The sequence below is a fragment of the Dipodomys spectabilis genome, unplaced genomic scaffold, assembly GCF_019054845.1.
Source record: "Dipodomys spectabilis isolate Male_0828 unplaced genomic scaffold, ASM1905484v1 ptg000427l, whole genome shotgun sequence".
In the NCBI taxonomy this organism is placed as follows: Eukaryota; Metazoa; Chordata; class Mammalia; order Rodentia; family Heteromyidae; genus Dipodomys; species Dipodomys spectabilis.
Window position 1 is genome coordinate 332,473 of NW_024871104.1, and position 60,948 is coordinate 393,420.

The 60,948-nt window shown below is 34.8% G+C and overlaps 2 protein-coding genes across 2 annotated transcripts; one reads left to right on the forward strand and one right to left on the reverse strand.

Moving 5' to 3' along the window:
- Nucleotides 1–2,413: 2,413 nt before the first annotated feature.
- On the reverse strand, nucleotides 2,414–9,081 carry Ccdc59 (coiled-coil domain containing 59). The gene is made up of 4 exons (XM_042668308.1): nucleotides 8,901–9,081; nucleotides 6,986–7,301; nucleotides 4,704–4,803; nucleotides 2,414–2,893 (listed from the first exon to the last, which is right to left on the reverse strand). The coding sequence occupies exons 1-4, from the start codon at nucleotides 9,043–9,045 to the stop codon at nucleotides 2,732–2,734; spliced, it is 723 nt and encodes a 240-aa protein (XP_042524242.1). The 5' UTR covers nucleotides 9,046–9,081; the 3' UTR covers nucleotides 2,414–2,731.
- Mettl25 (methyltransferase like 25) lies at nucleotides 9,066–60,139 on the forward strand. Its single transcript, XM_042668307.1, has 12 exons — nucleotides 9,066–9,499; nucleotides 15,598–15,762; nucleotides 18,496–18,602; nucleotides 26,349–26,945; nucleotides 29,655–29,802; nucleotides 40,331–40,425; nucleotides 45,377–45,406; nucleotides 50,948–51,021; nucleotides 53,860–53,953; nucleotides 57,490–57,564; nucleotides 58,108–58,179; nucleotides 59,689–60,139. The coding sequence occupies exons 1-12, from the start codon at nucleotides 9,124–9,126 to the stop codon at nucleotides 59,779–59,781; spliced, it is 1,926 nt and encodes a 641-aa protein (XP_042524241.1). The 5' UTR covers nucleotides 9,066–9,123; the 3' UTR covers nucleotides 59,782–60,139.
- The last annotated feature ends 809 nt before the right edge of the window (nucleotides 60,140–60,948 follow it).

Genomic DNA, 60,948 nt, shown 5'->3' on the forward strand with positions numbered 1-60,948 from the left:
TAGAAAGAACTGATTTCCTGTACAGAGCTACTCCAACATCTCATGTTTTAAAGACTTTTACTAAAACTATAGCAATTAAAAGCCTACTTCACACTTGCAAAACTCTAACATAAATCAATAAAAGCTATAAACTACCAATATCAAAACTCCAATGTACACATTAGTCTGAAACTATAGGTTCTTCTCTTGTACATAGTACTTCAAATTTTATGTTGATACAGTGGACATAGTATATAAAGTACAAATTTAACTTTTTTTGCAGTGCCATAGATCAAATGTAAAGCCTTACACATGCTAACAAGCCAGGTACATTTTGAGTACACACTAATTTTTAGATGTTATATCACCCCAAAATACAGATTTCTCCCTAATCCTTCTTCCTCTTCTGACCCTTTTTCAACAGAATTTATCTTTCACAATTTGGGTAGGAAAATACCAACCATGTGTGTGTGTGCTCTAGTGAGGCATGGTTTGTGCCTCTAGTCTCAGCTACTTGGGAGGCCGGGAGGCAGGATTCCTTGGAGAAATTAAGCAGTCAGCTAGAGTAACCACTTCAAGAATAAAAAAGAAAAGTGAAGGGAAGAAAGGAAGAGCTCAAGTCCTTCCCAGCTTGTTTTGGTAAGTCATGATACCTGCCCTAAGTTAAACAAGACTATCAGGAGACTGATCATTAAGCTAATGGGTGTCTCTTCCTTATGGAGGGCAATATCAGAAATGACAGTCTCCCTCCTTATTATCACATTTTGTTAACAACTGTTCTTTATTATAATATATCCCAAGTTTTTACTTTCCTCCCTTTGTAAGTTTCCTTATTTCACCTCTAATCTTTTACAAATCTTTGAAGTCTTTTCTCAAATGCCAATAAATTTCCCTTCATTTCTTCAGATATTATCTCTTCTTTAAAGCAGTGACTGGCCTGATATATGGTGTTTTTATGAAATTCCTTAGGTGGGGCCTGAACTCGGGCTGGGCGCTGTCCCTCAGCTCTTCAGCTCAAGGCTAGCGTTCTACCACTTGAGCCACAGTGCCACTTCTGGCTTTTTTCTTTTTGTTTATGTGGTGTTGAGGAATCGAACCCAGGGCCTCAGGCATGCAAGGCAAGTGCTCTACCACTGAGCCACCTTCCCAGCCCTCACACTCAGTTTTATGTTTCATGGATTGGTAGTTGCACAAGGATTCCATTATTTGGCACACGCTCTCCTACAAGATTCCTAGATATAATTTTTTAAAGAACTTTTCCCTTTCACATCATGAACAAATATCCTGAATGAAATCTTATATACAATGAAATCTTATACTCTGCATAATCACGTACTGTCTTTACAGCCTAGCTAGATTTTTGCATTCTGCATAGTTCATGCAAAGCAATGTACAACACATTTTAAGCTTTTTCTTTTTTGGGTGGTTCTAACTGAACTCATGCTTGCTAGTCCAATGCACTAACACTTGAGCCTCAACCCAAGAATAAGTTTAAGTGTTCTCTAAGCACCTTCTAGAATACTTTCAAATGAAATTAGTGGAGGGCAAAACTCCCTAAACTTTAATTTCAAACTGTATTTGCCATTATTTACAAAATTTTTACAACTATTAATATATGACCCTTTTGTTTATAATAACTACACTTCAGCCTCTATTTTCCTGGAGTTACAATTCATGGGAAAGTTATTTCTCTCAGCTGACAAGGTTAACAATTACACAATTACAGTTATGGTCTATTCCCATAGGATCTAGAAAGTTTAATTCACTTTACTGTGAACCTACTGTATTTCTACTGTTTTTCATTAATAAGCCAGGCACTTCATTTAAGAGAATGTTTGTAGACTGTTTTAAGTCAAACTACTTTTTTGTTGTTTTGGAAAAATTGTCTCATGACATAGTTCAGGTTGGCCTGAACTTTGTATATAGTCCAAGCTAGCTTTAAACTACCATTTCCCTTGCCTCTGTCTCCGCGTGTTGAGATTATAGGCATGCTCTACCATGCCTGACTTCAAACTATTTATGAAGGTAAAGACAAAATATTACTTTGGTGCTCAGGATTCTGGAAAATCCATTGTCCTATAGGATGTAGTTACATTAAAATAACTTTCAGAGGAGTCTTCCCTTCCTTCATTGTTAAAATAAATTTATTTAGGCAGTACTGGGATTTGAACTCAGGGCCACATGCTTGCTTGCTTGCTCACTCAGACGGCACTTCACCACTTGAGCCTTGTCTCTAGGACTGTGTTTTGCAGGTTACTTTGGAGATGGGAGTTTTCTGCCTTAGCTGGCCTTGAACTACCTCTGGATCTCAACCAGGATTAGCTAAGTGTTCTAAGTACTGGCTTATTAAATGAATAATAAACAATAGGCTTATTAAAATGAATTTAAAACCTTACACTGTGGCAGAATACTAAACCGAAACAATCTATATCACTTAAATAATTCACAGAAAGCTTTGCTATTTTAAAAACATTTTATTTCATATAAATTTTATGTATAGTACAAAAGTATTCTGAGTTTCAGCTTATCTACCAAACTAAAGGATTTTAAGCTCTTCAAGCCCCCTCCCTTCAGAGGTAAATAAATAAGAAGCAAGTCCTACTATGTAGTACATATACAGAAAATTTAACAAGAACAAAAACATCTGCAAAATAATTCAGCTTTGCTAACTATAAAGTCCACTGCTTAGAGGCGTACCAGTATATGCACAAAAGAGCCCAAGAGGCAATAGAACTACTTCAACCTTTAATACCTAACTTTTTTCCTGTATTTTTTGAAGAAGATACTCCATTTGTAAATTCAAGTTTGGTTGGCCCTTTTTAGTCTTTTTGCTCAATATTTTGAACATTTCCATTTTTTTCTTTTTGTACTGTCTTTGGGCTTCTTCTCTCTCTTGTTTTCTCCTCTCAAATTCCTGAAAGTATAAATACATGTAGCTTTCATTAAACAGTACTTACAGGTGAGAAGTTATTTTTTCTCTTATGTTTTACAAAATGTAACTAGTTTTCCCAAAGTAAAGAACTGTAGCTTCTTTGCCTTCTACTACAATAATACATGGTATACAATGGAAAAAGTTACTGTCAAGCTTTATGTATTTATATACAAATAAAACTAGACACAAAAAGAGGAAAGGCAAATAGTTATGAGAACATTAAAAGTTTATATAGTCTGATCTTCCATATATATATATACATACATATATATATATATCACTGAAGACTTAATTTTCATCTTGTCACCACATTTACATAGTTAAACTAAAACATACTTATTGACTGCTTTCTGTATATGTGCCAAGCACTGCTAGGCATTAGGATTCTGGTTCCATGCTCATTTCATTGGTACAACAGACTCAAGTTTGAGTACAAAGAAATAAATTTCAAAGCTATAAAGTCCTGAAGTCACTACTCCAAATGCACTATATATCAGTATATCAAATATTTTAACAGCTGAAAAGATGCTCCATCTTATGTACAGTTTTTCTATTTCTCCGGTAATCCATGTAGCTATAATCATGACAAATTATATAAAGATAAGGCTTTACACTTAGTCACGTTTCTAATTTTAAAAGTACGTGTATTGTGTAAAATCACATAGTATTCCATTCTCTGAAAGTGTTATTTTGTGTGTATGTGTGTGCTAGTCCTCAGGCTGTCCCTGTGCTTTTATCTCAAGGCTTGTACCCTAGCAGTTGAGCCACAGCCTTTCTTGCCCAGAGTTGATTTTGAACAGCAATCCTGAGATCTCAGCCTTCTAAGTATCTAAGATTGTAAGCTGGAGCCACCTGTGCCCAGCTCGAAGTGCTTTTTTTTTTTTTTGCAAGTTTATGATGTTTATCTTTTGGATGAGCCAAGCTCAGTAAATACTGCACATGATCTGCCCAAGATCCCTAGTAAGTGGTAAACCTGAAACTCATACCAAATTATGTAAGGTCCCATTGTGTTATTAAAATTGTATTAAAAATGGTATTTAGCATTTATTTTAATAAGTATATAAAGATCTAAAACTTGGTAGAGAAATAGGGAGATGGAGCCTTGTTTATCTCCATGGAATTTTTTCCAAACAAATTTTCTTAACTATACATATCCTGAAACATAAACATACACCAACATCTTTGGGATGTCTGATGAGTGACAAATTACTAAAGCTTTAATATAAAAAGAAGCTAACTAAAATATGAGAATTTTGTTGTGGCTACAATTCGTTTTACTCATTTGGAAAAGTATATTATAATTCTGTTTTGGGGAATGATAATAAAGTGGCAACTACCTGTTCATTTAAAACTGGTAGGTTTTTTAATTGGCAAAAACACTTAATATTACATTCTAATACCTCCTCTGGTTTTTAATTGTTTCAATATAAGATTATGGAAATCATCCATGTTTTTCTTAGGTTGGTAGTTTTCATATTTTAACATAAGAAATATCTCAAGTTACTTGTTAAAAATACAAGTTTCTGGGCCATTCACTAAGCAATGATATCTGAAATGGTATTGACCCATGAGTAGTATCTTTAATATCCTATTCTTATGCTACAAATATTGCCTGCAAAAATATAAGCAATGAAGGAATTTGAATGCAATGCAATTCTCCAGTTCTGCTCAAGACAATCATTCATTGAACAACTATGTACAGAAAGAAACTTATATATCAATATACTAAAAAACACAACTAAAATATACATTTAAGAAAAATGAACCTAAATATTTTAAAAGTAAAACTTACTTGTTTCTTAGCAGCACGCTTAGCTTGTATCTGTTCATATTCTTCTTTTGCTTTCTGATTTGAAGTTTTCTTTTTATTTTTCTTTGGAATAGTCACAGAACTTCATAATATAAATTAAAACAAATAAAGTACAATTATTAAAAATAATAATTTCATGCCGGTAATACTAGCTATTCAGGAGGCTAAGATTCAGACAAAAGTTTGAAGGCATCCTGAGCAGAGAAGTCCAAGAGACTCAATATCCAAAATAAACAACAGAAAGTGCTTACAAGTCTAAAAATGCATAGAAATTAATTGAAGAAAAGAGTAAAGAAACAAAACATCAATTTTTATGTAAAATGTCAAAAATGACATTAAAAATTACAGTAGTTTTTAAGATTATAAAGCAATAAAATAGTAATGGAAATTCTTGGAGAAATATTTAACCATGGGAACTGCAGAAAGTCTTGAAAGAGCTTAAGATGTTAAAAAGACAAGATTGAGAAATTCAAAAGTCTCTGACAATCTTGCCTCTTCTATCTCATCTAGTCCTGAAACATTACCATGCCTTGGATGTAGTCTCCACTTAAAGAAGTGTTCAACCTCAAAGTCTTTTCTCCTCTTTGAAAGTCTTAGATTCCCAAGGGTAATCTAGTTGGAATTTCACTTGTTTTCTCTGCATACATGATATAGTAATAATCTTTCTGTCCACTGTCTCTCAACTTTTCATTATTCTCATATGGTAACTACAATACATATTTCAGTAGCTCCCTTGTTAAAGTAAACAAATGCATAACTTACCTATTAGACAGTCACTTCTATTAATCTAGGTCCCTAATTTAATCAAGTTTCAAAATCAACAGAAAACAGAGTACACTGATTGTCATTTCCTTTTCACTCATTGCCTGTGATATCTGACTTTTGTTCTACTATTCCAACTGTCCTTAACAAGACAATAATGATGTCCTATGGTCTCTTTTAATTGACTATTCACTCTTCAAGAGTCTACTTTTTCAGTTTGGGTGAAATCTTCCTGCAAGTGCTTAGTCTGTCACACTGGGTATCTTTCTATTCTTCTAGAACTTCCTATAACATGTTTCTTTTTAGTTTTTATTTTGTCTTTATGCAATCATATCCATAATCAATGAGCTCAAAACACACACACAAACACACACACACACACACTTATATGAAAGGTTTGTCAGGGTTATCTATTGAAAATCTTTTGAAAATTACTAATGGTTGTATAAACCACAGACCCAAAGATCTGTTGTTTGTCATTTTCCTTAGTTTCCGTATGTTGTTTGTCATTTCCCGTAGTTTTGGTAGCTGACCAATTCCTATTTCTCATACCTTTCCTCTGCTTACTTACCTGAAACTGTATTCCCCAAGTCTCCAGTTTTGACCACTTAATCGTTTTAAAGATGGCTTATTCCTGTTTTATCCTAAAAAATGTAGTATTTAAATATGATTCTATTTTTCTGATTTTGTCTCATGATTTAACTTTACTTCAATCACCACTGAGAATGATTCAAATCTACTTTTCTAATGAATTTCTATACTGCTTTTACTCTCAAGTACTTTTTTCTGGAGTTCATTTTACTTGCAGTACAGGTAACAATTTAAAACACAACATTTTGCTACAGAAATTATAGTTCCAAGTGGTATTTAATTTCTTGCAGGCTTAGATTTCAGAATATTTTACTTCAAAAGCATGTGGAAAGTTTTATAAAAGTTAGCTTCTATAAATTCAAAGTGTTATGAAGCTATGCCATTTGCTTTTAATTGTAACTTATATCCTCTCCTCAGGAAATAATCTAGATTAGTAATAGGAGCAGTGGTAGTTAACGATCATAAGCCTGTTATGAATTAACTCTGGCATCACAATACAACATGGTGACTCTCAATGGCTTGCTTCTTATCTTATCCTTCCCAATTTAGAGAACACAAAGATACCAAAGTCTAGCTCTAGCTTGTTTAGGATCACACATTTTTTAGTAATTGTAAAAAACCATTTTTAAACAAAATATTTTACAGTAGCAGTTAATTACTAAGTTTCCTATTTTGAAACAGGAATCTAAAACTCTGATCTAATTCTCATTTCATTACTTCTTTATTTATGCTACACTAGCCTAATTTAGTCATTTATAGCTAAGAAGACTCCAGGAAAACGTTTGCCTAATATATCTGTAATGTCAGAAAATGTGTTAAACAAGAAAAATTTAATTCCTATATATGAAATGTAATATAATACCTTTCATAAAACACATTTAAAGCAAAAGGTTGAAAAAATACACACATACTTTACTGTTTGGCTATCTTGTTCTTCTGGTGGAAGCTGGTGAACACCACAAAACTGGTCCTTGACCAAAGTCTGATCAGTGTTAGAGTGTTCTTCAGGCAAAGGCTGGTCAGTTGCTGATTCTGGCAAATGCTGGCCAACTCTTCTTTGTTGCTTCCTGAGCCTTTCTTCTTCAGCTAGATAGAGATGCTTCAGATGATCTGGGTAGTGATCTGTGAACTGGGATTCGTGGGACGTTTGACCCTTCTTTTCCTTCCACTGCAATTTCCTGTAGTATTTCTGAATCTTCAGTTTTCTCCGAAATGCAAAGCCTTGTCCTACGTTGCAAGAGTTCAGTTAGCTATTTCCACAGGATACAACTTGAAGGAAAACCAATGAGAAACTCTTTACATAACACATTCAAATGTGAGACTTACTTGTTTTGCTTTAGGTCAAGCAACAATTTTAAGCTGACTGGATCAAAGAACAAGTTGGTCCTAAGTTGACCAGACGGCTGCACAACTTGAAGTGAAATGTAATTCAGCTAAGTATATCTCATCTGATGTATATTTCATAAAATATATTTAATCCGATATAATCTATTTAAATATAATCTGGGCTTTCAATAATTACTTGAAAGTTGAAACAGCTATCACTTTATCTTGGAGAAACTATTTATCCACTTATATCCGGAAATACTTAAAAGAAATAAAACTAAAAACAAAAAAAGTCCGGGCACAGGTGGCTCATGCCTGTAATCCTAGCTCCTCAGCAGGACGAGATACGAGGATCGCGGTTCATAACCAGCCAGCTCAGCAAAGTCCACGAGACAAGACTCTCATCTCCACTTACATAAAGAAAAAGCTGCAGGTGGAGGTGTGGCTCGGGTGGTAGAGTGCTTGAGTTTGGTTTTTGTTTTTAAGCTCAAGGACAGAGCCCAGGCCCTGAATTCGAGTTCCAGGAAAAATAAAGACAGAGAAGAGTTAGCAATTTATGTGCGACGTAGAGAGCCTTACCGACAGCAGGAGACAGAAGAGGAAGGCTAGCCAAGGAGGGGAGAAGGCAGGGCTACGGGGGTGTGTTTGCAACACCGGGCAGGGCTTCGGAGCCCAGCACTTCCGAACCATCCTTCCGGTCTGGGCGACGGGGCCAGCGCGAATGCGCCGGTACGAACTCAGGCGCCGGCGACAGGAGCACCCCGCGCCGGCTCCCCGCGCCGAGGTCTGCGGGCCGCCCCGCGCCGGCTCCCCGCGCCGAGGTCTGCGGGCCGCCCCGGCCGCCCCCCACCCCCCCGGGCCGTGCCGTCTCCCCGCGCGGAGGTCTGCAGGCCGCCCCGCGCCGGCTCCCAACGCGAAGGTCTGCAGGCCGCCCCGCCCCGGCTCCCCGCGCGGAGATCTGCGGGCCGCCCCGGCCGCCCACCCCCGGGCCTCGCCGGCTCCCCGCGCGGAGGTCTGCGGGCCGCCCCGCCCCGGCTCCCCGCGCGGAGATCTGCGGGCCGCCCCGCCCCGGCTCCCCGCGCGGAGGTCTGCGGGCCGCGCCGGCTCCCCGCGCGGAGATCTGCGGGCCGCCCCGGCCGCCCCCCCCCCCGGGCCGCGCCGGCTCCCCGCGCGGAGGTCTGCGGGCCGCCCCGCCCCGGCTCCCCGCGCGGAGATCTGCGGGCCGCCCCGCCCCGGCTCCCCGCGCGGAGGTCTGCGGGCCGCGCCGGCTCCCCGCGCGGAGGTCTGCGGGCCGCCCCGGCCGCCCCCCCCCCGGGCCGCGCCGGCTCCCCGCGCCGAGGTCTGCGGGCCGCGCTGGCTCCCCACGCGGAGGTCTGCGGGCCGCCCCGCGCCGGCTCCCCGCGCGGAGGTCTGCGGGCCGCCCCCCCCCCCCGGGCCGCGTCCTCCACGGGCTCCGCTCGGCCGACCGCGCACCCTGAGCCCCATCCCGGGAGGACTTACCCTCGCGCACGCTCCCCGCGAAGGCCTGAGAGTAGTTTGGCCGCCACGGCTTTCGCCTGCCATTCCCGTTCCGGAGTCCGACCTCTCCGCGACGCGACCCCACACCCTGGACGCGGCTCCTCGCCGCGGGCCTCGCCGGCGCCATCGTGGAACCACTTCCTGGGCTGCTCACTACAATGGACGCTCGGAAAAGACGTCATCAGACTGAAGTAATCAATTGCCGATGCCTCTGCAAGCGTTCCGGCTCGGAGCTCTACTCACCCGGCCTGCGTTCCTTGAAGGCAGAGCAGTCTGCTCACGGCCATGTTTGCGCCACCTACAGCTCGGGAGGGTGAGCGTCATGGCGGCTTTTTTCCCACTCCCGGGGACCCACGACCTGCCCACGCTGCGTGCCAAGTTGCGGGGACTGTTGAAGTTTCTAAGGGACGCCCTGTCCATTTCTAACGCGCACACGGTGGACTTCTACACGAAGTCTGTGTGGGAAGAGCTGGTCAGCCTGCCCCCGGACGCGGTCCTGGCGGCCTTGAGGAAGTCGGCAGCGGAGTCGGAGCACCCGCCCGCTGGCGCGCGCCCCCTGGTGGAGGCGGCGAGGGACGCAGGTGAATGGATAGCAGGCCGGCGGGGCGGGGCCAGGCGGGATGGGCGAGGCCGGGGGCGTGGTCTGTGGGGAGGGGCGGGGCCAAGGCCCTCCAGAGACCTGTTTATCAAACGACTTACAGTCGTGCTTTCATTCATTGATAATTTCAGTTTGGGTTTGTCTTTGTTTTTTTAGCTTTTGACCCTGTGATGGGGAACATTTGGAGTCCTTTAGGCAACCTAGCGACCAACTGTAGCATATTTGACATGATGAGTTATTTGAAAGGTACACTACACAGTAGTGCAGAAGCATACTATGCTAGGTCAGTTAGGAGACTTTCGGGAAATGTTATGGCTATTGTGTCTTGTCCTAGACAGTAGCAGTAAAATCCCGCCTGTTTAAAAATGCGCTTTAAATCTGTTGTCTTTGTTAGGCCCTGTGATCGATGAACTGCCTTGAAGAATCTTACCTTCTACCAGGGTTCTCTTTTGGAAACAGAAAGGCAAAATAATAATACCTACAGCCCCTAGAATGCCTCCTGCTTTGCTTCCAGGCTTTCCAAAGCTTGCTCTTGCTAGAGAGCCTCATGGAACAGACTCTAAATACAAAACACCACTATAGGGACCCCTTAAATAGCAAGTAGGAAATATTTGGTTTTTTTTAAGTTTTTGTTGTGAGAAAGCTAGACCCCTCTTCCGTTTGCTCTCATAATACCCTGGACTCTCAGGAAAGCCTGACAACTTAAGTTGATGAAGAATAAGTACCTGTTATTTTGTAACTGATGTATTCTCAGCAAGTAGAAAAGTGCTGAGAATCAAATGCTTCAGTGAATGTTTGTTGAATGAGCAACTCGTGTTGTCCTCAAAAAGAAGCAAAGACAAACTACCTTTATATAGAGTTCAAGACCCTCATGGGGTCTCCAAGAAATGGAGGAAAGAGATTACCTTACCCATTCTAATGATAATTTGGTTAATTGGTATTTATCATTTATGTTGCAATGTGTTAAGGGTTTTCATGAATATCTCCTCATTTAATCTTTACATCAGCCTTGCATTATGCTCCTTTTTTTCTTCTCAGCATGTGAAATTGCAATTTAATTTTCCAGGAACACAGATATTAATGGATGATTCAGACTTTCAAACATGGGTGCCTGATTGTCTATGCCCTGATTTATTTTTGCAAAAAATAGCAGTTCTTCATTATTACACTGACCTAAGTGTTTGTGAATAAATCTAACAGTGAACCAAGTTATAATCTTTGTCTTTAAAACTTTACCTATAATAGGTAGGACAAAAGAAATCACTAATGTATGAAAAAAATGAAAAAAAATAGATATTTTTCCCAATCAGAATTTTTTTCCTCCCATATGAAGTGGTTGGAAAATTATTGTCCTTTTTCTAGATATAGTAATATATAAAAATCTTATGTTCTGAGCTTTTCCTAGGAAATACTTTTTGATTGTTATATTTTTGTATTAATTTATACCTCTGACTTTTTTATTTCATTTAGTTTTTAGTTCATATAGTTATTTCATTTTTCAAATTCTAAGTTCAATCTTTTTTTTTTTTCAATAATGGAGTTTTAACTCAGCTTGGCTCATTTTTAATCAGGTACTCAACTACTAGAGCCATACCTCCAGGTCCCTTTGGCTCTGTTTCTTTTCTTATTTTAGTAGTATTATGGTTTGAACTCAGAGCCTTCTGATCACTTGGCTTGCATACTCAACTGGTACTTACCTTTGAGCAATACCTTCCGCCCAGCTTTTTGCTGATTATTTTGGAGATTTAGTCTCAAGGACTTTTTCTACTTTGTCTGCTTTCAAAGTATAACCCTCTAGATTTCGACTGCCTGAGAAGCTAGGATTACAAGGATGAGCTGCTGGTGTCCAGCTAGTTTTTCTTTTTCTTTTTTTAATTTCAGCTTTAAAAATATATATGTGCCTTATTTGTGTTACTTTCCAAGTTACTCTTTAAAATCTTCCCAATAAAATGCTACTCCTTTCCTCACATGTTAAGCTGCTCTTTGTTATTTAATTCATTTGTTTCTTAAAACATTTTTTGCTAATAGGAACTGAACTATTATTTCATGACAACTATTTCACCTAGTAGGCCATCCAAATTACTTTACTTTTTTATCTGTTTATTGTTTAACAAATGAATTTCTGAATTTTTGTTTCATTGTACATTTTTCCTTGAAAAGCTATGCAAAGAGTGTGCTACAATTAAAATACTGTTTAAATTTTTCTATTTTTGAACTTAATTTCATTTTTATAAATAATGTAGTTAAATGCGAAAATACTTTTGGAATGGTTAATTATATTTATGAATTCAATGTGATGTTAATATTGGTACAATAAGGGCATGCATGTCAATTCCTTGTTAATTATATCTTATTCTGTCCAAATGTGGGTTGCATGTTTAAATAACATATTTCTTCATTTCATATGCAGCTGAAAATTAAGCTTGAATAGTTTAAGCACATAACTGGGTCATATAAATGGATTTATTTTTAAAGCAACAATATGTATTCTGTTTTCTTCGTTGGTAAATTATAGAATGATGTTGTACACTCAAACATATATAAAATTTAGATCAGTCTATCTTTAATTTTCAATGCTCAGTAAACAAACTTAACTTTTGATTAGATGCTGTTACATAATTATCAAACACTGAAGATAAAATGCAGCTATTATGGAAGTCAGAACTTTAAAAGGCTTGATTAAATTTGCAATGAATAAAAATAAAATTTCTATTTTAGAAAACATGCTTATGAAAGCCAAAATTTTTTGAGCGTTGTGTTGTGGAAATTTTATTGCCATGGACAATACAAACTGTGGGGCGATTGCAGTAGCTCTCTGTTCATTATTATTAGGGTTTAAATCATCGCAGTGGTGAGGGGGTAAGTTCCAAATGAAAGACTTTTTACATAGGGATGGATGAGTGTCTGGGTATATGGATTAAGGATAGAAGAGACATTTCATAAAGACTTTTTAATTTCAGATATGAATGAAAATACTATTAAATAAGACTAGATTTAGAAGAAGAAAAGATTTGGGGAGCATAAAAATGTTCAGTTAAGTTTTAAGCCTTTTGAAAACATGTAGAACATTAATGCAGAAATAAATATGAAATATTTCTGTAGCCCATTTTATTATTTAATGGTACAATTGATTTCTTACAAAAATTCTAGGAATACGTTTAACCATTTTTCAACCTAAATAACAGCTTTATCTCAAAATGTAGCACATAATTGCATTTTAACTGACATCTCATTCTTTAGTTTAAATCACTCCTGGCTCACCCTGATATAAACTTTTCAGGCTGAAATGAGGTTTTATGCTTCCCTGACAGGCTCACTGGTACTATTGAAGTTCTTCTAGTGGCCTCAGTGATTACACCAACCACAAAATCTGAGGAGAATTCCTTTCTCCTGTGTAGTTGATGATGCTCCAATAGTAAGTGTATTAAGTATTGTTGTCGTTCATGCATGTATGCATGCATCCATTCATTCATTCATGCTGTGCAAAGTCCTCTTGTTTACAACTGAATGTAGAACAGCTGAATTGCATTGTTCCAGAGGAAAACTTTATGAAAAGACTACCTTTTTCATTATACGTAAAAATTGCCATTTAATAGGACACTTTGGGTAGAGAGAGAGGTGTTAAGGGAATGAAGGAAAGTGTTTATGAAGATAAATTGACTGAAATGTCTTAGCCAGGTTTGCCCACGTTTTGATTTTTTATATATTTCTATATTGCTTACTATGGTGGCAAAAGTTACTGGAATGTAGGAATTGAGAACAAGGTCTAGAATCAGAATGCCCCATTCCACTTTTCTTGCCACTTAATGGGTTGCAAATTTAAATCAGTTGTAGCCACTCTGAAAGCTTATAATACCTTCATATGGCAGGTAAAGTGCTCAGCACCGGGCCTGGTACATAGTGTGTATATGCAGTAAATGTTAGCAGTACTGGTGATGAGCAGTGGTGAACCCTGATAGATATTTTCCTTAACATGCTGTATAAATTCAAATAAGGAAATAGGCATTAATTTTTGAAATTTTATTTTCATTTATTAGTTATAAATGTTATACATATATTGGTTGATTTTGTTTCATTTTTAACTTAAAAAATTTTAATATGCACTTGTCTGCCTTCAGATTTTCATAACATAATATGCATATGTGACTTCTCTCTTTTTCCTTGTACATTATCTCTGGTGTAAAAATAACAACATAACAAACAAACAAAAATACTACAAGTATCCTTATTTCATATTTATAGAAATGATCTTCCCTGTATACTTCTCAATTAACCTACCCTAAAATCTATCCTGTAAGCTACCTTCCTAAGCAGTTCTTTCGGATAATGATGTAGGTTGCACAGAAACTTAAGTGTGTAAAGTGAACATGTAAAGCATGTAATAAAGGAGAACAGCAACTTCCAGTAGAGGGAGACATGGGCAAAATAATCAAGCCAACACAAAATGCACAAGCTATGGTGGGCAACAAATTTAAAAAAAAAAATCTGTCCCCATGTAAAATTACATACATCCAAGAATTAGCTGCATCTGAGTAACAGTGTGGCTTCTGTTGTATTAGTTGCTAATCTCAGATAAGTTATGAAGACATATAAGGAAGTTCTATGAGGACTTGACACCATTATTGCCTCCACCTAACTTTCTCACCTCGTTTCCCAGATGGAAGAAGAGGCAAGATCATCTCCCTTTCTCTCTCAGTCTCTAAAAGCAGAAATTACATGTTGAATTACTAGAAAACAAAAAAAGTATGGCAACTGTATTCCAGAATTTGAAATAATTTTGTTCATGGAATTCTAGATGGTGTGAGCTGGTGTCAGCTCATATGGCTTAAACTATTGGACTAAATCAGAACATTAGCCTTTTAAAAATTAATCAGGTATTCAGATATTACTGTAATATAGGCCTCCTTTTTCTGAAATTACTGAGATGGGTCAATAATTAAAAGGAAACTTACACTTAATTTAGTCAATAATTAAAAGGAAACTTACACTTAATTTAGATCAGATTGGAACTTTTTCGGTTTTCAGTAGGATAGTTAAGTTGATTTGGATTTTTTTTCTTCCAACAGAAATTCATATTTCCTTTTGCTGGCAACACTGTCTAATAACTATTACAATCGTCCCTCTGCAAATTAAGATTTAATACTCTTATTCTATCACACTCTAAGAAATTGCCATCCTGAAACTTAGGGATGTTGAGTCTACTTTTAAACCTGAGAGTCTCACTTAAGTTGGACTGAGTTTTTCCCTTTGTATTATGTCTAAATATTTTGATGAAATTTTATTACTTTTGGCTATATTAGTAAATTCAGTTTGTAAAATATCCAAGAAATTTATGTAATGTATACATATATCTAAGTAAACTACTACAATACTTTTGTAGTCCTTTTATTTAACTGATTCAAAGTGAAAGTTACACATCTCTGTCAATTATCGTATTAATGAATTGGATACATATTACCACTACTAACTTAAGACATACTAGCTTAAAATTATATTAATTTATACATATTTGTTTGTAGGGTTTTTTGAGAATTCTATAAATCTTCATTAGTTTTGTTGTTTTCAGGTTTCATAAAAAAATCATCATTCTTTTGTGTAAATAGATTTGTAATTTCATAACACCTCATGATGTTTATAATATCTGTTGAACCGTATGGCTTCTATGTTGGACTTTTGTTTCTTTGTCTTTGGCTGTTTTCTGTTTATTGTTTTTATTAGAATCGAATTTTTCCTTACATTGTATTGTCATCATGAGAGTAACCATAGGATACATTGGGATTCTTTTTGTTTCTTTTTAATAGCTTTGTTTTTTGTGTTAATTGATATAAAAATAATTTTTATTTTTAAATTAACAGGTGCGCTGGACCATTTTTTCCCCTTAAACACTTGGAGAAAAACTGGCATACCTTGGAAAAGAGAGGACAAAGAGGTTGAACAAAGCTGTCACTGAGACTAGGCATAGTCCCCAGAAGAGGCAGGGTTTTTCTATAGTAATTAGCCAGAAAACTCCATGACTCAAAGAAATAGTTTAGCTATTATTTAATTATTGCTAATGTTCTTTTTTGTACTTTAATTTTTTAGGTATTACCGATTTTCCCAAAATATTTTGTGAAACTTCACAGAAACTACTAAATGTGGAAGCCTTCATTCTAGCTGCAAAATACTACTCTGTACAAAATTTAGGAATATGTACTCCTTTTGAACAGTTGCTTATAGCCCTTCGAGGAAATAAACATCAGAGAACTGGTATGTGTGTTTCCATGTACAGATACATACCTTATAGCTACTTAGAAGGAATAGTATTCATATATGTATATCTTTCCAACATGTTCTTAGTTTATAAGCCCTTATAAGCTAGCTTGTTACATAGAAGAGTAGATTTCTTTTTACCATATTAAGGACAACTTATAGATTGTTAAATTTTTCTTACATTAATCCTAGCTGTCTTTATTTCAGATAGTTCTTACCCCTCAAACATGTTACAGTGGGCTAATACAAATATCAAATACCCTACATTTGTTGGACTCACTAATGACCATGATAACTGATTCTTTTGGAAGAGGTTTGGGAATGTGGATAGGTAGATGTAGGGGGAAGAAATACATAAGAAATAAGGAATGGCACAACTTTTTTTTTGTATTATGTAAGACATGGCATAACTTTTATAACAAATTACATCAAAGATTAAAATTCAGCAGTATTATTCTATTAATTTTGGATAGACAGGCGAATGAAAAGATAGAGAATATACTGTGAATGGTAGTGTATGCCCTACAATATAGGCAGACACAGGAGGATTGCAAGTTTGAGATTAGCCTGGGCTACATATCTAGAGCCTGTGTCAGAAAAAAAAACAACAAAACAAAATAATACCAAAAACAAAAAAAGCAGCAGCAGCAGTTACAATAAATACTATATGCATTTCATTAGATCATCATTTGTTAAACCTTTGCATATTTGTTGTATTTCTCTTCTACACAGGTGTGTAACCTAAGTTACAGATACCATAACACATTACACTCAAGTACTTATGCATTTATCTAGCAAGAACAAGGATATTTGCATTTCTCAATGCACTCAGGAATTTAACATTATTTAAGAGATACCTAATAAGCAGACTATATTCGATTTTTTCAAGTTTCAAAAATATTTTAGCCAGATGCTGGTGGCTCAAGCCTGTAATCCTAACTACTCAGGAGGCTCAAATCTGAGGAATGAAATACAAAGCCAGACCAGGCAGGAAAGTCCATGAGACTCTTAATGTCCAATTAACCATCAGGAAACCGGAAGTAGTGCTGTGGCTCAAGTGGTAGAGCACTCGCCTTGAGCTGAAGAGGTCAGGGACAGTGCCCAGGCCCAGAGTTCAAACCCTATGATCGACAAAAAAATAAAAATAAAATAATAGCCAGTTGAGGTCCATACATGACATTTAGGTGTAATGTTTAATTTCTTCAGTTTTGAACCATCCCAGCCTTTCTTTGATTTTTTTTTTCCTGGCACTGATACACTAATATGTACATAGGTCAAGTTTGTGTGATTTCTTCCCTATTATTAGATTCAGGTTATACATTTTTAACAAAAATATTATTTAAGCGATTTCTTTTTCTTGTATCTTACCAGGAAGTACATGTTATTTTGTCTCATATTGATTATAATTGTTCACTTCATAATGGCTCACTTGGCAAGAGTAGAAACAATATAGTTCTTTATTATAATGGGAAGTTTTCCCCTTTAAGTCAATTCTTTTAGTATTATTTCTTATCTAGTTATTTTAAGCAAAATTACTACTTTTTGCCAAGCTAGTATCTGCCATCAGAATGCCATGTGTCCATTGTAAAATCTAAAGCTCTGTAATAGAAATGATGTCTTACAGTGGCCACATGCCTCCACACAATACTGAACAACTACTCCTTATACCTGAGAAAGTTATCAATGAAGTCTTCATTGTTTCCCAGTGTACGATGCTACATTAAGTCTATACCCAGACATTCTGAAATGCTATCATGTAAATGCATTCATGCCATAATAACCATCCCAGCCCTACATTTCACTTCCCTACTCTCCCACTTCCACATATCTGATGATGTTGATTATCATATGTTCTTTTCCCATTATAATTTGATTATTGCAATACATACTCTAAAGTGCTGTCTTACCAAATATTCTGCAGTGATAGCAATGTTTCCTATTTAGCTATGTACCTATCTTCTCAGCACAAACAAGGTATTTAATTTGTGATTTTATTTGGGTTATTTAACATGATAATTTAAATATTTGCTCACATGTGGTGTCTGGTAGCTGCTGTGTTGGACAATAACTAGTAGCATTTTTTGTAACCATTACTATTGATTGGGTAATGTTTTTCTTATGTGTAGGACTTTGTTGTTTTTGTAGCTATTTATATCAGAAATATTGTAAATACCTTTTCCCTTTGTGGTATTGAAGTTGCCTTTTGAGAAAAATGTTCTTTATGTAAACAGCTTTTTTTTTTCGGGGGGGGGGGGGTGGCTGCAATAGTCGATAGTCCTGGGGCTTGAACTTGGCCTGGGCGCTGTCCCTAAGCCTCTTTGTGCTTGAGGCTAGAACTCTACCACTTGAGCCACAGCGCCATTTCTGGTTTCCTGTTGGTTAATTGGAAAGAGGAATCTTAAAGACATTCCTGCCCAGGCTGGTTTTGAGCTGCCATCCCCAAAGCTCAGCCTCTTGAGTAATTAGGATTGCAGGTGTAAGCCACTACTGCCTGGCACTTTAACAGTTTTTATTTTTCATCGTTAATGACTTTCTGTGTTGAGGTAGTTTAATAATCTGTAAGTATCTTCATTTTCTTATTTTTTTACTAATTTAAATTTGAGTCATAGCAACTAACCTAGAATCTACACTATTTCATATTCATTCTCAGAAAACATACATATCAACTAACAACTCAGATTAAGTTTTACTTTAATAGCAGTATGTCTATTTTGTTTTATTCTCATTCAGGTGAAAATGTGAAACCAATTGAGTTTATGAATATGAAAAAATCTCATGAAGTTCACGCAATGTCAGAGCTAATTTTCAGTATCACGGATTACTATGGAATAAAGCAAGTAAGAATATTTCCCCTATATTTTTATATGGTAAAATAGTGCCATTTTTGGTGTCATTCAGATTTCATTCTCTGTTAATCATTATCAGGCTTTTAAAAATGTCTTTTTTTGTCTTGTTGTTTGTTACTTTTTAAAATTTTTTATTTTATTGTAAAGATGCTATACAGAGGGATTGTAGTTACATGGGTAGGGTAATGAGTACATTTCTTGTTGAGCATTGTTCCCCCCTCTCTTGTTGTTCTCCCACTGCCCCTTCCCCACCTTCTTCACTCCTCCCCCAAACCCTGGAGTTGTAAAGTTCGTTTACAATATACTGTCTTGTGGGTATCATTGTTGCAGTGGGTCATCCTGTGTCCTTGTTTCAGTGTTTTGTTATTCCCCTTTCCCTCTGCAAATTAGATAAATGTATAAACAAGATGCAAGGTACCAAAATCAAGTACAGTGACCTCAGGGGATATACCATAGGGGGAAGAACATACAAAGGAAACAAAAAAAAAAATCACACAGTACATTAAAGACAACAACAAAGAAAGACCTCTTGTGTCCATATCTTGGAGTTTATTTCACTTAGCGTCATCTTATATGGTCATATGTACATACCTTTTGAGCTTTTCTGCTCATCTGATAAAATTATCCTAGACATATACCAATCATTTCAAATGAGGAAAACCACGGGACCTATATTTCTTTGAGTTTGGCTTACTTCACTTAATATGATTTTTTTCCAAGTCTTTTCATTTCCTAACAAATGGGATAGTGTCATTCTCTCTGATGGAAGCATAGAATTCCATTGTGTGTGTATGTGTACACACGCACATGCGTGCCTGTTTATGTGTGTGTATACCATATTTTCTTGATCCATTCATCTACTGAGGGGCATCTGAGTTGGTTCCATAGCTTAGTTATGGTGAATAATGCTGTGATAAACATAGTTGTGCTGGTAGCTTTAGTATGACCTTGTTGGTAGTCATTTGGGTAAATGACCAGGAATGGAGTTGCTAGGGTGTAGGGGAGCTCTAAGTGGAGTCTTTTGAGGAACCTCCATGCTGCTTTCCAGAATGGTTGAGCAAGTTTGCACTCCTACCAATAGTGCAGTAGCATTCCGTTTTGGCCACATCCCCAGCGTCTGTTGTTATTAGATTTCTTGATTATAACCATTCTGACTGGGGTGAGGTGGAATCGCAATGTTATTTTTATCTGCATTTCTTTTACGGCCAGAAAAGTTGAGCATTTCTTCATGTGTCTATTGGCCATTCTTATTTCCTCTTCAGAAAAGTCTCTCTTTAAGTCTTTAGCTCACTTATTAATGGGGCGATTGCTTCTTTGAGAATTTGTTTTTGGAGGATTTAAGTTTTTGAGTTCTAAGTATATTTTAGATATGAGTCCCCTGTCTATTGTATAGCTAGTGAAGATCTTCTCCCAGTCCATGGGCTTTCTGTTGATCTTGCTTGCTATGTCCTTTGCCATGCAGAAGCTCTGAAGTTTCATTCGATCCCATTTGTTCAACCTTTCTTTGATTTGTTGTGTTTCTGGGTCTTCATTAAGAAAATTTCAGCCTTTGCCAAGGAGCCCTAGAGTTTCTCCAATTCCTTCCTGTAATGTTTTCAGATGTCTGCTTTTACTTCGAGGTCTTTGATCCATTTGGAGTTGATTCTGGTGCAGCATGATATATAAAGATATAATTTTAGTTTTCTACAAGTGTTTAACCAATTTTGCCAGCACCATTTACTGAAGAGGGTGTCTTTCTTCCATTCTATTTTTTTGGCTCCCTTATTGAAAATTAGGTGACTGTAGGTCTGTGGGTTCATTTCTGGGTCTTCAGTTCTATTTCATTGGTCCTCAGGTCTGTTCTTGTGCCTCCAGTACCAAGCTGTTTTGATTAGTATGGCTTTGTAGTAGAGTTTGAAGTCTGGTATTGATATTCCTCCAGCACTGTTCTTTCTGCTGTGGATTTTTTTTCCTACTTGGGGTCTTTTACTGTTCATATGAATTTTTGGATTGCTTCTTCTATTTCATTGAAGAATGAGGTTAGGATATTGATGGATGTTGCATTGAATTTTTAGATAGCCTTGGGAAGTATTGCCATTTTCACGATGCTAATCCTCCCAATCCAGGAGCACTTCATTAGTTCTGCTTTAATTTCCTTTTTCAGGTTTTTAAAGTTTTCATCATAGAGGTCCTTCACTTCTTTAGCTAATTCCTAGGTATTTTATTTTTTTGTGGGGCTTTTACAAAAGGAGTTGCTCTCCTGATTTCAGCTGTGCTCTTCTCCTTATTTGCATACAGGAAAGCCCTTGGTCTTTGAGGGTTAATTTTATACCCTGCTAATTTGTCAAAGTTTCAAATCAGCTTGAGTAACATAGGAGTGGAGTCCATGGGGTTCTTTAAATGCAAGAGGGGGAGTTTTATTTCATCTTTCCCTATTTGGATCCCATTTATGTTTGCTTCTTGTCTTATTGCTCTTGCCTAGGCATTCTAATACTAAAAATTGAAGAGGAGTGGAGAGAATGGACATCCTTATGTCGTTCCTGAGTTTAGAGGACATGGCTTTAGCTTTTTGCCATTAAGTATAATGCTGGCTGTAGGTTTGTCATACCACAGCATTTATTATATTGAGGAATGTTCCCTGGATTCCTAGTTTCTCCAGAGCTTAAAGGGGTTTTGGATCTTGTCAAATGGTTTTTCTGCGTCTATTGAGGTAATCATGTGGTTCTTATCCTTGCTCTTGTTGATGTGATGTATTTATTACATTACTTGATTTGCATATATTGAACCAGCTTTGCATCCCTGAAATGAATCTTGTTCAATCATGGTGTATGATTTTTTTGATGACTTGTTGAAGTCAGTTGGCCAGAATGTTGTTGAGAAGTTTTGCATCGATGTTCTTAAAAGAAATGGGTCTATAGTTTTCTTTTTTTTTATGAGTCCCTGTCTGGTTTTGGGATGAGAGTGATGGTAGCTTCATAGTAAGAGTTTAGTTTGGTAGTGAATTTTCACTTTCAATTTCATTGAAGAGTTGGAAGAATATTGGTGTGAGTTCTGCTTTAAAGACCTATAGAATTCAGCTCTGAACTCATCTGGTCCTGGGCTTTTCTTGGATGGGAAGTCTCTTGTTGCTGTTTCTATTTCGATGCTTGATATATGTCTGTTAAGTTGGTTTAAATCATCTTTGTTTAGATTGGACGTATCAAGATTTGCTAGAAATTCTTCCATTTCTTCCAGGTTCTTAAACTTATTATCATAAAGGTTTGAGAAGTATTCCCTTATAATGTTCTGAATCTTGTTTTTTCTGTGGTGATGTTTCCATTCTCATCTATGAGTTTGTTTATTTGGGTGTGTTCTCTTCTTTTTCTGATAAGATTTGCTAAGGGTTTGTCAATTTTGTTAATTTTTTCGAAGAACCAACTCTTTGTTTTGTTGATTCTTTCTAGGATTTGGGGGACTCTTAATTCATTTAATTTTAATTACTTGTTTTCATTTACTGGATTGGGGTTTAGCTTGTTGCTCTTTTTCAAGGAGCTTCAGGTGCATCATTAAATTGTTGGTTTGAGATTTCTCCAATTTGTTGATATAGGATGTACTGCCTTTGCTGGGTCCCAGAGGAGCTGATACTTTGTATGTTCATTTTTTTTTAATATCATGAACATTTGAATTTTGTTCTAATCTCTTCTTTGACCTACTGGTGGTTCAATACTGTGTTGTTCAGCCTCCATGTGTTACAGGATTTTCTTTGGTGGCTTTTGGTGTTGAATTCTAATTTTATTTTCTTGTGGTCTGAAAGAATGTAGGATATAATTTCAGTGTTTCTGTGTTTGGACAGATTTGCTTTGTGACCTAAAATGTGGTTGGTTTCAGAGAAAGTTCTATGTGCTGCTGAGAAGAACGTGTATTCTGTTGCTGCTAGGTGAAATAATCTGTAGATGTCTGTTAAACCTAGTTGCTTTATGCAGTTGTTTAGATCCGAGGTTTCACTGTTGAGTTTTTGCCTGGTGGGTCTATCCAGCTGGGGGAGTGGTGTGTTAAAGTCCCCAACAATTAATGTCTTTCGCTCTAAGTGTGATTTTAGGGACAGTAGTGTTTCTTAGATAAATTTAGGTCTCTGGTATTCGGTGAACAGATGTGTAGAATTGTTTTATCCTCCTTTAAGAGAGATCCCTTTATTAGTATGTAATTTCCTTTATCTTTTTATGCTAATTTTAATTTGAAGTCCATTTTATCTGATATTAGGATTGCAACTCTCACCTGCTTATTGGGGCCATTTGCTTGGTAGATTTTTTTCCACCCTTTCACTTTCTGAATATATTTGTTTTTGTGGGCAAGGTGTGTTTCTGGAAGGCAAATAGAAGGATCATGCTTTTTGATCCAACTAGACAATCTATGTCACTTAATTGGAGAGTTAAATCCATTAATATTGAGAGGATTGAGAGGTATTTGGTAGTGCCTGCCATGTTATCCACCTTCTTGGGGGCTAAGCCTGCTGGGTTCTTACTATGATTATCTGATTCTTTGTTAGCCATTTCTCTGCCTTCATCATGTTCTTGTTGGTTTTCTATGTGTAGAACATCTTTAAGTATCTTTTGTAGGACTGGTTTGATGGAGATTAATTGTTTCAATTTTTCTTTGCTGTGGAAGGTTTTCATTTGTCCTTCTGTTATGAAGAGAGTTTAGCTGGGTACAATATTCTTAGTTGATAGTTGTTTTCCTTTAGGGTATGCCACACTTTATTCTAGGCTCTTCTTGCTTTCATGGTCTTTCCTGAGAAATCTGTGGTTGTTCTGATTGGTTTCCCTTTATAGGTGATTGATCTTTCTCCCTGACAGCTTTAAGGATCCTTTCATTGGTCCTGTTGGTTCTGTGCAGATTAAGATGTGATGGGGGGATGTCCTGGTCTGCTTTGTCTCTTTGGGGTTCTAAAGATTTTCTTGTATCTGAATGGGCCTTTCTTTTTGTATGTTTGAGGAGTTCTCTGCTAGGATTCTGTTAAATAAATTTCCTAGCCTTTAGCTTCTGTCTCTACGCCCTCTTCTACACCCATTAGCCTTAAATTAGGCCTTCTGATGGCGTCTTCTATCTGTTGAATGGATCTATCATATTTCTTGAATTTGTCTTGAATACTTGCCTGTTCTTTCTCTGTAATATCTAGGCTGTCTTCAATCCTAGAGATTCAATCTGCATGGTCTAACCTACTGTCCAGACTTTCTACTTTTTTTTTTCATTTCCTTCCCTTCTAATTGGAGAGTTGATGGCTTTAATATCTTTGTTGGAGTTTGTTTTATTAAAGCGTCTTTAAGTAATTTAGTGGTATTGGTATCTGAGGGTATATGATTTAAAGGATGACACCATTAAGAAAAGAATGTGAATGCTCAGGAGGCATAGAATTCAGCACTGAACTACAGATGCTTGATTACTTCTTCCATAGTGCTATCCCACTCTAAAAACATGCCATCTTTTATCATCTGAAATTATTATTTTATCACTTAAATTAAGCACATTAATTTTTACCTTGTTTTGGAGGGAGCAATTGCTTTCTAAGGAGGATTATTTTCAAATTTGAGAGCAGAGAGACACTCACCAGGTCTCATGCTTTCAACACAGCTGATAGCTGATGACACCAGTGAACCTTGCCTCAAATCCTAGCTACACCTGAGGATTAAGGTGTAATCCGAAAAATTTGTGAAACTCCTCCTCCAGTTAATCAGCAAAATGTGGACTACAGGCATGGTTCTAGTGATAGAGCTTGAGTTGTGAATGTAAAAGTTGTGTGACAACACATAAAGCCCTGAGTTTAAGTCCTATTTCTGGCATATATACCACATGAACACACCCAAAGTCCACAACTGATGACAATACAGAATAGACTAAAAGCTTCTTTGCATCCATTGAGATGTATAATGCTTGCACAGCTATTTTTATAAGTACCCCACGCTAATCAATTGTGCCACTGGAGCTCCAACACAGCTATTTTTTTAAATGTTGGTTTTAATATTTTTACCATTTGGTCAAAACCATATGTAAGGAAGCTATAAGGCAGACTGACAGTATCATCTTAAACATAAGAATTTTTAAACATATGTTCTCATTTTCCTGTATACTGTATAACCAATTGAAGGTAAAAACAAAAAATGTCTGTTAGATGCTGTAAGGGATGTGGACAGAAGGGAACCTTACTGCATTGTTGGTGGGAGTGTAAACTTGTTCAACCACTCTGGAAAGCACTATGGAGATTCCTCAAAAGACTCCCCATAGAGCTCCCCTATGACCCAGCAATCCCACTTTTGGGCATTTACCCAAATGTTCACAAACAAGACCACACTAAAGCTACCAGCACGACTATGTTTATTGCAGCATTATTTACCATAGCTAAGGTATGGAACCAACGCAGATGCCCCTCAGTAGATGAATGTGGTATATATACACAATGGAATTCTATGCCTCCATCAGAAAGAATGACATTGCCCCATTTGTTAGGAAATGGAAAGACTTGGAAAAAATTATATTAAGTGAAGTAAGCCAGGCCCAAAGAAACATAGGTCCCATGGTTTCCCGTATTTGCAATAACTGGTATATATCTGAGTCAAGCAGAAAAGGTCAGATAAGTTGATGTTAGGGAAATGAACCCTAAGATATGTATTCAAATGTTTTTTTCTTTCATGCGATTGTTTCTAACACATTTATAAGATTATTTCTTTGTTGCTTTGTATGTCCTTCCCCCACGGTATAACCCCTGCTTTCATGTATTTGATGTCGATATAATTTGTGGAGGAGAAGAGAAAAAACAAATCATTTAAATAGGGATACAGGTGGACCCATTGCAACAATGAGACGTACAAGTTATATGTTGAAAACAAACTTTACAACTTTGGTGGGAGGGGATGAGGATTGGGTTGGGGGACGGGGAGGATAGGAAAGGATAGGAAGGGAAAATAAAGGAGGAGGCTACAATGCTTGATAAGAAATGTACTTATTATCTCGCCCATGTAATTATAACCCCTCTGTACAGTATTTTCACAATAAAAAAAATGTCTGTTAATGCTTTGCCACAGATATTTTTTTCAGAATGAATAGAAACTGTGGCCTGAGTGACTTGCCTCATTATAATAGCACAAAAATGTATTTTCTGTATTTGAATTATTTTATAGTTTCTGACTTGTGAGATAATCTTGTTTTGAAATGAAGCTTTTATGCAGGACACTGATACCTGACAATAGGTTTAAAATAAAATGTGCCTTGGCCTGTAAAAATTAAAATTCTTCATACCCTACAAGAAGATCTATGGAGACAAAGAAAGATTTTCTGTCCTGTAATTTTTATTTGACATCAGAATCCCATAGAAACACCAAGACTTATTAAAATTTTGAAGATAAATAGATTTCTGTGCTTGCTTTCTTTCCCACTCTCTATCTTTAGAAAGATAGACAGATAGACAAACAGACAGATAGATAGATAATCAACAATATCCTTCAACCTATTTCCAAAATTGATTTTGTAACTTCAATTTGCTTGCCTTCACAAATAAATTATACTATCACTTGTGAGTTTCTTTAGACAGCTCTTATAGTATGGTTATTAGAATTGTGTTTTTATATCAATTTAAAAAAAAATTACCACTGTAGTTTTGAGCCTGATATTTCATGAAATAAAAGCATTAAAATAACAACATAACAGACTCTGAAAAATATTTGTTTCCTTACTTTTTTTTTTAAGACTAGACTACTAAAATCTTATAATTTGTTTTTCTTACTTCAGGTAATCGACTTGGGTTCTGGTAAAGGCTATCTGAGCTCCTTTCTGGCCTTGAAGTATGGATTAAAAGTTTACGGGGTTGATTCCTCAAATACCAACACTCACGGAGCTAAGAAGAGAAACAGGAAATTGAAGAAACATTGGAAACATCATACTCAGTCAAGGGTAGATGTCAATGGACTGGCATTAAGAATGACAAAAGAAAGAAAAGTGAAAAACGAGATTAAACATAAAGCAGATATAGAGGAAATATATGACAACAATCCTAGGAATCAAGAAATGATAGCTACTTCAGATATTTTGACAGATTATTCGAGCTCTGTAATTTCTGACTTAAGAAAACAAGTGGAAAACCAACAAGTTCAACCACATGAAGGAGAAAATTTGTGTTTTGAAAATGACTTTTCTCTGATTGACCTTTTGCCTATCAATGCCATAGAGCCAGCTTCTTCATCACAGATATCCAACAGAGAAATGTCTGAAGCAAATAAAGGAAGAAGGAAAATGGTACCAAAATCAAACGAACCAAGTATATATTCACCTTTAACCTCTTTCATCACAGCTGATTCAGAACTACATGACATTATTAAAGATCTGGAGGTAATTTCTCTTTTGAATCATTGAATCTACTAAAATGCTGTAAACATAGAATTTAATTTGAATAGCTTAGTTACCATAGTAATGTGATCTTATTTGATTAAAATAATCTAAAGACTTAAGAAAATAAATCCTAAGTAGGTTTTCACTGTTGTCACAACTGTCAAAGTCTAGAACTGTCACATTCTAGACTATATATTATATACAATAATAAAGTCACAACTGTCACACTCTAGAATAATATATCCTTTTATTTATTTCGGTTCTCCTATACCAAAGATAAAAACTAGAACCAAAGTTATCAATAAACTAAATCCTCTAACTGCAATTTAAAGATTGTTAAAATTATAGTCCAAGGTCTTCTCAGCTTAGTGATGACCTCTCACTCTGTTGAAAGTAGATTCTTTTCCTAATAAATATTGTTATTATTTTCAGACTACTAATTATCAACAAGGACAAGGTGCTTACAATCCTCCAAAAACTGCTTTAAAGAGAATTTTAGATACAACAAATAAATATTGTATTGCCACCTACAGAGACAATTGTTTTTCTTAGATTAAATTGTAATTCTGGTTGTTTTCTAGATTACATGGGCAGATGCAACATTTTAATAACATTCTGAATAATACTTAAACAATTTCATGTTTTCCTGAATATAATTATTAAAATATACATGATTTGTAAGTTAATACTTCTCTTAATTTGAATTTGCAAAGTAACATACATAATAAAAATGCCAAAATAATTGGTAAACATCTACTGAATTATAAAATTCAGTATGGTATGCTAGAGATTGTACCAAATCATTTGTAAGAGTTAAGTGAAGAGTTAAGGTACTATATTACCCCAATTTTATCGATAAGGAAAATTTTTAAATTTTTTTATTGTAAAAATACTGTACAGTGGGGTTACAATTACATGAGTAAGGTAATGAGTACATTTTTTGTTGAGCATTAATACCCCCTCCTTTGTTTTCCCCCTACCATCCCTTTCCTTCCCACTTCCCTAACTCATCATCCTCCCCCAAGTTGTAAAGTTCATTTTCAGCATAGTGTCTTGTATGTCTCATTGTTATAATGGGCCAACCTGTATCCTTGTTTCAGCATTGTGTTATTTCCCTTTCCCTCCCCAAATTAAAAAAATTTATATGCAAGATGAAGGGCACTGGAATCAAATACAGTGACAACAGGGGTTATAGCATAAGTGGGGAGGGGGAGAAATTTTATGGATAAGAAAATTTAAAACAATCCCACATGTGCCTGAAATGAGATTTAAACCCAGGCTGTATGTCTTACAAGGCTATATTCTTAAATATTGTAACAATTTATAGAATTGGGTTTATTAATAATTTGTTCTTTGGTATTCCTTAAACACATGTATCACCAGTATACATTAAAAATTGATTTAATTGATACTGATAAGGATGTAAACTGTTGGGGAGCACCCCTAACATTTTAGGGACATGATGGTTTCATTTAAAAATAACTGAGTACTGTCTGTGTTCCCATCAAGATCTTACACTTGCAGGGTGCCGGTGGCTCTTGCTAGAACCCTAGCTGAGATCTGAGGATCACAGTTGCAAGTCAGCCCAGGCAGGAAAGGCCATGAGACACTTATCTCCAATAAACCACCAGAAAACTGAAAGTGGCCCTGTGACTCAAGTGGTAGAGCACTATTCTTGAGATGAAGAGCTCAGGAACAGCGCCCAGGCCCAGAGTTCAAGCCCTACAACCGACCATAAAAGAAAAAAAGATCATACACTTAATACAACTTTGGGACTTCTGAGTCTTAAGGGTGTCAACTGGAAAATTGAGGGATGACTTCCCTACAAATCTTCAGTTCCACCAGGTGCTGTTTGCTCATGCCTGTAATCTTAACTACTCAGGAGGCTGAGATCTGAGGATCATAGTTAAAAGCCAGCCTAGGCACAAAAATCCTTGAGGCTCATTTCTAGTTAACCACCAGAAAACCAGAAATGGAGCTGTGGCTCAAAGTGATAAGAGCAGGAGGCTTGAGAAAAATAGCTCAGGGACAACACCCAGGCCCTCAGTTTAAGCCAGATGACCAAAAAACAGAAAAAAAAAAAAAAAAAAACCACTTCAATTCCTAATGATAATTGAGTACAAATGTTATATAGACCTTTTGCTCCTTTTTAAATTTCTGTTAGTCACGTCAAAGACAAGACTTTTTAATGACTTGTAAATTGACTAAAATTCTGTTCATGTATGCATTTTGCCCATTACACGTTTTTCGGTACTGGGTTTTGAACTCAGGGACCTATAGTTGTTAGGCAGTTGCTCTACAACTTGAACCATATCTTCAGCCACAGAACATAAAATTTTATATTTAATTTTATATTGCTATATTTGAAATGATGAAAAGCTAAATATTTGGTATGAGGAGTAGAAAAGCCATATTTGAAGCACTTTTATTTTTATATCAATGTATGTTTTTTGATGAGCAATCTGAAGAAGCTTATCATTAAAAAATTTCATTAGTGTAGTCAAAATAGGATATAAATATCTTACATCACAGGCTTAGCCTATTAGTACATGCTACATATCTTTGAGCCAACCCTTGGTTTACACTATCTGTTGATCCAATACTGATTGTGAAAGAGATGAGAAATTAAAGGTATGAGCCATTATGCTTCACTCTGTTTTTAACTCTCCTTTGGGTTACCAAAGTTTACTTTTCTTCTTGTCTTTAAAGGATTGTTTAATGGTGGGTTTACATACCTGTGGTGATCTTGCTCCAAATACTCTGCGGATATTTACTTCCAAGTCTGAAGTCAAAGGAGTTTGTAGTGTGGGTTGTTGCTACCACCTCTTATCTGAAGAGTTTGAAGACCAACCCAAAGGTATAAAGCTTTTCCATGTGTTACAATTTTTATTTGATTAATGATTGCTGTTTTCTGTTTCTCTTTTTTTTCCTTTTGGAAATTATTGTGATTTGACTTAACATTAAGATAACATTTAGCTGACCACTAATAACTCATGCCTGTAGTCCTACTTACTTAAGATCTGAGTATCACAGCTCCAAATCTGCTCAGGACAAAAGTCTGAAAATGATATAAAAACTTCATGTTGATCTTTATTTTTTTAATTGGGATTTGAATTCAGGAACCTTTGCTTAGAAGATTTTCTTTAATCATTAATAACACAGATTTTTTTTTGTAGAAAGCATTGGCTTAGGGTGTATTATTTGGTTCTGTGAGCTCCCAGTCCTAAGAAAGGTGCAATGATTATTTTTTTAATAAGTAGCCCAGTATGGAGATGGAGGTAGACACTTGGGATTTGTAAATTTAAAGATAATATTCCTACATTTAATACCTTTAATTTCAGCTGCTTGCTTCTTTCTTTCACATAATCATTACCCTGAAGATATATTCTCTTTCCAAGGAATACCTCTTTAAGACTGTCCTGCTAGACCCTAGCAGCTGTTGATTTGCACCATCTGGTCTTAATACTTTTCCACTAAAGGTAGAATTTTCCTCTCCTTTTGGCAGTATACTCTATTCTCTACCAATAATTTTTTTTTACAACCACCTTACTCTACCTCCAGAGTTATCCCCAGAATGGTCCTACTTATTTGAGATGTTTATTTATTAATGTATATTAATAAATATAATAATAATAGAAATTTTAGGTTATGAGTAATTTTATTTATTCTCTGGTTTTTGTCAAGTATATAAAAAAAAAAGTCTGATTAAGGTGAACATCACTACTTTTGGCAACCAGGAAGTAACAGTTTTTTACCTACTATCTGGTTTTCAAATCCTACTTATAAAGAGATTTACAGAAGCTGCTTGCCAGGATTGAAAAAAAGTATTGACTAGTTACTTATTTGCCAGTCCATTTTATATCACTATTCGGGTATCTTTTCTAATCAGTTGTTACAATAAATGGTTAAGGAATATTTATTGACAGTGTATATTAATTAAAATTAACTAGTTTGTCGGATGGAACAGCATTGAAGAGCACAAAGGAGTGATAATGATTGGCTTACCCACATACTTGGTTACTTTCTTTCATGCCAAGGAAAACATTATCAGATTGATGAGCCATTAGAGCTTAAACTTAGTCTTATCATCCCAACTAAGCACTTTAATTTAAATATAATGATGTAGATTAATGTTTATGTCATATGTATTGACTAGAGTATTGAAAAAAGTGGCTAGAAATAGGGGGAATATATCTGTGTTGCCTTCTGTGGCAGCTGCATTCACATAGGTAATAGGGTACCTGATTGAATTGAACAAATGTTTTTTGAATAGCTACTATTTCTAGTCCTCTGTACTTGGCACTTCGTGTATAATAAAAGGAAATTGTGAAGGGCCTCATAAAAAAAGTAAATGCTTTGGGAAAGAGGTAAAAAAGAAATTCAAATAGATGACAAGAAGAGTTCAATTTAGCAAGCATTTATTAAGTGCCAGCTGTGTTCCACTCTATTTTAAGTGGCAGTGATCTAACAACGTATGAGGTACCATTTTTACTCTCAAAGAACTTTTTCTAGAAGCCCTTAGTTTAGAAAACCAGATATATACTTCACTAGTCATTTAATTTTTTTTCTTTTCCTACAAGCATTGTCAATCTATGGCAAAGCATTCCTGTCAAAAATATATACCGTAAATCACTGATAATATCAAATAGAGAATTCTGTGCTTCAGTGGGACAAGCAAATGATAATATTTTCATATATATATATATATGAAATGAACAGAAATCTGGATATTTGGGTTGTCAGAAAAGCAAAGAATAAGCAGGAAGAAAAGGATTGAGTAATACATGAAATGGGTTGAGATATATACAACATGAAATACTTTGGAGGTTAAGAAAAGTGTTGGAAAGCTAAAATGTAATAAGAAAATGTAGAAAAGTAAGTGGTATGAGTAATACAAGTTAACTAGATTTATGTTGCAGTTTTGCTTAATTCTAGACACCCACATTGATCTCAAAAAGTTTACTCACTTTTGGTGACAATCCATTTTCATTTCTCATACTTTATGGACTACCCTTGCAGTTTTTATAACAGTATTTCCTAACCCTGGTTGCCCAGTCAAGTCAAACTTGAGATATTTAGTATGCTACAGACTTGTGGCTTCTCAATTATAATTTCTAGGTATAAAAATTTTGAATATTAGTATCTTTAAGAAGCTACCTAGATAATTCTAGTAAACAATGTAGTTGGAAATAGTGTATTTCTTATCATTTTTAAGAAGTTTCAGAATTATAGAGGAAGATTTCCAGAAAGATATCCAAAATAATATATATTACTTATTTCAACATTCCTTGTCTACAGTCTTAAGTGGGCTCTGTATTCAGATCCATTTGAAGGTCCAGATCAAATGTTTAACTCACAAGCACTGAACAGAGTCTATTAACATGCCTGAAATTGGTGTAATTAACCCACAACAAAGTCCTGTGTACTAAGATCTTAAATGAAGACATTGGACAAACCAAACACAGATCTGAGAGGACAGGAAACTAGATTGTAAATATGGGACATGGAGTAGAAGCTAAACAGTTTCTTTTACTGTGTGTGTTTGTGTCTGTGTGTGTCTGTGTGTGTGTGTGTGTGTGTGTGTGTGTGTTGTGAGACAAGGTCTAAAACTGAGGATTCTGTGTTTCAGCTTCCCAGTATGCTGGGATTAATGGGGTATACCACCAGGACCAGCTGAAACTAGACAAATTCAAGGAAAGAAATACCTAAACTAAGCAGAGAATATCCAGGATAAATGTTGTAGTACCAACTAGAATTTTGATAGATTACCTTTATTGATGAGTAAGATACAGATAAGTGTGTAGATGTGAGGAGAGGAGTGAGGATAGGCAGAAGACATATACGTACATACACAGAGAAAGGGGAATAGGGAGGTAAGGAACACAGGTGAACAATGACAAAAATAGTGGCTAATTAACAGCCACTATTCTGCTAGATGAAATATGATTGAAATCTTACTTTGTAGCTATAATACATCCTATATGGTTCTAGTATTTTTTTACCAAAACAGAAATATATCACTATATAGATTGCTCATTATATTAGAATAACTCACTTAAAGAGCAATAGTTTATGTGCACAAGGTATTTTCTGTACTATATTCTGTTATATATCAAATGTGTATCCCAAAAGGTCAGAGATGTCATGTGTCCCTTACTTCATCTCCTACATACCTGCCTCTCATTCTCACTCTGTGCAATTCTGTTTGTATGTTTGAATTGGGGCGATGTTGCTGTTGGGATGAAATGCAAATGGAGTTACTAATAGTCCAGTATAATATAGTAGAAGATTCTGGCATGTACACTATTATGATAATATTTACTATGTAAATAATACCTTTTTGCATGAATGTTTACCCAATAATATTGTGGTAGACCATAGAGGTGGTCTCTCATGAATGTGAGTTTTCAAAAATGCTTCAAAGGTCTCTATGAGTCATTAGTAATATTGAATTTATACCATATGTTTTAAAAACTACTTTTAAATATTTTTAGGTTATGAGCCAGTAGTCCCTAAGAGAACAAAAGTATAAGAAATAGTTTTATTAAAGTGCTTTATGGAATATACATTTTCCCAAGATTAACTAGTTAATCTTAATATTATTATCATAATTAAGTTGAAATATTTCTATTATTTCTTCTCTTAGAATGTGGAGAGAAAACATTTTTTTGTGAAATTTCAGTATAACTTGGATATTTTTCCCATGAAAGTAGAAGTCAGCTGTATGAAACTCTACCAGTTACAGCTACCAATCACATTTTGTTCAGGCATCAGTTATCAGAGAATGAGCCCTTCTATGGCCTTAGAATTAAGTGCATCTCGTAGAGCGCTAGCCTTGAGCTGAAGAGCTGAGGGACAGCGCCCAGGCCCAGAGTTCAGGCCCCAGGACCGGACCCAAAAAAAAAGAAAGAAAGAAAGAAAGAAAGAATTAAGTGCATCTCAACTACTGTAAATTATGGCAGTTTGGCTAGATTAGGAATTGATATGAGGCACAGTTTTTATTGGCCAGACAAGAGAGTCATGTCTCCTAGAAGGTTTCTGTTATTTATTTATTTTGACTCTTAAAACTGGACAAGACAAAAGTGCTACTTTTTAAAAATTTCTGTATGGATTTACTCAATGGAAGAGAATTATTTATAACTACATGCATTGAAGGTGGCTCAGTGGTACAGCGCTTGCCTTGCATGCATGAAGCCCTGGGTTCGATTCCTCAGCACCACATAAGCAAAAAAAAAAAAAAAGCCGGAAGTGGCGCTGTGGCTCAAGTGGTAGAGCGCTAGCCTTGAGCTGAAGAGCTGAGGGACAGCGCCCAGGCCCAGAGTTCAGGCCCCATGACTGGACCCAAAAAATAAATAAATAAAATAAAGTAAAATAAAATATATTCTGTCAGTTCTCTAAATGAGGTTTCAGCTGAGAGATAAATAGCAACTTCACTTTTACTGTAAGTTTAAATGATTATTTCAGCAATTTAGAAGTGTGAAAGGAAATGAGAAAGGCAGAGACCCTGTAGTCTCATTAGGTAGTTTCTTCTTTGCCTTTCATGTGAGCTTTATTAAAAACAACTCCTGTGAAGGCACAAGTTTGTGCTTGGTCTGCTTTTTCTTCACCTTCTCCCAATGCACTTCCAAGGAGTCTTTTAGCAGAATTAGTCCACCCCAAATACTGTAGATATGCAGAAGCTAATATTACAGGTGTGGCCCTAGCACATCCATAGTCTGGCTTATGTTTGCCTTCTGCTTTTAATGTGTAGAACGGTGATTCTTCGGTTAGTTTCTTTATTTATTAGCTAGCAGAAGGTTGCAGGCACATGTTTGTGGCATTTTTCAGGCTAGCTCTCTTTGTTCATGTAACCTATGGGAATTTTAAGAGAGAATACTAAATATTTTTTTTCTTCACTTTCTCTGAAGTTAGTTTCATCACATTTTTTTTAAATCAGTCCTGGGGCTTAAACTCATGACCTGAGCACTATCCCTTAGCTTTTTCACTTTAGGCTGGTTCTCTACCACTTGAGACAGGGTTCTGTTTCTGGCTTTTCAGTGGTTAAATAAGAGTATCATGGACTTCCACATTCTGTAAACCATGTTTTATATAGTTTTTAGATGTTTTATTGGAGGAATAAGATTTCATTACATTGGTATGATTTTAGTTCATGTATCCTGTTTTAATTTCTCCTTTCTTTTGTAACCTAGGTTATGGAGCTTCTATCTTTTTCTTTTCCTTTTTTTTTTTTAATTTCAGGTTTACTTTGTGTGTGTGTGTGTGTGTGTTAACACAGGCTCAGAAAAGAGATTGACCAAGTTCAAGATAAGCTCTATCTGTAATGTAAAATGCACAAGACTTCTAAAAACCCACATTTTAAGGGGGGGGGGGGGAAGCATAGTTCTCACCAACACTTAATATCACCCTACAATGTGATATTCATTAGGCATAAGGGTATTAGAAGCATAGAGTGATGTTCATATGAATGAAAAAGTACTGTAGTAGAAATGTTTTGACTAACTAGAGTCCTCCTTCTGTCTCTACAGAGATGTATGCATGGATAAAGCTGATAGCCATTGTAGATTATCTTTAAATTAGTGAAACAAGAATTGTGAAATTAGATGATTTATCACTTTTGGCACTAGTATTGTTGTCTTACTTGAGTATAACTTTACAAACATGTCTGTTACTTAAACTGAACCTGACTTATTTCTATTGGCACATTTTTGGCTTAGATTTTGTATATATTTCTCTCAATTATATTGCCTTTGCATAAACAAATACTTGGATTTTCTTCCATGATTATGCATTTGGATGATAATGTGAAGTTTTTGAAAATCATGAATCCATATGAGTACAATAATGACATAAATGGTGTTAACATTTCACAAAGTTTTAATATTCTGGTTTTTAACAAGGAAAACTAAGCTAACTGTCTTTAAAAAAACTAAAAACTAACTATTGTTAGTTTTCCTTATTCATTTTTTTAAATTACCAATTATTAACCAGTTCAATTATTAACAAGTCAATGAGAAACTTGCAGGAACTATCTCAGTTTGAAAGGGGTTTATGAGGTCACCAGTCTAGCTATTCTCTTCAGTCTTAAAGGAGATAAGTAGACTACTGTCAACTTGTAGATTAAAAGCTTTTGTTGGAATATGACATTACTTTCACTGTTCAGCTGAACCTGTATCACAGATAAAGTCGTGCCAATTTGTATGGAATAAACAGATTTCTTGGCATTCTTAGTACAATTACCTCACACTGACAGCTGTATCTGATCTTCAGTAAGCTGTATGTTTTCTAGAATGTTGGCACTGATTTTGTTTGTCCTGGGGCATTTTTTTTTGCCTACTTCACAGTTTTTAGAAAAGGATCTTTAATAATTCATTCTCTTTTTTCTTTAATTTGAACCTCATTTTTTGTGACTAATATAAAATGGTTTTAGAAGCTTATGTACATTGAGTTTATTTAGCATAAAGAAGTTTTCCTTGTACTCATGATAAGAAAAGAAGCTATGACTTCTTAGATCTAAAACAAAAATTAATATATCCATTTAGAAAGAGTAGAAAAGGACTATCATGTCTGCTTTGAATATAAAATAATGTAAAAGCAAGTCTGGTAGATATTCATAAGAAGTTGACAATAAAATTAACACAAGGCAGGCTTAAAAAAAAAACAAAAACAAAAAAAAAAGCAAACGCATTTAGACTTCTGGAAGGATTGAAATAGAGTTCCTGCCTAGCAAATGTGAGGCTCTATTAAAACAAAGGGAATTTTGTAATTAAGGGGGAGTAATTTTTTTCTTTTAGTTTCTAAAGAAAGACATACTTGGCTTGGTGGATAGTGCTGTTATTCAATATAAAGGAACTAGCTGGAGCTCTATCTTTAAGAGACTGACAAGTTTCTAAAGCCTTCAAAGATGACTAAGAAATAGAAGAATAAACAAAAGGTTATCCCAAAATTATTATTTGAAGGTAACAAAGGAAATGAGGAAATCATGGTTCACTGATAAGGGTGAAAAGTGCCCATCTTGACTAGACTGGAACAGGAGTACACAGTTAAAGAAGACAGTGATACAGAGTAGAAGAAACAGTGAACCCTGACCATGGAAGATGTAGGCAGGAGGCCTCATTCTTCGTGAGATTCATAATCTGATCAAGATTGTTTCCAAAGATATTTAAGTCTACCTGAAAGGCTTTATTTAACTGAGGGTTTCTTGCTTCTGTGTCATTTATTTGCACTTATTTGTTAGAAGAGCCTATAAAGCCACCATGTATTAATCACAGAAGGAATCATGATGCCTATTAGAAAACTTCATGATGATTATATGACGAAATATCCAGTGTCAGGGTTTCACATAGCCTAACAGTTCCTTTAAATTTCTTGAGGACCTTTTGAGTCTGTAAAGGTGCTTTGGATATGGAGCCAGGGGAGACAGATCACACAGTAAGGCTGTCCTTCTGTCTTGGGTTTTGTTGTGTAAGGTTTACAAAGGGGCTTCTGATTAGGTCCCCTTATGTCGGCCTTCATGTGGTGGTAATGTTTTTATACACTTGGTGTTGAGTATGTCTTCCACTTCTCCCAGTTCTAAAATTGTTCTACCACAGCCTCTAGGATTTTGTCAGTCATTACCAAATTGTCTTTATCTGCAGTGTCTTTTTCTGAAAGGCCCTGAATTTTCTTGTATGATCAAACATTTATCTCTTACCTTCAAAAGGGAATTTCTCATGTCTCTAGAGCAGTAAGTTTTTCTGTCACGTGTCTTGTATGGAATAATTACCTCTTTCTAGCTCATTGCTTCTTTTAGACTCATTTGTTATCTAAAACTGTGTACAAAATCACCTCCCAAACTTATTGCAGTTTATTGCCACAATAGTATTTTTTATTCCTAATAGTTTCTGTGGGTCAAGAACTTGAGAATAATTTGGTTATTGGTTTCTTATTTTAGATTTTTTTTTTGGAAATGATATATTCGGCCCAATGTAATGTATTTGTCAGAAATTCTGTGCTCTTTTTCAATGTAATATTAAGTTATATTATTTTTCTGCCCAAGTGTTTTTAAAACTATCATTCCAGAAGGATCTCTCTGCCTATTTTCAGCAAGTGCTATTTTCTTCACAGCCTAACGTGAATTGCAGAGTAGTTGTAGCCACTAATTATACTTTTCATTACAAATCCATTTTATTTTATTGTATTTTAAAATTGAGGTTTGGTTCAAGCAATAAATTGACTTCCATCTATTTATTCCAGTGTTTTTCAAGCTTGTTTGATCATTTCTTTCTTTGTAGATATTTGGTTGGATATTAGAAAATATTGAGAAACAGATTGATATTTTAAATTATAAGAGATTCTCTATTTTTGAAGAGTATAACTTACTTGAAGCATGCATATTTGTATATATATTATATGTACATTGTTTTGTCTTTTGCTTCATTAAGTCATCCCTTGATACAGTTGATCCTTGGTTTCTGTTTTTGTACAGGATTAGCTGTAGCGTCTCAAATTCCAAAAATCTGTGAATTTTCAAGTACTTTATATACATGAGCATAGTATTTAGTCTATGTATATCATTGCCTATACTTGAAATCATCTCTGGATGGCCTGTGATACCTGGTACAATGTAAATATCATATAAATGTAAGATTTGCCTGTTATAAGCTTATCCTTTAGCATTCATGTCTCTTTTAAATGCTAAAACCTTCAATAAAACACAACTAGTATAAATTGTTCTTGGAAGCAAATATGGCAAAAAGCAACTTGGATAGACTTTGGAGATTCCGTGAGTTCTCCATAATTGTAAAAAAGGTTGTTTATAAATGTAAATTTATAGCTTGATAGTTAAAACCATTGATTCTTGACTCAAACTGCCTTGGTTTAAATTCTAAGTCTGCCATGTTACTAGATTTAGAAATTGGACAGCTTTCTTAACCTGCCTTTAGTTACCCTATCTGAAATATGGGAATAATTGTATACCTAGTTCATAGAATTACTCTAGGAACTAAGCAAGTCAGTGGCTTTAAAGCATTAACAATATTTCCTCATAATATTAAGTAATACGTTAAAAACTACCATTATGATTTATATTCTTATTTTAGAGGTAGGGCTATATCTGAATATTAGTCTATCAGTAGGATATTTCACAAATGTTAATACTTGAAAGAATCCTTTATCACTGGTTCTCTGGAGGAGGACTGGGACTATGTCTCAAGAGGCTAATACTGCCAAAAACAAACAAAAATGCTATTTGATCCTTTATAGTAGTTTATTTCATGAGATTTACCTCATTTGCATTTTCTTTTAAATATTTCTTTTTGTTTTCACATTTGTAGTTCTTTTTACTTTTTAGCTTAAAAGAAATTTATATATATATATATTCCATTAATTCTGTCAGTTTTTATAATTTGTATTGAAATTTATTTTCCAGGCTTTAATTTAAAATAAATTTTCTTTTCTTTTCCCTTTTCAAAGACTCCGTAGAACTAATGGTTCCATATGAAAAGTTAGAACATCAGGAAGTTACATATGTGAGTTGGGCAGTAGATATGTTGATGTCTGGTGTCATTACTTGAATCAAAAGTACAGTGAAGCCAGATTAAAACAGTTGAAAATACTGCATGCAGCCTCTTTAAACATTAAAGAAAAAAGACCCTATATAGCTATTCTTTTTCTTAGAAGTGATCATAGTAAGCTGGGTGCTGGTGGCTCACGCCTGTAATCCTAGCTACTCAGGAGGCTGAGATCTGAGGATCGCGGTTCAAAGCCAGCCCGGGCAGGAGAGACCGTGAGACTCCTATCTCCAATAAACCACCAGAAAACCGGAAGTGGCGCTGTAGCTCAAGTGGTAGAGCGCTTGCCTTGAGCTGAAGAGCTGAGGGACAGTGCCCAGGCCCAGAGTTCAAGCCCCACAACCGACAAAAAAAAAAAAAAAAGAAGTGATCATAGTAGAAAAAAAAATGTTGCTTTAGTATTGTTAGCAATGAATTCATACTATTCTATAACAAACTATTAAATGTTATATTAATAAGTCATATTTTTAAAATCACAGTCAAGTCAGCAATTAATGTCCAATATCTCTTTACTTACTTCCTGTAGCTATACAGACATGAAGATGATTTGCCATTTTATGTTTCTTTTGGTAAATCCTAGGAAAAAATCCTAGCAAATTGGTAGGAATCAGACCTGAAAACTTAAACACAAAACAGGTGTTATTGAACCAATACTATTTTTACAAAACTAATGTTTTTAATTAACAAACTGGAATAAACTGTTGCAGATCACCACTTCCATATTTAACTACTGTTTAACTTTCTAAATGACTGATTTGCTTTCTCATTAGATTATTTACTTTAACCGAAAAGGAAAGAATGTTATTTAAATAATAGGTATTTTCTCCCTATCTGCAGAATGTCCTCAAGAAAAGTGGGGATTTCCAATGTGCAGCTATTTGAAGGAAGAGAGATGGTGCTGTGGTCGCAATGCTAGAATGTCAGCCTGTTTGGTATGCTTTGATTTTTATTTCCTATAGTCAAATCTGTGTTTAGATGTTGCAAAATTTCTTATTTTTGGCTGTGCTCATATGTCAGATGCCACATTTTTACAGATCTTTAACATTTTGTTTACTATAAATTATGAGAAAACGATATGCTCTTCAAACATTATGCATTGTTCCTGCAGTGTCATAGCTAGTATTTACACATCATTCTCTAGTTACTACATAAAATGGACCAACTACCAAGCCTTAAAATACAAAATCAGTTCAATACATTCTATCTGACCCTATAATGTATTCACATTTTTTATAAAAGTCGTTCAGTCTCAATATTTTTATGAAATGGAATAAAATACTAAGATACCTGGGACATGAAGTAATTGTCTAATTAAATAAAAACTTTACTATGCCTGATTTGACAAGGGTCCTTAGACTGAGGACATCCTAATTCATAGCAGTTTTTGTTCCTGATTCTACGTTGGCTTGCAAAAGAGGTAAAACATTGTAGGTGGTCTCATTGTCATGAACAATTTAAAATATTGCAGCTATATAGATGAATAAATCTAGAGACTGAAGGTGCAAGATAAGGACTATAGTTAATCAATTACATTATATACTGAACACTTTGTAAGAGTAGATTTTTTGGTGTGCTCTTAACAGACAGAAAAGGTAACTGTTTGTATATTTTGTAAATTATATATCATTTGTATATTAAAGCACCAATACTTGTATCCTAGCCACTCAAAAGGTTATGATTCTGAAGATAAAGGTTCAAAGCTAGCCTAGGAATAAAAGCCTATGAGACTCAATCTCCAAACTAACTAAAATCTAGGCTGGAGCTGTGACTCAAGTGGTAGAGCTCTACCAATCAAGCAAGGCAGTTGAGTACACAGCCCTAATCAAGCCTTTGTATTAGTGCCCCCTCCCAAAAAAACACATTATTATTAGATATCTATACAATAAAATATTTAATGATGTATAGTTGATTAAATATTTTAATGTTCAACCAGAAGATAAATGCGTTATTTTAAAGCCCTTATTTCTTTGCAATTCTTATACTATTTCTCATGTTGCTATGTAACTGGCAGAGATTATAAATTGTAGAAATGGTTTAGAAATCTGTTTTTGCCCAAACAAAAATTTCCTTAATTTAACCCGAGTTAAAATACTTTACTGGAAATTTTTCTTGTTCCTTTATTGTATGTGTAAGTGAAACTTGCTCAGAATCCTGTTTCAACAATAGTCATTCTTGGAATTACATTGTACTAGAACACTGATAACCTTATACCTCCTAGAAACTGAAAGTTAAGTCTTCTCAAAGGAAGTTGAGCTTTCTAAAAAAAAGTTTAAAAATATTGGCATCAAGGGATTTTACACTTAAACAAGGTAGATCTGTACCTCTCTGATAGGTAAAGAATGTACAGCCTGCCATCAAAATCATTTAATACATACTTCTCATATGGTTCTACTGGGCTGATCCTGTGTACCTATCTGTGTTAATCATTTTATATTGCCCTCAACTGATGTTATAATATCTAAATGACCCTTGGTAGAGAGAATGTATCCTTCCCCTGCTTATGATGTCTTTTTTATTGATAACCTTTGATCATAAGCTCGGTGCCTATAATAAGGTTTATAAAACCTCCATTTTAATAATCAGTGAACTGCCAAGAATCATTTGATGACAAAGGAAAGTCTAGCATTAAAAAGTAGATATTAGATTTTGTTCTAAAAGATAAAAGGAAACTTCAAGGAAGTAAAAGTACCCAAAATAACATAAATGGCCATTCATATTTGTTAGAAAAACAAAAGAATCTATTCATAAAACAATAATAATTGCTATAAAATAAACTTCAAAGAAACAAAAAATTAAGTTGAAAAACAAATTCCATAAATATAGAATTTAGAGAGCATATTGCTCTAAGGAGCTTCACTGATAAGCCTAGCTATTCTTAGAATGTCTCTCTTCTTACCTGCATCCTAACCCTTGCTCACCTTGACTTCTTTCCTTGTTTTTAATCTAAACTGATTTTGGAAAGACTAGAAAACATTTTTTCTGTTATATCTTGTTTTTTCATCTTTGCAACTAGAACTGACCCATCCTCGGCTGTATGATATTTTTTGACACAAATTAACTTCTTTTTTAAAAAAATTATTTCTCTATTCAGTTTATCCTGTACAAACATCCATAACAAAATTTAATTTGAAATTTGCATGATGAATACATAAATGAAAACTCATTGTTATTTTCAGTTGATTAATTTATTTTGGACTAGTTGCTGTTTAACTTCATATGAAAATGATGTAGTAATTTTCTCCTGTATTCGTTACATTCTACTTGACAATTGATTTTGATGGAGGCTATCTTTAAGTTTTTTTCATGTACCCTGAAGATATTCCAATTTTATTCTATAATTCCCAAAACAATTTCTGAGTTGTACATGTTCATACAGTGAACTTTTTTCCCAATAAATCTACATTGTGTGAAGGTATAAGTACATCAAGACTCAAAGAACAAATTTATATTTCTTACTCACTTGCTAATTAGCTATACAACTCGAGGCAGGTAGTGATTCTATCAATGACCTTGTGCATCTGTAAAAATTACGCTTACATGACCAGCACCAGTTCTCAACACAAACAAGGAAAACTTCTGAAGTGAAAACAACCCTGAAGTAGACAACTGACCTTAGATTGGCTCACCCTCAGTCCACTTATAGCATCAAATCATACACTTGGAGACCTAATAGACTTCAGATAGTTTTCTTTTTTCTGAGTGGTGCTATGGAATTATCCTTTGTGCACTGAGAAGATGATGATTGCTTGGCTATTGAGCTGTGCCATGATTCTAGTGGCAAGAACCTGTATCTCAAGTGGGCCATTCCATAGTCCTGCCGAACTCTGAGACTGTTTCACTTGAAAGTCTACAGTTAGATAAAACCTCTAACCAACATCTTGGCCTGAGCTGTGCAAATACAACATAGAAACATAAAAAATTTGAGAAAACAAGGCAGTATTATTCCTCTAAAAATCAAAAACTGTACAATAATAGACTCCAATGATATGAAAGAACGTATAATCTCAGGCAAAAAGTTCAAAAGTATGATTTTAAAAGTATGATAAATAAAATTAAAAAGGTAACAAGTAAATACCTGATTGAGTTACAAAAGGATACAAATAGACATCTGGATGAAACAAGGAAGACATTGCAAGATGTTAAAAAGGAATTCAATAAAGATTTAGGAATGCAGAAAAATAAAATTCATGAAATGAAAAACTCAGGTCAAATTAAGTTTCATTTGAAAATCTTGCAAGTAGATTGGATCAAGTTAAAGAGAGAATATCAGAGCTTGAAGACAAGGTAGCTGAATTACAGAAAATTCAGACAAAAAGGAAGACAAAATGCAAATAAAACACACATCTCTTCTGAGACACCATTGAAATACAAAAACATAAATCATATTTATAAAAGAAAGAGAAGTATATACTAAAGGTAGAAACATAGAAAATATATTCAATAAAATAATAGTAGAAAATGTCCCAAATTTTGGAAATGACATGGACATTTAGACTTTTAGGCTACTAAACAGCACAAGAAAAAATGTTTGTGTCATATGCTAGTTAAAACTCCATGTACAGAAAATGCAAAGAATATTGAAAGCTGCAAGAGAGTAGCATTAAATTGTAAAACAGGAAAATGTATCAGAATAGCAGTAGACTTGTATACACAAACTCTAAAAGCAAGGAGGGTATAGAATAATGTGTTGCAAGCCCTGAGAAAGTAACTACCAACTTAGAACTCTATAGCAAAGTTATTTATGATTAAAGAATAACAACAAACAACTAAAGGAATTCATGACATAAATCCATGAAAAATAAAAACTAAAAGAATCCCTACACAGAGAAGTGAAAGATATACATATCTATGAAGACATAGGAAATAATGAATTTCACCAGACAAGTTAAAGAAGATAAAGATTACAAAAAAAATCAAACACTAAAAAGAACAAAATGACAAGGAAATTAATACAAATCTGTCAAATTTTCTCTTAACATGTTTTGTCACCTTTGTTGAAAACCAGGTGGTACATATGCCTGAAATTCCAGACTACTCTGAAGGTAGAGATAGGAGGGTCCAGGTTCAAAACCAGCCTGGGCTTTGTTACAAATCACCTATTCTAAAAAATAACCCAGGATGTGGTGGATGATAGCTGTAATCCAGGTACTCAAAAGACAGAGGTAAAAAGATATTTGTCAGAAGACTATCCAGGCAAAAGTACAAATCCCTATTGAAAAGTGAACTGAAGCATTAAGAGGTTGAAAGTATGACTCTGGTACAGTGCTTGTCTATCAAGCTTGTAACCATGAGTTCAAATTCCAGTTCAGAGAGAGGGGGGGAAAAGAGAGAGAGAGAGAGAGGGAGACAGAGACAGAGAGAGAGCTTTCAGATGTAATCAATTCATTTTCTTTGTTTGCTGAAAGCTTCTTTTAGAACTAAGAATGTAGCTTGCTGGTAGAGCTTCAGTCCAACATGCACAAAGCCCTAGATTTGGTTTCAGCTCTCAAAATTAATGAGACGAAATTGTATGTTCTTTATAAGAAATACGTTGAAACGGTGTATAAAAATACATGTATATGTACATCATAACAGCTTGAAATTTGATTGTTTCACTGTTCTAAAGTTAAGTCCAACTAAGACATTTCACTGCTTTCCTGCTTTCTAGTTCCTCCTGGAATTCAGGGAGTGTGTGTTTCTATATATGAGCCTTGAGGCATTACTCCTAATTTATATGCACATGTAGTTGCCATTCTTTAAAGATATTACCATGTTTGTATAATTTTATGCTATCGCTTAATTATTTTGCATGTCCCTTTTATGAACCCTTGCAGTATGATTATGAATCATAGAAGACTAAATAAATATATCAGCAGTCTTTTCTCTCTCTTTTCTTCCTTGCAGGCATTGGAGCGGGTTGCAGTTGGCCAAGGGGTGAGTGAGAATGTTTCCTTTAATCCTGCTAATGAACATGACAGTTTTCTCTCAAGCACTCTTCAACTTGACCTACTAATGAACTTAAAGTCTGATGGATTTTAATAAATATCACCTCTTCTTGTCATCACTGCATAATCAAATCTATACATGGCCTTTAAAAGTGAACATTCACAAATGTAAATTGAGCTTTTAAGAGAGTTTCCACATTATGCTCTTATAGTAACTTTTCATTTCTTCATATTATATTAAACAGACTATAAATATTTCTAAAATATGTTGTTGCTGGCTATCAGGCTTTTATGGTTTTAGTTCAAACAAAGATAAACAAAGTACAGCATTCAGTATATTATTTAACTAATCTAAAACATATTTCAGTTGGTTGTTTGATAACTTTTTATATTGGCTCATTAGTCATTTGTTGCAATAGCAAATGAACTTGAAAGTGCAAACAGAAGTTTAATGTATTCCCATAGTGTCTATGTAATATTTACTATATTAAGTGGGATATAAATAGATATTTATAAAATTTATTTATCTTCCACCTTTAGTTAAGAAAATCTTTAGCATTTCTTCCCATTGCCCTCAGTACTAGAGCCTCAGGTGTGGTTGCGCTCAACTACTTGAGCCAAGCACTCCATCTTTTTGTTTTTGTTGTGATTTTGAGAATAGGACATTGTTAATTTTCCCTGGGCTAGCCTCTAACTTCATTCTGTCTCTCCCTAGGAATAGCTGGGTTTATTAGCCTGTACTTCCACAGCAGACCAAGACTTTCCAAAAGCTTTTTTAAAGCTTTTCAAAAGATTATTCTTGTTAAATCTAATTTTAGAAAACTCTTTCACTTATTTTCAAGGAACATTAATAATGTCACTTCAAAGTCAGCCCTAGTGGCTCACACCTGTAATCTCAACTACTTAGAAGGCAGAGACTATAAAGATTACAGAACACAACTGGAACAAAAAAAAAAAGTTAGCAAGATTGACATGTAAACAATAAGCCCAGCATGGTAATATGTTCATATTGTCCTCAGGTCTGTAGATAGAAAGATTACAGTTTCAGGGTATTCCCTGATTCAAAGCAACAACTAGAGACCCTAACTGAAGTGTTACTAAGGCAAAAGTATACTATATCTGTTGCTCAAGTTTATAGCACTGGCCTAAAAAGCACAAGACGTTTAGTTCAAAACTAAGAACTACCAAAATGTAAATACTAATGCTCATTTGAATTTAAAATATAACTTAACAATAATAGAGGCCAGGGGCTGATGGCTCATGCCTATAATCTTAGGTACTCAGGAGGCTGAAATCTGAGGATCAAGGTTGCAAGCCAGCCCATACAGGAAAGTCCAGGAGATTTCTATCGCCAATGAACCATTGAAAAACTGAAAGCGGCGATATGGCTCAAAGTGGTGTAGAGCATTAATTAGCCTTGAGCAAAAAATCTCAGAGACAGCTCCCCACCCCTGTGTGCACACTCCAGGACCAATTAAAATAATAATAATAATAGTATTAATAAGTGCCATTTACTCAAGACCAAGAACATTCATATGTTCTTTAGATGTTGTTGATATTTAATGTGTGAATTATGCCTGTAAAAAAATTGGTAAGAAATGATATGCTATGCTTGAAGGTATTAAAATTTTATTGTGTAAGGGGGAGCACTTCATTTTCAGACTGCTATGGTCCATTATAGCTCCATCCTATTCCAGTGTCCATCAAATTCTGGTGGTCTTTTCTATCTCCACCATATTGTAGTCTAAAGACTTTAGATAGATGTCATAATTTTTCTGTAGATTCATTTATTGGTCTGTTAAATAGGAAAAGTGACAGTAATAATAAAAACACTACCTTGCTTATAGCTATCTTATTACAGTGAAATGGATAAAACAACAAAATGCTTAAAACAATATCCAGTGTCACTTTACTACAAATAATTAATTATCATGACCGTGAAACTAATAATTAGGTCTTATACACAGTTTACCAAACTACTGGTCAAATTCTTCTCATCAAGTAAGGTTTAAAAAAAAGACAGTCCTTTGACCTATTTACATTTGTTATCCCCTGACAAACGTGAAGTAGAAGTAAGGTAGCAAATACCATAGGTTGAGTCTCTCTACTGGAATTCATACTGGTAAGTATACTATACATACTGTACTGTACTATACTATGATATATATGTCACCTAGTAGTTCCCTAGGCATCTGAGAAAAGAAAGCTCTCTATGTAATAGAGCTTTTATTTCCACACTGGTGGTATGGTGAGTCTTAATTTTGAAAGTGTTCATGCTTCTAAACCAGTCTGGTAAATTGGATTTGTTCTAAATTTTCATGGAATGTGATCCACAAAAGTGTTGGTTATATTCACTTAATTAATTGCAGAGCCCTGACTTCCAGCTTAGTGCCCTTTCTGTTTGACCTGTAAAATGCATTCATAATACATATGCTTTAAGGATGTAAACTTCCTGTTTCCTCCTTTTTTCTGATGCATTAGAATTAGAATTGTTAAAGCATTTATCACTTGTGAGAGAAGGAAATTAAACTGAGCCACATCTAGTGTATTGTAGTCCACACAGACAGCTTAAGAAATTTTTACTCCCTCCCACTTACACCCATCTGTATTTACCAGGATGGATAATCCTAGTTATTCCAAGAATGTGCATTTGAAGGCATTTCCTAAACTCTCTTCCATTTCTATTATGGAACAGCTGTAGACCTCTTATTAACTCAGGGTAATGGGAATGATTTATTCTGTCCTGTTTGCATTTCTTTATGCATTCCATTTGTATATTTCTCTCACTAAAAAAAGATTTGTTTTTTGTTGTCAACCTACACTTTTAATAAGAGTATATACATTTATTTATAAATTATCTCAACACTATTTCGTATAATTTTCTTAAAAGCATGAGTAAGTTTTAGCCATTTCAGGAGTTTGATATAAAAGTTTCCTTCTACTAGAGTTAATACAAGAAAAGTTGTAAGAACTGTAACCAATTTATAGTGCTATTCATGCAATAGTAGATTTACCAAAATGCCCTGCATTTCAATAAAATAAGATTAGATGTTAATATCTAAAAGGGGATTTTAGCATTTTGTGAGAGAAGTAAAGAGATTTTTTTCAAGGAACTGAGAGTTACATGTCAGAGATTATTGTGTTGTGAAAGCATGTTAGTGAGGTGGGAAAATGAAAATCAAAAATATATCTGGAGATAGATTTTAAATGAAATACTTTGTCATCGTTTTGGCAGAAGGAAACTTTTCAAATTAATGGCTTTTGTCTCTATTTGTGTTTAGAAACAGTTTTTGTTTTGTTTTGTCGGTCGTGGGGCCTGAACTCTGGGCCTGGGCACTGTCCCTCAGGTCTTCAGCTTAAGTTGAGCACTCTATCACTTGAGCCACAGTGCCACTTCCAGGTTTTTCTGCTTATGTGGTGCTGAGGTGCATGCTAGGCAAGCTTTCTACCACTGAGCCACCTTCCCAGGTCCCTTGGAAAGAGTTTTTAATGTAGGAATTGTGCCTGTCTGCAATTATTCATTTATTTGCTTGTAAACACTCAAATATGTATGAATCTACCTCCAATGAGTGATTTTAGCACTATAGTAGTTGTGGTTGCTCCACTAACGTGCTTTTTAAAAATATTTTATTAGAATATATTAGTTATAGGAGATAGATTTCTTATGATACTTTCTAACATGAATATAATATATACAAATCTAATTCACCCCCTCTGTCATTTCCCTTATCTCCCTCTTCTTAAAAGGGTTTCAGGCCAGATATCAATGGATCACACATGTAACTCTAGCTAACTCAAGTGGTTGAAATCTGAGGATTGTGGCTCAAAGCCAGCCTGGGCAAAAAAGTTCATGGGACTCTTATCCCCAAATAGCCACCAAAAAGCCAGAAGTGGATCTGCGGCTTAACACTAGCCTTGAGCCAAAAAAAAAAACAAAAACAAAAACAATTTCAGTAGGTTTCATTGTTTTACCTCCATACATGTATATAAAGTTCTTCAATCATATTCACCTCCTCCCTTTCTCATTTTCCCTCCTTGTGGTACTTACCTCCAACAGATTCTTATGTACCAGTTCATGATATATATACCTAAGGAAAGGTTAAGGTACCTACACAAACTATCCACAATAGTTGAAATATAGAATCAGCGCAGATCCTCATGGATGAATAAAGAAAATCTTGTGCATATACATAATAGTGTTTTGTTGGATCATGAAAAAACTAAAGTTATAATGTTTGCAGGAAAAGGACAAAACTAGAGATCAACGTTATTAAGGTGAAATAAACCAAACTTGAACAAACACCACATGTTCTTTTTTTGTTTGTTTGTTTTCTTTTTTATTTATTGTGAAAATACTGTACAGAGGGGTTACAATTACATGGGCAAGATAATGAGTACATTTCCTATCAAGCATTGTAGCCTCCTCCTTTGTTTCCCCTTCCCATCCCTTCCCATCCCTCCACCCCCCCTACCTAATCCTCCCCCACCACATGTTTTCTTGTATGAAGAGTCTATTCCTTAAAAGTGAACAACAGAACTGTTTAACATACTTTAAAGTATTTTTTTCTTTGATAAATACCTCAATACTTTTTTCTTTTCTACCAGTCTTAGGGCTTGAAATCAGGACCTCGGCTCTGTCCCTGAGCCTCTCTGTGCTCAACATTAGCACTCTACCACCTGAAATTCAGCACTATTTCTGCATTTATTGGAGATAAGAATCTTACCAACTTTCCTGACCAGGCTGGCTTTGAACGGGGATCCTTAGCCTCCTGAGTAGCTAGGATTACAGCTGTGAACCTCCAGGTGCCTGGCTCATAAATACTTCAGTACTTTTTAAGCCTCTGCTTTAAAATTATATTCATCCAGGTCTTTCTCTTCATCCTCTCTTACTTTCCTTTTAAAAACTTTTAAAATATGATAGAATATGTTCTCTTTCTTCCAAGAGTATTATCTTCAGTCTCCATGCCCTTAACAAAGTAAGCTATGATTTTCCACTCCATATATTTTTGAAATTTTCTCATTTAAATTTATGAATCCTACTTGGTATTATCTCCATTCCACCTACATTTAGACAGAGCCACATTCACTTTTACATATATGCTCTCGGACTCAGTCTTCAGGCTCACTTGGCTGGCTGGTCTTAACATTTTTTTTTTGTGTGTGTGTGTTTATGTGGTACCAAGGAATCAAACCCAGGGCCTCATGCATGCTAGGCAAGCACTCTACCACTGAGCCACCTTCCTTGCCCTGGTCTTAACATTTTTTAATTGATAAACACTCCATTTGGGACTCTAGCTCATTCTTTATTATGATTTTTCTTTCTTATTCACTATTTTATGTTTTCCTCTGTTTTCTTATAGAATTACTTTCACAGTGAGAATTGGTTAATTTACAATTCAAAAACTACAAGCTCTCTCTCTATATTTAACCACAAAGTCAGGTTTCTAATATTCACCACAGTGCCGTCTCTAGTATTAAATTGATTTGTTTTAATTTTTTTATGCTTCCATATGTCTGCATTTTTTTTCAGCTGCCTACTGAATCACTCTTCTACCGTGCTGTTCTCCAGGATATTATTAAAGATTGTTATGGCATCACCAAATGGTACGAGGACTATATTCTCACAAGAATAACTATGGTAGGGTAGGGGATGTAGCTCAATTGGTAGATGGGCTTTCCTAGTAGATGAGCCTTCCTAAGCTATCCAAGGTGCCTTGGTTTGATCTCTATCAGATATGCCATTTTTTTTTAATTAAAAAATGAACTATGTTATGTTTGGGTTAATTTATTAGGGGTAACTATTTTTGGTCTATAAAAGCTTTTTATTTGGTATAATACAAGTAACAGAAATACATCTCAGACAGTTTGTACGTACTAGGCAAATACTCCATCACTGAGCTAAATCCCCCAGCCCCTCATCTCTTTCATAATAAGAACTGTTGTACAAACATACAAGAAACATTTAACTTTTTTTTCTGCTGTAATTAGGAGCTTCCAGTTACAGTTTAGCTTTAACTTTGTCTTGTTGAGTATAATGGAATGGGAAAAAGAAAATCTAAATTTTAACAGCTGTCTCACAAAATGGAAACTGACTGTTTAATCCATAATGTGATCAAGTTGAAATTATGTTACATGTTTTAAATTGGAGAGTAAGTTAAAGGTGTCCTGGTGTTCCTGTGAGTAATCTTTTAAGCTTTTCATATGTAATACATATTTTACCATGTGAAAGGCACAAAATAATTTATTAATATTTTGTAATGATAGAGAAACTGAATTTTGGTACCTTCTCTCCTGCATGTGCTTATTTTCATTATTTAGTTAGTATACATCCACTTCACCATTTCCTACAACTTCTTACAATAATGCTGTTTCTTTGGAAAGTACTATGAGTAAACTGTGCTTGCTCTTCCATTGTATTTTTGGAAAAGCGTGTGGGTGGTGTTGGTTTGACTTGAGTGGAATTTTAATTAGATACTGTGCATTCACTTTTATTAAGAAAGAATACAATTCCTCTTTAGCATGCTGACTATGTTTTATTCTAACAGAAGTCCCCCTATTTAATCTCTTCTTAAAATCCCATTAGTTATCTTTTGGAAGTCACGCCACTTTACTAACTTGTTGAAGATGTATGATATCTTCTTTATACCACAAATTAAAATATCCTTGTAGTAGCACTCAAGGCTATTTTTAACTTGTGAATAATATCCTTTCCAGTGTGATTCATCATCTCAGTCTTCATCCTGTGCACCCTGAGCAGCTGCCCCAACACTGTCTGGGCTTGTTATTCCTTCCCATGCAGCTAATTTTACACCTTGTATTCTGGAACTATTCTTTTAACCAGGAATATTCTCTTCCCCATCTGCCACCAGCTACTCACTTGGCTACCTCACTCTTTTCCTTCAGGTCTTCACTAAAAATTTTTTCCATTCAAGATCTTCAACAGTTAGCATCACTCCTTCCTAACATTTCCTATATGCTTTCTTGCCTCTGTACCAGCTCTTCATTGGCTCTTCTTACTGATATATTATCTGTTGTACTTGCTTGGTTTTGGTGCTCATCTTTCAATTTAGATATTATTTTGTTTTTGCTTTGTTTTGTCTACTTTTAGAGAACCAAGTAATCTGGCTGTAGAGTATTCTTTGAAAACTTTAGAAAGAGGATAAAGCAGGTTTTTATTATTCTATAATTATGTTCTTTTGTTTTCCCAAAGAGTGATAATTTTATAAAATATTATATGGGAGAAAATACTTTTTAATACGTTGAATGCTTTCTGTATGATCCTCTTCTTTAAGGTTCCTAGTACAAATCAAGCAAACAAATCCAGGAGATTCTTATCTCCAGATAACCAACAGAAAGCAAAAAGTGGAGACATGACTCAAGAGGTAGAGCCTCAGCCATGAACAAAATAGACAAGCAGTATCACAGGGCTCTAAATTCAAACCCTAGTAGTAGGGGAAAAAAAAGATACCCAGTGTTCATTTATAGTTTAGAGACTTAGTACTTTGGTAACAGCAGAAACAATGTCACCATTAAGAACATAAGCCTACTTAGGAACCTGAGTTTGAGGCAGGATTGCCATTGAATGGCTAACTTCAGTGAGACAGACTCAGTCTCAGAACAAACAAAAACAGAAAAATGAGCTCTACTGCTAAATGAGCTCTACTTTCCCACTACATAACAAGTGTGGTCCTAATGCTTTAACATCTATTCACCTCTAGTAAATCATATCCGTTACATATCTAACAAATTGCATTAGAATTACATTTATTCTAAGAGAATTTTATTCATTATTTATTCATTATTTTTATATATCAGGCAGGTTCTGATACTTTTGTGCTTCTGATTGTTACATTAGGCCTAAATTGCAGCAAAAAAGTATAATATGTGATAGTGTAAATGTATTATTTACAATGAAAACCATGTCATGATACTTCAGTTAAACTGAAATGAAAATTGGAGGCAAAATGGCTTCAAATCAGACCTAGTACCGCATATGGTACTTGATCAAGAGCTAACTTTGAAGAGGTTCGCTTTTCAAAGTTGTTGAATTATTTTCACTATTAACAGGTATTGCCATGAAATGTGTACTATAATGTTAGTCAATAAAGTAAATGTGTTTCATTACTTAATGGAAACTTTAAAAGACTTACTTGTTCCTTTTTAAATAAGGCTTTGTATATTCTAAACTCAATTTTTGTTCTCACTGTATTGTTTTTATAATGTTTTCCTCCACTTTTATATATTGTAAGAATTCTCAGAAGCAGATCCTAAATACTTTGTAATGTCACTTATAACTGTATACAAAATTTTACTACATTTCTTTGACATCTGAATCTCATGCTATGTAATTCAAAAGATATTTGAAAGTATTTCATGTCTAAATTAAAAACCATCTATAATATAAATTGGAGAAACTAAAAAATGTTGAATTTTGTTTTGCAGTGATCAGCATATTGGGAAAATTTATTCCAAATGTTCTTCCTTCCTGGATTATGTCAGAAAGTCTTTGAGGAAGCTTGGATTAGATGAATCCAAGGTCAGTGTGTGACTGTTATTTTTACAAAAGACAAGAATTTCTTGGGATAATATGTTGATCATAGTAAATAATTTACCTTCTACTTACTAGTAAGAGTCTAAATTAAAGTAAAACTAATTTTCCAAGCCAGACTGGTGTCTCACACTTGAAACCCTAGCTACTCAGGAAGCTGAGATCTGTGGATTGTGTTTTGAAGCTAGCCTAGTCAAGAAAATCTGTGAGACTTTTATCTCCATTAACTACCAAAAAGTTGAAAATTGAGTTGTGGTTTAGCTCTAGCTTTGAGGGAAAAAATATACCATTCTCTTGATTTTTTTTGTTCATCTTCCCTGTTAGTGTGATAGTTCTTTAATATGTACTTCCAAAGAAATTTCTGTGGGAAGTTTACTCTTAAAAATGTGCTATTTGGGCTGGGAAGATGGCTCAGTCGTAGAGTGCTTGCCTTGCATGCATGAGGCCCTGGGTTCGATTCCTCAAGACCACATAAGCAAAAAGAAGCCAGAAGTGGTGCTGTGGCTCACCCAGAGTTCAGGCCCCACAACCAACAAATAAAAAAAGTGCTATTTCACAGATGAAAATTGGATTAAAATGCAAGACAACATTAAATTGGAATTTGAAATAAGCAGGAGAAAATTATTAATTTTTAATGCTTTATAGCTAAGGAAATATTTAAATACTAAATTCAAAATGCCTTTGAGCAGAAGAGCTCAGAAAAGCTATAATATCACAGAGTTCCAGACTAATAATTGAGAGCATATTATGTAATACAAAAGGTAAACTGAATATATCTCAAAGGGAAAAATAAGAACTTTCAACAGGAGTCAAATGATTTAGTAACTGAAATATTAAATTGAACTTGGGTTACTGTGCTATATTTAATTAATCATATATTGAAAATGAATAAAATATGTGGATACAGAAGAATGAAGTTATTTTCTTCAAAGAGAAGACGTCCATAACAGGATTAAGTCATATCAAGATTAAAGGATGTTATTATCTATAGCATTAATTGCCCATTTGGTCCCCATTTACTTTGATGCTTAACACAGTTGGACTAGTCCTAGTTTCCTCTCCCCAGTGAAATAGTTACTAAAAGCTTTTAGTTTAGGAAGGATTAAATGAGGTAACCTATAGTACCTCATTTTTCATTGTATTTTTTTGTTTTGTTTTTGTGGTAATAATAGGATTTGAGCTCAAGGCCTCACATTTGCTAAGCAGTTACTCTTGCATCAGAGCCAAACCTCCTGTAATCCTGCACTCAACAATCTCAGCCTCCAAAGTAGCTAGTATTATAGGCATAAGCCACTGTTTCCAAATTATATAAAGCTCTTAACACAATGTGTATTTTAGCAATTGCTAAACTAGATGATACAGCTTTTATTATTTCATCACTGTGTTTTACTAATAACAATGCAATATGTGATTCTTACATTTTTATTTAGTTGCTAAAATAGTGACCCTCCTGCTCTTGTACAAATGAATGAGAATAGACACTGTGCTTTGCTTAAAATAAATATATAACTAGTAAAATATTAATATTGGTTTACATTTACTAAGCACTCACTAAGTGATATTATGCTAAAGACATCACAATATTATCTCATTTACTCTTCAACAAACATAACAATAGACAGTGTCTACTTGAAAGTCTCCACGTAACCCTTCCAACATGTTAAAAAAGGCCTGAATATCTGTAGTTTGTTAACTGGACACAGGACTCAAAACAATAACAACTGAGGTATTTCTTAACCATAGCTTTAGGTACACAGCTCTAAGCCAAATTATTTTGCACTTTTAGATTTTTTTTCTCATGACTTCAGTTACTCTTTGCTTTTGCGTTTATGCTTACAATCTTACAGAAAACCTTTGGGGTTTTTTGTTGTTATATTTCTGGTTTTTGGTTTTTCTCAAGGCTAGCCCTCTATCACTTGCGCCACAGTGCCATTTCTTGCTTTTTCTTCTTATGTGGTTCTGAGGAATCGAACGCAGGGTTTCATGCATGCTAGACAATCACTCTACCTCTAAGCCACGTTCCCAGCCCATAAAAACCTTTGTATAAAAATTTCAGTCATTTTCTCCATCCTAACTTTAGAAAAAATTATTTAATTCATATAATCTCTTTCAAATCTACTTTTATAGCGTTTCTCTTCCACACTATTTCATCATCCTGGTTACCACATAAGGTTATACACTGTTTGTTCTAAGTATACTTACTTAACTTTTTAGCAGTCATAATACAGAAAAGGGGTTGTTTGGCATTTTTTTTCTAGAGCTAGCAATCATCAGGCAAACAGCCCAAGAGGAAAGTGAATAAAGAAAAAATCCATGTTTGCCAATAGACAAAATAAATGTACTTCTAATCTGATCCAATATATTCTTATGCAAAATTGTGATCTGAAAGGTACACATTTAATTCAAAGGTAGATGAAGTTTGGGAAAGATGAGATGGTACAAGAAGCTACATGAGTTCTTTACCAAAGGGGAATCTTTACTGAATGATTTTGCTGAGATTAAGCCTTACACTTTGTTGTTGCTCTTTTTGTACTTTCTAAATTCAGAAGTTTAGTTCAATAAGAAAAAGAAGACTGGTCTTGAAAAATATTTATTTAGACATTTGGTAGGAACACTGACAAATCCTTTCAGATTTTTTACTTCATCTAGCCTTTCATTGATGTTGACATGTATTTTGATATCAGTTACTTCTGGTCAGTTTCTGGTAAGCCCTTCACAAAGGCTTTCCACTTACAGAAACAACTTTTCATTTTGTATTCATATTTCATCAATTATGTAGTACTTACATTATCAAAATAATTTAACAAAAAAAAAAATAAACCTAGAGCCAGACACAGTGTCACAAGCTTATAATCCTAACTTTTCATGAGATTAAAATCTGGAAGACTGATTCAAAGGCAGCTCAGGCAGAAAATTCCATGAGACTCCTTCTCTGATTAGCCAGCAAAATTCTACACTGTAAGCATGGCTCAAGTGAGAGTGCCAACAATGAGCAAGTAAGCTGAATGAGACATTGAGAGTTCAAACCCCAGTACTGGTTCAGTAGTCATAAATTTCAACTGGATAATAAAGAAATGTTTATGAACTGGAAAGTGGACCTCTAAGTATGAGGTTGTATATGATATGAGTATCATTCTGAGACAATATGGAATGCTTGTTGATGGATTTGTTAAGTGGATGTTATAAAAATTTATTATAAACTTGTGCTGTTACTGTGTTTCTGTTACTTTTGGTCTTTCTTTAGGATATGGTTTTAGATACCATGTTTTCAGTATTTTACCACTACTTGTTGAAATTAAACAATATTAAGGTATTAGTGATTTATGATATAAATGAATAACCTATGATGTTGCAGCCAATTTAAATGAAATATTTCAATTATACTTACTTGCTTGGTAAATATACTTAAAGAGATTTCTTCAGACATCTAAGGTTCATTTTATAATAATCCCATATTTACTTTGATTTGGAAATATATTTGATACAGAAAATGTTAATTATTTGTTATTCTTTTTATCTGGAAGCTGCCAGAGAAAATTATAATGGAGTACTATGAGAAATATAAGCCACGAGTGAATGAGCTAGAAGCATTTAATATGGTAAGCCTTAGATTTTAAACATATTAAATTGGATATTTTGCTAGAAAACCATTCTATTAAGTTTTGTTATAAGCCAACCAATCTCTCTTTTTTTTCTCTTTGTATGAAAGAATTGCTTTGGATTATTTCCTATTTCAGGACTATATTAGGTGTCAGTAATGTAATGAAGAGAACACATGTTAGATTCTCCTAAAGTATGTTATAAATGTGTGGAAAGAAGTTTCAGAGGCTTTTGAATACATATGCAGTTATTTCACAACATTCCTTTTAATGACTTTCATTCTTAGTATTTCTTTAAAAACTTTCTATCACATGTGATTGTTTGCTGGATTCAACCTCAAAGTTATTTAAAGGACATTTTTTTCCTTTTTTTATTTTAAAGAAATACTTTTGATCTGTTCAGTGTTTCTTTTCTGAAGATGTTGAACTGGTAATAGAGATTTGACCTATGTAATTTTTCTGTAGATACATTTTCTTAAACATAAATGTTAAGAAACTAAACAAATCTCTTTTAAGTTGATCCTATGTTATTATTTCTTTTAGCTGAAAGTTGTTCTGGCCCCTTGTATAGAAACATTGATTCTTCTGGATAGACTTTGTTACCTGAAGGAGCAGGTAAATCCTGTTATTTTTAAATGCGTAACAAAATATCTTTATTTTAGGAAATAATATGAGCTCCTATTCATAATATGAGCTGTGATAATATTGTTTTACATAAAACTAATAAGATAATTTCCCTCAAATATTCTTTAAACATTCATTCTGTCTACTTTTTTAATAATATGTAATTGTATGTGTAATAAATGGCTTCAGAAAAGCTGCCATAACAAAGTTTACGTACATTTAATTGTATGACAATTACTACAACTAGATAGTGACACAACCACCATGACATATTTAATAGTCACAATAAAGATCATGCATAAAAATTACTGCGTACACATTTCATGTTACAAAACTTTTAATTGACTTTTTTTTAATTTTTGATCAGTCATGGGGCTTGAACTCTGGGCCTCAGCTCTGTCCCTCAGCAATTCAGCTCAAGATTAGTACTCTATCACTTGAGCCACAGTGTCACTTCCAGTTTTCTGGTGGCTTATTGGAGATAAGAATTTCACGGCTTTTCCTGCCCAGGCTGGCTTTGAACTGTAATCTTCAGATCTCAGCCTCCTGAGTAGCTAGGATTACAAGCATGAGCCACCAGCACCCAGACAAAACTTTTAATTGTCTTTCAATTCACTTGTAAGTTTTTGGACAAATAAATTCTTTAGTAGAGGAGCTTCATACTAATCAGTGAAGATTATTTTCTGGGTTTTTTTTTCACAACCTTAAATGTTTATCTCTGTAGAGTAACCAAAATTTACTCTCTTGGGTTATTGTTGGGAAAATATTTCTTGAAACTATGTTTTTAGACTCTGCTGACCTATAGTCAACTATTGTGAATGCTTAACCCTAATGTTTCTTCTATAGTCCTTTTAACAGTCTTATTTATCATGTGGATCTTTTCTTTTCAACAGGCATCTTTAAACCAATAGATTTTAACAAATGTGACTTTGTTCTAATTTGTTTTTACCAAAAAAAGACATTGTGTTAAGTATTTAAATACTGATATACTTTCCTAAGTGGCCAGCTATCTCCAAATCACTGGAGAGCCTGACTCCAAGTTGTTAGGTGACAGAATCAGTATGTATTTTGTCAGGTACGCATTTCTTTTTTTCGGAATTTTCCATTGGCCCTCATACAAGCGTTAGGCAATGTAGTACCCATAAAGATTAACAGGTCCTAATGAAGTTACAGAAAGTACATAATTATTCAGTGTTAATATTTTACAGTATTGTATAAAAGTAACATTTATGCTAGAAAAAGTTAAAATATATGATTATAAAGAAAACAATTTAACTAATACTCACTTGCAATATTAACTATTAAATATATAGTATACTTTCTAAGGATGTTCTCAAATATGAGGAGGTTGCATTTTTATGTATATGTACATATTATTAATAGTTTAACAAAATAATCACTTTAATACATAGTTTTATTTACAATTTTTAAATAAAAGAAGTAAATATTACTTAATGAGCAAAAATAATTGTATATCTGAACTACTAATTAATCTTGCAGGAAGACAGTGCCTGGTCTACAATTGTGAAGCTGTTTGATCCTGTGACATCTCCCAGATGTTATGCTGTCATTGCGCTGAAGAAGCAGCAATGATTTCAGTGGAAACAAGTTATTAGTTGTGTTTGTTTCCAGGACTTATTGCTGAGATTGCCTTACTAAACATTTATGTCCTATTATGTAAGTATTTTAAAATATTTGCTTTATATTTTAAATAATAATTGAATAATAAAAATCATACTATTTTTTCCACTGTAAATCCATAAATTAATAAAGTTTGTTGTCATGAAATATTATAAAAGAGTTGACCAGCATTCGTGTGTTAATGTCAGTAGTACTTTATAATCTGAATTTTAATTCCTGTTCATATATGAAACTTTGATATTGGCTATGTATCATATTTCACTTCTGTTGACTTAGAGCACATTAAAAGGTGCAAGTGCAGTTATACGCAGACGTTGAGTAGTATTTGTACTTTTTCTATATTTTAGAAAGGATTTTCATGTTTCCGTAAGGGAAAAATTCTGATTCGATAGGAAGACATATTGAGAAACCAGGCCATTTATAAAAAATATCTAATGTAAAGTGTACACTATTTTAATTGAAATTACATGAGGTTTTTTATTCCACTAAAGGATGTGCATTTTCTAAGTGAGAGATTCACTTTGAGAACTTATGGGGCTATTTATCTTACTAAAATCAAGTGATGGTATAGCACTTAAAGGAATTACCTTGTACTCTGTAAAAAGCTAGTCTGAGTAAAGTAAGACTGAAGGGGAGGAGACAGCATCTTGCCCAGTGTAGAATGAGTTCCTTTCATAGAAGAAAGCTTGAGGTTTCTAATGCATCTGGACGAGATGAGCAACTGGGATAAAGCTTCCTTGATGCTCAACTAGAAAATCTATCTAAGATTCTCTAAGATTCTCTCTTTCTTAAATTTATAGTCTCACTAGATGAGAATAATGGTTTTTCTTTGAAGTGTCATAGTGAATTTGCAGCACTATGTATGAGTTATCAGTTGAACTCATCACAAAACTCAGCACTTTACTAATTTTGTTTTACACAGACATAGATGAATATGAACACACACACACATGTGCCATGCAAACCTTCCCTTGCTAGAGAATCCTAAAGCAAGTCTCAAGCAGTTTGTTACTTGTCCTAGATGCTTTAGTATGTATTTCTAACAGCTAAGGAGTTTTTTATAATAAATCTATAGTTGTTCATACATAGTCTTGATTTGCCCCAAAAGTAATTTATGTC

Bases quoted from the DNA above. Each gene is read 5' to 3' on its own strand.
- Ccdc59 (XM_042668308.1), bottom strand. From the start codon at position 9,045: ATGGCGCCGGCGAGGCCCGCGGCGAGGAGCCGCGTCCAGGGTGTGGGG. The intron at 7,302-8,900 runs GTAAGTCCTCCC...CTTGCAACGTAG, and splicing joins CGCGGGGAGCGTGCGCGAGG to GACAAGGCTTTGCATTTCGG. The intron at 2,894-4,703 runs GTAAGTTTTACT...TTATACTTTCAG, and splicing joins AGCGTGCTGCTAAGAAACAA to GAATTTGAGAGGAGAAAACA.
- Mettl25 (XM_042668307.1), top strand. From the start codon at position 9,124: ATGCCTCTGCAAGCGTTCCGGCTCGGAGCTCTACTCACCCGGCCTGCG. The intron at 9,500-15,597 runs GTGAATGGATAG...TTAATTTTTTAG, and splicing joins GGAGGCGGCGAGGGACGCAG to GTATTACCGATTTTCCCAAA. The intron at 51,022-53,859 runs GTACGAGGACTA...TTTGTTTTGCAG, and splicing joins TGTTATGGCATCACCAAATG to TGATCAGCATATTGGGAAAA.